Source organism: Nicotiana sylvestris, chromosome 6 (genome assembly GCF_000393655.2).
Source record: "Nicotiana sylvestris chromosome 6, ASM39365v2, whole genome shotgun sequence".
In the NCBI taxonomy this organism is placed as follows: Eukaryota; Viridiplantae; Streptophyta; class Magnoliopsida; order Solanales; family Solanaceae; genus Nicotiana; species Nicotiana sylvestris.
The window spans coordinates 14,112,403-14,184,491 of record NC_091062.1 but is presented as its reverse complement, the minus strand read 5'-3'; the positions used below and the strand labels follow the sequence as shown (position 1 = coordinate 14,184,491).

The window sequence follows — 72,089 nt, the reverse complement described above, 5'->3', positions numbered from 1 at the left end:
AAAATCTTGCCGAAAAACCCGCATCGGGACAAAATCAGTTCAAGGAAAAAAATGTACAACACGTGTTTTTAGACCTAATAGCCACATTCTCCCCTGGTCGAGTACCTGCATACGTTAGTCCGTAATGTAACTAAATTAAAAAAAGGAATTAAGTTTGTACTTTAGAAGTATTATCGCTTTAGTGTGCCACATTCAAGTTATTCGAAAGTTGTACACTGTTTCCCGATTCGAGTTTATACGAGCCTTTACCGGTTATTCCGATGACTCTATATGGTCCTTCCTAGTTCGGGCACAGTTTTCCTTCGTTTAGGTTCCTGGTGTGTGGTGTTACCTTTCTCAATACTAGGAGCCCGTTTGGAGATAAGAAATTTTCCCTTTATTTGCCAATTTTTTTTTTACTTTTTTCCGAAATCAGCGTTTGTTCATAAAATTTCCAATTTTCACTTGAAGATGCATTTTGGAAATTTTTGAATATTTGAAAAACTCCAAAAAACTATTTTTCAAAATTTTCACTCACAAAACTTCAAAAACAACCCAAAATTATATTCATGTCCAAACACAACTCTAAATTTCAAATACCATTTTCACTTTAAAAAAATTTCCCCCTATTTTGGAATTTTACAATTCTTATGTCTAAATGCCCACTAAGTCCTTGACTTGAAAATGTCGTAGGTTGGCTCTTCGATTGTAATACTTCCTTACTCGTTGTTTTTGGGCAGCCAATCAGACCAGGGAGACTTCCCGCCTTTCATCCAATAATTCTAAGCTCGTGATAATAGCCTCATCGCTCGACACTTCGGTAGCATACTGGAACCTAAGGCTTGGTTCCCCTACCTCGACTGGTATTAGGCCTTTTGCTCCGTAGACTATAGAGAACATGGTCACCCTGATACTCAACTTCGAAGTCGTACCATACGCCAATAGGACTTCGAGCAAGATTTTCTTCCACTTTCCTTTCGAATTGGTCAATCCCTTTTTCAGTAGCCTTATTCGTCGATTCCACTTGCCCGTTCCCACTAGGGTGGTAGGGCTTTGATAATATCTTTTTGATTTTGTTGTCTTCGAAAAACTTACTTACATTGTTGCGGATGAACTGTTTCCCCTTCTTGCAAATAATCTCGGTCGATATCCCAAATCGACATATTATGGTATCCCAGACGAAGTTGATTACTTCTTTCTCTCGGACCTTCTCGAACGCCTGAGCCTCGACCTATTTAGAAAAGTAGTCGGTTATGAATAGTATGTATTGGACCTTACTGGGTGCCTATGGTAGGGAACCAACAATATCCATTCCCCACTTCATAAACGGCCATAGTGACATGACCGGGTGGAGCATCTGTCCCGATTGATAAATCATCAGGGCGCATCTTTGACACTCATCGCATTTCCGCACTCGCATCCTTCTCTATGTTGTTCCAGGAGTATCCGGCTCTGATTAGATTTCGAACCAAATATTCTGCCCCCAAATGGTTCCCGCAAGTGCCCTCGTGAACATCTCTCATGGCGTATTCGGTCTCTCCCGGACCTAAGAATCTGTCCAGTGGGCCGAAGAAAGATCTTCTAAACAATGCTCCTTTGACTAAGCTAAATCTGGTAGCTTTATGCGTAGAGCTCTCGATTCCTTGGGATCCGATGGTAATTTTTCCTCTGTCGGGTAGCCTATGTATTTGTTTCTCCAATCCCAAGTCAAACTTGTCGAGTTTACTTCGGCATGGACTTCTTCTACCACTGAGTTCATCACCTGCACCACTGTCCCCCAGTTGAATTTGTCGGAGTCGACATACGACCCCAAGTTGGCCAGTGCATCAACCTCACTGTTTAGATCTCAAGGTACGTGCTTCAGAGTCCATTCCTTGATTTGGTGCAGGGTTACCTGCAATTTGTCCAAGTTCCTCCGCATTCGTTCCTCTTTCACTTCGAACGTTCTGTATACTTGGTTTACGAGGAGGAAGAAGTCACATTTGGCTTTGATTACTTCGGCCGCGAGGCTCTTAGCCAGTTCTAGACCTGCAATCATGACTTCATACTCGGCTTCATGTTAGTCAATTTTACAGTTCTAATAGACTATTTAATTATGCTACCCGCAGGTGATTTTAGTACGATATCTCGGACCCTTTTGCATTGGATGTACCGTCTGTGAATAGGGTCATGATCCCCGAGTTTGTTCTCGAGGTGAGCAGCAATTCCCTTACAACCTAGAGTATCAAGGCCAGCGTGAAGTCGACCACAAAGTCTGCCAAAATCTGAGATTTTATGGCAGCCCGGGGTTGGTACTCGATATCGTACCCGCTAATCTCCATGGCCCATTTGGCCAACCGGCCCGAGAACTCGGGCTTGTGCATGATATTCCTCAGCGGGTAAGAGGTTACGACACATATGGGGTGGCGTTGAAAGTACGATTTTAGTTTTCTGGAAGCACTTAGTAAGCCGAGTGCTAATTTTTCCAGGTGAGGATACCTCGTTTCGGCATCGCCCAAGGTTTTACTAATATAATAAATAGGGAATTGCGTACCTTTTTCTTTCCGTTCTAAGACTCCATTTATTTCCACCTCGGAAACCGCCAAGTAGAGGTATAATTGTTCATCTACCTTAAGGGTGTGCAGCAAATGGGGCTTCGACAGGTATCGTTTCAGTTCCTCCAAAGCTTACTGGCATTCCGGGATCCAAGAAAACTTACTCGTCTTTTTCAATAGAGAGAAGAACTGATGGCTCTTATCCGATGACCTCGAGATGAATCGACCTAATGCGACTATACGGTCGGTCAGTCTTTGTACCACCTTGATGTTTTTGACTACGACAATGTCCTCTACGGCCTTTATTTTGTCGGTGTTGATCTGTATCCCCCGATTATACACAATGAACCCGAGGAATTTGCCCAAACCGGCCCCAAATGCACACTTCTCCGGGTTTAGCATCATGTCGTACTTCCTTAGTATGTCGAAGGTTTCCTGTAAATGTTTCAAATGGTCTTCTGCTCATAGGGACTTGACCAACATATCGTCAATATAAACTTTCTTTGATTTCCCTATTTGTTCCTCGAAAATCCGGTTTACTAGGCATTGGTATGTGGCATCGGTGTTCTTTAATCCGAACGACATTATGTTATAGCAGTAGGTGCCGAATTTTGTTATGAAAGAAGTCTTTTCTTGATCGTCGGGTGATAACTATGGATTCTAGCCTATTTTATGCTCTTTTTTGCTTGTGTTTTGGATAAAACATGTGTAAAAGTATTCCCGAAAACTAGCTTATTGTGCTTGTTTGCAGGATTTGGTCAAAAATGAAGCAAGAAAGTCATAACCAGCTCATAAAGGAGTTAAACCTACACAAGTTCAAAGCTGAGATAAAAGCGCTGACAGCGATGAAATAGTGTGGCTGCGGAAGGTTCACCGCTGAGGCGTCCACAATTACACTGACATCGGATTTAAGATTCATAGAAGGAAATTTTGGGCACAACAGATACTGCTGACTACTGTGAAATAGCACAGCAGCGAAATATTTTACGCGGTCGTAGTTCTAATTCTGCTGAGGGCAAAATAAAGAATCAGAGTCCGGGAAATTTGAGATTAAATAAAGAACACGGTCCGCGAATTTTACGCAGTCGTGGTTGAAGACAACGCTGAGTTGGTCATTTTTATGCTCCCAGCGAAACCTAGCCTAGTCCCAGTCCAAAATGGAAGAAATGCGGTTCGCACTTGCTTTTGCGTGGCCGCGGAAGTCTAAGCACTGAGGTGCCCAGTTTTCCGCTAACAACATAACCTCCATAGGGGTATTTTTCTCCAGTAATTTCAGCTGTGTATAAATAGATCTTTTTAAGATTTTTAGGGCATCTTTTGTTTTGAAGAGCTCGTGAACAACCGTATTTTACTACTTAGATTAATTTTAGAGCAACATTAGTTATTAATCTTAGATTTTCTTCTTGTAATTAACTTTTATGGCTTATATTTCATCTCTATCTTTGATTTCTACCTTTATTATGAGTAGCTAAATCCATTAGCTAGGGTTGTTACCCAACTCTAGTGAAGGGTATTTAATGGGTCTTCTATTTTAGGGCTTAATTATTTATGGGTTAGTGATATTTAGCTTGATTCCTACTTTAATTGTAGAATTGATAATTGCAAACACTGATTCATGCCTTTATGACTTAGGCTCTTCTTGAGAAAGAGGGACTAAGTCTAGGAAAATCAGGCTAACAAGGAATTGAGGTGCACTCAAGAGATTGATAGCCCCAATTAAAAGGTTAAACCTAGAAATAGTAATACCCAACTTGAGACAATTTTACTTGCATTGTTTGAACATCCAATTGGGCTTGAGAAAGCCAATTAGGGCAAAGTCACTCAAATTACCGAGAGGTATAGAGTGAGTAGTTTTGTGTAAAGGTTATATCACAACCCCAAATATAACAAGCTTGTCCAAAATTTTAGATCCCATTAGATACTCGGCTTGGACTAAGTCACTTCCCTAGTGCTTTTTATCACTTGAGAAAACTTTACAAAAACATTGTACTTAGTTTATTTTCAGCAATCATTAGCATTAAAAGTAGTATAGAAACAAATCCAAACATGGTTAGAAGTGTAATTTAAAGCAACACGCGTAGCTAGATTAGATAGAAACCCAACTCCCAACCAATATTAACTACCTGTGGAAATCGATCCCGACCTTTCGGGTAAAAGCTGCATCGATCATTCCTCGCCATTATATAGTGGTGTAGGGTTGGAGCCGATCATCGGGGTCCATCTGAATTTGGTTGTACCCGGAGTAGGCATCGAGAAAACTGAGTATCTCGTGCCCCGCCATCGTGTCGATCATTATATCGATCTTAGGCAAAGGGAAAGAATCCGCCGAGCATGCCTTGTTTAGATCTTTATAGTACACACACATCCTTAGTTTATTTCCTTTTTAGGTACTACCATTATGTTGGCTAACCAATTCGGGTATTTAACCTCCCGGATGGATCCTATTTTTAGAAGTTTGGATACTTCATCCTTGATGAACACGTGTTTGATCTCGGAGTATGGCCTTCTCTTCTGCTTAACCGGATGGAACTTCGGGTCCAAACTCAACTTGTGAGTGGTTACCTCTGGTGGGATCCCTGTCATGTCTAAACGGGACCAAGCTAAACAGTCGATGTTAGATTTAAGTAAATTAATAAGTTTTTCCTAAGCTCGGGGGTTAACCCCGTGCCCAGGTATACCTTTCAATCTGGTAGGTGCTCGATATAACTTGCTCAACTCCCTAACCGTTGATTTGGTGGCGTCGGTGTCATTGGGAGGTATGAATGATATAGGGATACCATAGTTGTCCTCATCATCTACCATTCGCTCTTTAGGCCTCTCCGTTTCGGCTAAGGTCGGTATCAGTGATTGTTATTTAATCTCTTTTTTATGGATGGTTCCACACTCCTCGATGTTGAAACCGCGGGCACCGGGATAACTTCATCGATAGCAAACATTTCCTTCACGGTCGGCTATTTTTGTGGACCGGTATACCTCATATCCTTTTCGATCACATAGAACTACATTTCTTGGATCATCCCGACAGTGTTTACCGACAAAGTTATTTCTCCTTTAGTGGTCTCACATGCCATGTAGAATCCATTCAACACCCAACTGCCGGTACAATCTGATCTTGTAACCCTAATTGCTTTATGAACCTTGATATGATGATGCTGACCGAGCTACCTGGACTAATCAGCACATGTTTAACCCATAATTTATTAATAAGCACAGATATTACTAGTGCATCTTTGTGAGGCTGTACAACACCCTCAGCATCTTCGTCGTTGAATGAAATAGCTCCCTTTAGAACGTAGTTCGAGGTGGATTTTTCCCTCTTAATAGATACTTTAGTGCATTTTATCATTGGCCCTTGGGGAGCTTCGACTCGCCCGATGATCATGTTGATCACATGCTGAGGTTCCTCTTGTTCGACCTATTTGTTGGCGTCCCTATTTGTGAAGTGGGTTTTGGCTCGTTCACTAAGGAATTCTCGGAGGTGCCCACTATTGAACAGTCAGACAACTTCTTCTCTTAGCTATAGTATCTTCAGTCCTATGACCGTGAGAGCCATGATACTTACACATCAAGTTAGGACCTCTCTGCACTGGGTCGGACTGCAATGGTCGGCACCACTTGGTCTATTTGATGTGCCTTGATCGGGTCTAACCCTACACCACCACAGTGTGGCAAAAGCGGTCGATGTAGCTTTTACCCGAGAAGGTCGGGATCAAATCTACAAGGAGCTAATACAATGTTTGGATTTGGATTCTTATCTAATCTAGCAGTGTGTAGTGCTCTTGATTACACTTCCAATCATTCTTGTTTGTTTGTTACTTCTAATTTTATACTAATGATGCGCAAAATTAAGCTAAGTAGATATGTTTGTAGGGTTTTCTAAATGAGTAAAGAGGCACTAGGGAAGTGACTTACTCCTAGGTGAGTATCTAAAGAGATCTAGAACTTAGGGCAATAATATTATACTTGGGATCGTGATATAGCCAATGCACAAACCTACTCACTCTACACCTCTCGGTAGTAAGAGTGACTTTGCCCTAATTGGCTTTCTCAAGCCTAATTGGGTGTTCAATTTGTACAAGCAATGTTGGCTCAAGTCGGGTATTATTATCTCTAGGTTTAACCCTTTAATTGGGGCTATCAATCTCTTGAATACACCCCAATTCCTTGTTGGCCTGAAATTCCTAGACTTAGTCTCTCTTTCTCAAGAAGAGCCTAAGTTAAAAAGGCACAAATTAGTGTTTGCAACCATTAATTCAACATAGAAAGAATAAATCGGGCCAAATAACAATCACCCATAAATATCTAATCTCTAAAATAAAAGACCTATTAAATACCCACACTAGGGTTGAGCCACAACCCTAGCTAATGGTTTAGCTACTCATAATTGAAGAAGAAATCATAGATTGAGATGAAGAATAATCCATAAATTGTAATTACAAGATAAGAGACTAAGATTAATTTCTAAGTAAGCTACAAAATTACTCAAAATAGACAAAAACGGCGCTTCACGTGCTCAGCTAACATAAGATGACCTAAAATTTTGAAAAAGTAGTATTTATACACAGCCAAATTTTTAGGACAAAAATGCCCCTGATGGAGGTACCGCTAACATCGAAAAATGGACTGCTGCAGCGATGAGGCTACCGCGGACCGTAGTCTTCAGCTTTAGCTCGGACTCCAGGCTCTCTAAATCTCTTCTCTGCGGACCGCGATAAAAGGACTGTTGTTGCGGTAGGGGTACCGCGGTCGTATAAAATCACTCCGGACCGCAGTATCTTGAATTCCAAAAATGACAACTCTCTGAATCCTTACCACCGCGGACCGCAGTCGCAGTAGGTCATCTGCGTCCGCGGTGGATTTTTCGATGTAGCGCTGCTTTGACTTGGTTTTGAACTTGTGCAGGTTTCATTCCTTTTTTGAGTTGGTTATGACATCCTTGTCCCTTTTTGACCAAACACTGCAAACTAGCACAACAAGTTAGCTTTTGGGGAATACTTGTACATATTTTAGTCCAAAACTTAAGCAAAAAGGAGCATAAACTAGACTAGACTCCCTAGTTATCATGCCCTATGGCTAACACGATACTTGCAGTGTCTACGTTGAAGTTATATTCTGATAATCTTGGTGACTCCCTACTCCCGACCTGTTAAAATCGTTCTTGCTCTTCAAGCCCCGGTTACTAGGCCCTCGATCGCTTCTCCTCTTGTTCCTTACTGAGTGACGCCCGGATCTGTTTCCCCATCAATCTAAGTTGTATGGTTAATACCAATCTTGGGCAGGTCTTCACTCCGATTAACGGCTCTCATAGACCTATCATCGGTCCTGATAGGGTAAACAGAACCAAAGGGGGGCCCAAGCTGGTCGTCCTTGACCCTGATCTTCGACTGGTATCTGTTGTGGATGTCAGCCCATATTGCCGCTGGGTATTCTACCAAATTTTGTTTTAGCTGTTGAGAGGCCACGGAAATTCAGGGTTTGAGCCCCTGAATGAATGCCTAAATGTCCCAATCATCTACAACTAGTGACATGTCCATTCGCTCCATCTGGAATTTTGACACGAACTCCCTAAGTATCTCGTTATTCCTTTGTTCGACTTTGAAAAGATATGACTTTCTGGTCTCAACCTTGATGGCTCTGGCATGGGCCTTTCCGAAAGCATCCGCAAGTATGGCAAACGAGTCAATGGAATTTGGAGGATAGTTGTGATATCATATCATTGCTCCCTTGGACAAAGTTTCCCCAAACTTTTTCAGCAACATTGATTCGATTTCGTCATTTTCCAAATCATTCCCTTTGATCGCGCATATATAGGAGGTTACATGCTCATTTGTATCTGTGGTCCCATTATATTTGGGAATATAGCGCATACGAAACCTCCTTGGGATCGGCTTCGGTGTCGCGCTCAGAGGGAAGGGCTTCTGGATAAAAAATTTGGAGTCTAGTCCCTTCAATATCGGGGATGCTCCCGGGATCTAATCGAACCTGGAGTTGTATGTTTCCATCTTCTTGTCATTGGCCTGAATCTTTTTCTCACCTGACTCTACCCGTTTTGTCAATGCTTCGAGCATCTTCATTACCTCTGAAGTTACCTCGGGCTTGGCTTCACCCGGTCTCTCGGCAGTTTGTTCGTCTCTTCAAGTGCTTTCCTAGGATTGTTTAGGCTCGACCCTGTTGGGGGCGTGACTTTGATTCTACAACTGTTTTATTGCCACTTGCTGAGCCTGCAATATTTCAAAAATTAATCGTAGGCTCACCCCATCACCTTCACCTTCGGGCGCTTCTCGAGTTGTTGGTCGGGGTCCTCCGTGAACATTATTTTCGAGATCAGTTGGCAAATTGATATTAATGGCCGCCTGTGAGTTAGCATCGATTGGGTCGGCGGCTAGGACACCGTTGGGATCGACATGAAGCACATCATTACTGGGCACGACGTTATTGTTTTCGCCGTGATGGCCTGACTCAACGTTAACGTTCAAGAGAGAAAACTGAGAGTTTGACATTTTCAGGTTGACCTGGAATTAATATTTCAAAGAACAAGCGTAAAGTAAGATGTATTATGGAGATTCGTACCAAATCACCACTATTATCCTTATCCCCATGGTGGACACCCAAGTTGTTTACCCCCAAAATGGGTAACAATTAAATTTGTTCGCGATTTAAAGGATACGTGGTTTAATCCAATACGAATTATTAAGAACAACAAACAGATGAATTAAAAATAAAATAAATGATCAAACCAATTGCAATATGATGACTACGCCTATTCCTAGATTAGACAGTAGAATTCATCCTCGATCGGACCCTTAGTACAAGCTCGATCGTGAGTAAAGGATAGAATAAACAAGCAATGGCTTGAACAATAGCTAGAGGACAAAAGAAATCTTTTTATTGCCTTGAATTGCGTATTACAATGTATTAGACTAAAGAAAAAAAATTATTTATATAGTAGGATAATTTCAATCCTAATACAAGTCTAAAAAGAAAAAATCTAGTTTTCCCATTAATTGTTGATCCATGATTGTTATCGATGGGATTCACGCTGTAAAATCCGATTGAGGGCGAATATTACGGCCCCCTATCCATCATGCATAACCGTCTACCCCGTCTCCCAAGGTCCAGGAGTCGTGCTTGATCTAGGGAACATTTCTTTGTCGTGTCCGATCCCAAATACATCGTTCGTTCTTCCTGGGTCTCAACATGAGGATTTCCCGAGGTCAAGAAATTATATTCGGTCTGGGGTACGTCGCTTTACCATGTTCGATGTTGGATAATTACGTCGATTCGTGCTTCCTCTTCATTCTCTCATCGAAGAATGAAGGAAGACTTTGCTCCAGATTTTACCCGTACACATTAACGAATTCAATAAAGAAAATATTGCCATATAAAATGGAACGGCGGGAGTAATGGATGTATCCTCAGCAAGAAAAAAAAAATAAGTTTTCTTACTTCTTGATATGCTTCGGGGACACAACATAATCTTTAGTTTAAGTTGGGCATGGGAAATTTGTTGTTATTACATGTTTATTGCTTCGGTAGACTATATTTCAAGTATTGCTTCTTCCTTTTTATATAAGAGAAAAAATAATGTGAGTATGATTAGTATAAGGAAACTATTGACCTGTTCCTCCTCAATGACAGCCATATTATACTATACTCTGTGATCAATCTCCCAGCTCATGTTTGAGATTTGAGAGTTGGGGAATGAATTAGTAATTCACTATCCTTGCGCACAATATATATATAAATTATCCGAACCATTTTACGTGTCTTATAGCTGAACAGAAAATATATATTTTTAAAATATGGCCAATCATCTTACATGGAAAAAAAATTAAGACCCTATAACGTGGTTGAGTGATAAGTCCTTCCAAATGATTCTTGAAAAAAGTCAATGATCCTCCATAAGGAACGGTATAACTTTGAAAAATCTTAATCCGTATCTTTAAGAATGAGCTTTTGGTCAGAAAAAGTGTTAAATAGAAAGAAAAAAGACATTATTTAAAAGGGGGAATAGCCTAAACGATACCTATACTTGTGACACTTTGTTATGTCGGTCCTCCTATTTCACTTTTTTTCATCCAGACACATTAATTTGTTAAAAATCTATATTTTAAACCCCTCTGACCGTGTGTGTATCTCACTTGCTTGACGTGGATGACACATCATATTCCACGTCATTTTTTATATTTTATCTATGTAAAACACTTATTATATACTATTTCCTTCAAAAAAAATCAATGTCTCCATCTCATCTCTCTTCCCTAAAATTCACAGATTTCTTCTTCCTAGCAGGGGGTCTCCATCTCATAATTATCACTTGCACTCAATGATATCACAGTAATTAAGCAGTGCACGAGCTGAATTTAACATAGAACATTAATTTAGGAAGACAAACAGTTCAAGAAAGTGGAAGGGAAAGTGTCAGCATCTCAAAAAGTCAGCAAAGGAAACAGAGAAATGTTGGAAACGAATAACTAGTAATATTTGGTTATAAATGAAACAAAGGAGACAAAGCTTTTTAATTATGAATTAGTGTAGTTGTTTATTTCCTGAATTGTTATTGTAAACTGAGAAAAGGATATAATTATAGCTCAACAGAGCAACAAATAGATCTGGGGTGTGGGGTGGGGTGGGGGAATCGGGGCAGTAGAGAAAGAAGAAGCGTACGGGGAGGGGAACAAAAAAGGGAGGGAGTGTTGTTGGGGGGAGGGGGCAGTGGAGAAGAAGAAGAAGAAGAAGAAGCGTACAGGGGGGAACGAAAAGGGAGGGGGATGTTGTTGTGGGGTTGGGGAGGGGGGAGTGGAGAAGAAGAAGAAGTTTCTTTTTATTTTAATTATTTTTGGTTCAAAATGTTAATATTCACGCTTATTATCCGCGTGAATTACACCCATTTCGTCCAGCTCAACCATTATTTTGCCACATGTGCTTGGTCAACGGTCAGAGGTGTTTAAAATATAGATTTTGAATAAGTTAAAGTGTCTAGATGAAAAAAAGTAAAGTAGGAGGACCGGCATGACATGTGACACAAATATAGGTGCCATTTAGGCCATTCTGCCTATTTAAAACTAAAGCAGTCAACGAAAGAATATAGAAGACGAGCTAGGCGTTGTTAATTATTTTGAGACGCTTTACTTTCAACCAATAAATTGGAAGTTCGAGTTGATGGATATACGTGGGGAACAACTGTTAATCCTCGAAGAAGCATTTGAGTATATAACTCAGTAGGGGAGACAAGTTCGCCTTCTTGTGCCAACATCTCCATACTAAATAGAATTAGAAATTCTGACGCAAGTGATTGAAGAGCTGTTTGGGTGCAGGTTAGGCGCTAGGTAGCGCAGCGCATCTGTTTAAGGTAAAGAGGTGGCGAGGGGTGCTAACCCGGCCACCCAACCCAGCAGGTCAAGGGTATAAGCCGGTCATAGGTTCAAATCCTGCTAATTTCTTGTGGCATCCAAAGCAGTCTAACATAGGATCTGGCTTCCGCAGGTTATGGGCGAAGCGGTCAGTGGCGAAGCCACATAGTGATAAGGGTGGTCAACTAATCATCCTTCGTCGAGAAATTATACTGTGTACATAAGTAAAATATTACGTTTTAGAGGTATATAACACATATTGAATACCTTTTGTCGGAAATTTTTTTTACTTCTTTTAAATTTGAACACCCTTGAGGAAATTAATTTCTAGCTTCGCCACTGGAAGCGACAATATCGGAAAATAAGAAAGGATACCAATGAGCAGACTCTGAATGACTAGTTCGAACACTAGGAGCAATTGAGCGACCCCACCGCTTTATTGGGTCATCCGCTCATTCCGCTTCCCCGTTACTATTCGGAGTTGAACATCTAACGGTAACTACGCATGCGCGACTGATTCTTTCTTGGTCAATGAAGTTAAAAAGGTTATGAGAGTTTAGGATTTAAATCTTTTTACAAGTAAAAGTACTATTTATCGAGCAGAATTACCATATATCTATGTTGTATGAATTAATCAAGATGCATGCAAATTATTCAAATATCACAATTATTCGGAGAAAAAAAACTAGAAAAAGCAACATATATAGCATGTTCGAGATATCATGTGAGATACATTAAACTATTAAAGTGAATAAATCTGAATGCCAATATGGTAAGATACAAATCTTCAACAAATGGAGGTAGCAATATCTAATTGGGAAAGCCAAAGTGATAGACACGGATACGAACATTGATTAGTATTCGATATCTTGGTTTTAAATTTCAATATGAAATTATCCACATACAACTATATGCCAGTCGAGGCGTAATATATTAAGCCTTTAGGAACCAAAAGAATGTGTAGTCTATTTTATGTTGTATATCTCTGTCCATATCTCCATATGATTGGAAATCAAAGAGGATAAGGGCAAAAAGAGCCCGTCTATATATTCCCAACAAAATCAATAGATGACCCTCTTCAATTTTTATATTACTTCGAATTACCTATTTATTTATTTATTTTGTCTCAACTTATCATCACTTTTGGCTTCTTATGATCAAATGAAGTGAATTCTGTTTAATATTTGTAAATCTTTTTTAAAATTTAATTTTCATTTTAAACGTGTAAATCTAGTTCACTTTAGCTTGAAAATTGACTGATATGGTCAAATTATAAGCTGGGAATTATGAAGAAGTACAACGTCTATATCCACGTATATATATTTATTGTGTCTGAAATTGTTTACACCACTAATGTATTTAATCAATTACAGCAAGTTATTTACTTCATTCATTTTGATTTATGTGATTTTATTTTTTATTAGTTTGTTCTAAGAAGAATGATTCCTTTCATAATTTGAAATAATTCTATTTGAACTTCTCATTTATTCTTAATGATAATATGTTATGATTCAAATCTTATGCCATCCATGTTTATTACTATAAAGTTCAAAAGTATGTTATGATTCAAATCTTATGCCATCCATGTTTATTACTATAAAGTTCAAAAGTATTATACCCTGGCACATTTTAAAACCACAAGTTTTAAAATAATTTCTTTCTTATATTTTATGTCATATAAATTGAAATAAATAAAGTATTTTATATTACTATATTCATGTCTCACATTATTATAAATACACCATGCATACCTCAACCTCAACCATACTAAGGGTTTCTTCTACAATTAAAAAGGTTGGAGACATTCCTTCAAATTAAGAGTTCTCTCCACAGAGTTGAGAGGCCGATAAGCACAAATTTACAGTTTAAGGAAACGGGCATATATATATAATTAGCACTTACAGTCTTCACTACAAATTACAGTTAGGTTACCTGTAGTTTCCTAAAATGCAGCAGCTCAAGTCAATTTTGAGTTCTTCCTCTTTCGGAAGCAGCTCAAAGCGATCCAGTTACAGCCGGAACTTTGACTTGCCGGAGGACTCAACGCCGACGACGTCAAACTCTCGCAATTTCAACCGCGCCGCAATGTTGCCGATTTTCCTCAACGATTTGCAGAGAAACAACAATTACAACAACGACGACGACGATGACGAGGAATTAGTAGAAATCACGGTAGAGCTGGATGATAATTCGATCGTTCTGTGTAATTTAACGCCGGCTAATTCATCGCACAATAATACCAAAGCTGCTGGTGGTGGTGAAGAAGTTTCTAGAACATCCGGCGCCGGTACCAAAATTAGCCGGAGATTTTCAACGGGATCGCTGACGTCGAGATCCGACGTGGATGATGATCACGTTTTTTGTACTCGGATTAATGATAATAGCGAGCAGACGATTTTATCAATACGCGAAGAGATGAAATCGCAATTGAAGCTAGTGAGGAATAAATCGAGTGCTCAGCACGCGCTTGGAGGATTGAGATTTATAAGCAAGAAAAGTAGTGGAGAATTTGAAGATAATGTGCTATGGGAAAAAGTTGAGGCTCGGTTCAATGCTTTGGCTAAGGAGGGATGGCTTGCTAGAGAAGATTTTGGTGAATGCATTGGTACGTTTGAAATTTCAATAACTAAAATGAGCAATAGGTTAAGTAGCAACTTTAGAACCCATAAATTTCAAATTTTGGTTCTGATTACATAATCAAAATAACTACTATATTTTCTTTTTAGCCTTATTTTTTTGTTTTGCAAAATTTTTTAAAATCTTCGGTATGATACATGCATATGCCTTGCTCAATGGTATGAGTTTTCACGAATATATCTGATGATATATACGGGTAAGTATAAGTTCTATGATAGTATTTCATAAAATTATTACTGGTAAATTTTTATGATAGTAATTACTCCTAACTGATAACACGATAAAAATGATTATTGTTTTCGCAATAAATATTTTTTATTAATTTGCTCTAATATGTTAAATTAATTACACTATCGTGTAAAAATTCATTACGGTGGGAGTTTTTGATGCAGGAATGGAGGATTCGAAAGAGTTTGCGGTGGGAGTTTTTGATGCACTGGCGCGACGGCGGCGTCAAAAGACGGCAAAGATAACAAAAGCTGAGCTTCATGATTTTTGGTTGCAGATTTCTGATCAAAGTTTCGACGCTCGCCTTCAGATTTTCTTTGACATGTGCGTGCACTCGTTGATGCTTTCTCTTTTACTAGTATCTACTTTGTTTTTCTTTTCGAGTGTCTTTTTTTCGAATTTAAGTTATACACACCGGTAGTGAAATTTTTTTTCATAATTCATACGACTATTATAGTTTTATCTATTAACACACTTTAGCTACTTATTAATGCTTATTATAAGAATTTACACCTTGTTGAAAACATGCATTTCCCTTTTCTAAAACGCAATTGAACAAGTTTTTATGAAATGAATTTATCCGCTATTTTACGGAAATTAAAATCCTAGCCGCGATATAATTTTCAATTATTGATTGTTGTCCAATTATTATTTTTCAAGTGCTCACATGTTACATGTAATACTCATTATAGGGCGGATAGCAATGGAGACGGAAGGATTACCAGAGATGAAGTTCAAGAGGTAAGGTTATTAAACGGTAACTTCTAAATAAAAAACTGAAAGAGGTTAAAGTTCATAATATACTTTATACTATTCGTAGTATTTGTCAAATAGCAGAAGAACAGGGTACTGGAGAACCACGAGTTTTACTCACTGAATCAAAATCTTTATTTAATACTGCAAATGATATAGTTAGAAATTTCTAATAGTATCTTTTTCTGTTTGGTTCTTCCAACAGCTAATAATGCTGAGTGCTTCGGCAAATAAGCTATCCAGATTGAAGGAACGTGCAGAAGATTATGCTTCTTTGATAATGGAGGAATTAGACCCTGAAAATCTTGGTTACATTGAGGTACCAAATTCTTGATCTTCTTATCAATTATAATCTCTTCTTACTTCCTCACCTTAACATTTTTCAAAAGGAGTCAACGAATTTGTTGACCGGTCTATATTTGCTGCCCCAACAAAAACTTATGTCCAAATTATTCGGACCGTAGACCCACACTGTTGGAAGACCAACAACATTATATCAGTCAGAACACAAAAAGTATTCTGATTTTGGAATTTAGTTCATTGATTGGAACTATTTGAGAAGTCTTTGTATGTTTTGGGAAAGGACCTTTTTCCACTTCTGTCGTGTTTCCCCCATCGGGTGGGATTAAATATATTATGCTCCTTATTTGGGGAATAAACCCACAGAAATAATATTCACGGTAATAAAAACGGAATAATAATGTAGCACCAAGATACGGTAATTAACAAGAATAAAAGAGTAACAACGACACCAAGATTTTTACGTGGAAAACCCTTTTAATAAGGGAAAAAACCACGGCCCCGAGAGTAGCAACTGATATCACTATAGTAAGGAATTTTATACTTTGTAGATCTGAGTAAAATACTCCAAAGACCATTACAACACTCAAAAGAAATAACCCTCTTTTGATATTCCCACCACACTATAATATCGTTCACTCTCTATTTTCGTCACAGACTATTTTCTTATACCCTGTCTGTGAAACCTCACTCTTTCTTTCTCTCTTTGTTGGTGTGTAGAAATGAGAGTTGAAGCTCTCCTTTTATAGCCAAAGCTTCACCCTCTAAAGCCTACAATATTTGACAATTTACACACACTTTTCACAATTCAACAAAGTTGGCTACCAAACCAAAGAAATTCAACAAGGTTGGCTACCAAACCAAACTAATTCAACAAGGTTGGCTACCAACCAAACCAAGTCAACAAGGTTGGCTACCAAACCAAAGAAAACTCTTATTAGGCACATGCCTAATACTTCTTCAATGAGATGGACATCATCAATCTCCCCCTCCAGTCTCATTCATCTAGAGGAGGTAGCACTGTCTTCTAGTTTGAGTGCATGCCGACAAGTTCTTTGCATAGCTCGAACTTGTTCCTTGGTACCACCTTGGTCAGCATATCTGCGGGATTCTCACTTGTAGAAATCTTCAAGACTTTTAGAGATTCATCATCTACCATTTCTCGAATCCAATGATATCTCACATCAATGTGTTTGGTCCTTGCATGGTACATAGAGTTCTTGCTAAGGTCTATTGCACTTTGACTGTCACAATAGACGACATACTCCTTCTGATGCAATCCAAGCTCTTGAAGGAATCGCTTGAGCCATATCATCTCCTTGCCAGTTTCTGTAGCGGCAATGTACTCTGCTTCAGTTGTTGAAAGTGCAACGCACTTCTGCAACTTAGACTGCCATGATATAGCTCCCCCTGAAAATGTAAATAAATATCCAGTAGTAGATTTTCTGTTGTCAATGTCACCTGCCATATCAGCATCTGTATAGCCCTTCAAGATTGGATCAGATCCTCCAAAGCACAAACAATCTCCCGTGGTACCTCTCAGGTACCTGAGTATCCACTTGACTGCTTCCCAATGTTCCTTTCCAGGATTTTCAAGAAACCTGCTGACAACACCAACTGCGTGAGCAATATCAGGTCTAGTACATACCATTGCATACATCAAGCTTCCGACTGCTGAAGAATAAGGAACTTTAGCCATGTTCCCTTTCTCTTCCACTGTTGTAGGACACATCTTTTTACTCAACTTTAGATGACCAGCAAGAGGTGTGCTGACTGGCTTAGCATTCTTCATGTTGAAGCGTTCTAGTACACGTTCAATGTACTTCTCCTGAGATAGCCACAACTTTCTACTTGTTCTCTCTCGAACTATCTTCATCCCTAGAATTTGTTGTGCTGGGCCCAAGTCCTTCATATCAAATGACTTGGACAGATCTCCTTTCAACTTTGCTATCAACCCCTTGTCTTTTCCTACAATTAACATGTCATCCACATACAACAACAATATAATAAAGTTATTCTCAGAAAATCTTTTGAAGTATACACATGGATCAGAATAGGTCTTTAGGTATGTTTGACTTTTCATGAATGAGTCAAACTTCATGTACCACTGCCTTGGTGCCTGCTTCAATCCATAAAGACTCTTATTCAATTTGCACACCATGTGTTTCTTTCCAGCTACTTCAAATCCTTCTGGCTGCTCCATATAAATCTCCTCTTCCAAATCTCCATGAAGAAATGCAGTTTTCACATCCAACTGCTCCACTTCAAGATCTAGGCTAGCTGCTAAGCTCAAAATTGTTCGAATAGAAGTCATTTTGACAACAGGTGAGAAAATTTCGTCAAAATCAATACCTTTCTTTTGTTCGAAGCCTTTAACCACCAATCGAGCTTTGTATCTGACCAGCTTGCCATTTCCATCTTTCTTGAGTTTAAAGACCCATTTGCATTTGAGTGGTCTTTTACCCTTTGGAAGTTCAACCAGCTTGTATGTGCCATTTTTCTGTAGAGATTCCATCTCTTCTTGCATAGCTTTCATCCACTGGTTCTTTTCTGGATGGGACAACACCTCCTTAAGACTTTCTGGCTCCCCCTCATCACTGATGAGGACATACTCTGTGGAAGGGTACCTGCATGACTCTACCCTTGGCCTCTCTGATCTCCTCAGAGGTTGAGGTTGTTCTTCTCCCTGAGTGGGGTGCTCCACTTCCTCGACACCTTCATCAAGTTGCTCCCCCTGCTCAATAACCTCACCAGGTTGCTCCCCCTGCTCGGCAACCTCGTCGGTCGTACTTTCTGCACTTGTGGGATTGTTAGAAGTAGAAGGAATAGTAACAAAGTTAGGAATTATACCATTCTTCGCCTTTTCTGACATATCAGCAGCAGTTCCAACTTCACTTTCTCGGAAGACTACATCTCTACTTCTGATGACCTTCTTCTTTACAGGATCCCACAGTCTGTACCCGAACTCTTCATCTCCATATCCGATAAATATGCAGGGAATAGATTTATCATCCAGCTTTGTTCTCTGCTCTTTTGGTACATGTGCAAAAGCTCTGCAACCGAACACCTTCAGATGCGAGTAGGACACCTCCTTGTTGGTCCAGACTCTCTCTGGGATTTCAAACGCCAACGGAACTGATGGACTCCTATTGATCAGGTAACAGGCTGTCTGAACTGCTTCACCCCAGAATGACTTAGGCAGTTTAGCCATTCTGAGCATGCTTCTCACCTTCTCCACAATGGTGCGGTTCATCCTCTCGGCTACGCCATTGTGCTGTGGGGTTCCAGGAACTGTCTTTTCATGTCTGATCCCATGACTTGAACAATACTCTTCAAATTCCCTTGAAGTGTACTCACCTCCATTGTCACTTCGGAGACGCTTTAGCTTTCGACCCGTCTCCCTTTCTACTAGAGCATGAAACTTCTGGAAAACTTGAAACACCTGATCTTTGGTTTTCAAAATATAAACCCATAATTTTCGTGAAGCATCATCAATAAAAGTAACAAAATATTTGTTACCGCCCATTGATTCAATTTCCATTGGGCCGCAAACATCAGAATATACTAAATCAAGTATATTCAATTTTCTTTCAGACGATGTCTGAAATGAGACTCTATGCTGCTTACCAAATAAACAGTAGTCACAAGGTTTTACCGTTGTACCTTTGGCATAAGAAATGAGTGATTTCTTGGCAAGAATCTGCAATCCCTTCTCGCTCATATGACCCATTCTTTTGTGCCACAAATCTACAGAAATCTCATCTTGTGCCGCGTTCAATTCACCTTGGCATATTTCTGCATTTGTCCTGTACAACGTGCCACGAGCAACTCCCTTTGCAATCACCAATGATCCCTTAGTGAGTCTCCACTTTTGATTTGCAAAATAACTCTCGTATCCATCTCGGTCTAAAGCAATTCCCGAGATCAAGTTCATCCGCAAATCAGGTACATGCCGCACATCCTTTAGAACCAATGTGCATCCGACATTTGTCTTGATACAAATGTCACCAATCCCCGCAATCTTTGAGTAACTTGTGTTACCCATTTTCACTGTGCCGAAATCACCTGCTACATATCTGCAAAAAAGATCTCTTACCGGTGTGGCATGGTGAGATGCCGCTGTGTCAACCACCCATTCCGACTCTGGACCTGACAGGTGCATGCATTCCTCTTCCTCATTTATAAAGAGGACAACATTATCATTATTTTGCACCATGGCGGCTGTGTTGTCGTCATTCTTCTGGCCACTGGTTTCACCTTTGCCCTTCCTTGGATTTGGGCAATCTCTTTTGAAGTGACCTGGTTGATTACAGTTGTAGCAATTTCTGACTCTTGATTTGGATCGGTTCTTTGACTTCCCACGAGCTCCGGATCTACCATAGTTGTTCGAACTCCTTTGATAACTCCTGCCTCTACCTTCTGTGATGAGAGCCTGTCCTTGATTTTCAGGCTTCTTTCTCATCTTCTCATTGAGTAGAAGAGCCGATGTGACATCTTTCAACTCAATAGTAGTCTTACCGTGCAGGATGGTTGTTGCCAAATTATCGTACGAAGATGGCAACGAGTTCAATAGCAAGATGGCTTTATCTTCTTCCTCGATTTTCACTCCGAGGTTGGCAAGCTGTGTGATTAGTCCGTTAAACACATTTAAATGTGACAAAAAATTCGTACCTTCACTCATGTGTAGGGCGTATAACTGCTTCTTCAGGTACAATTTATTTGTCAGCGTTTTGGACATGTATAGGCTTTCCAACCTTGTCCAAATTCCACGTGCAGTGTCTTCATCAATGATGTTATTTACCACATCATCTGATAAGTGCAACCTAATTGCACTAGCAGCTCTTTCATCCATGTCAGCCCAATCCTCAGCTTTCATGGTATCAGGTTTTTTGGCATCAGCATCTAGTACCTTGTGTAATCCTTGTTGGATGAGCAAATCTCTCATCCTTCTTTGCCATGTTGAGAAACCGTTATCTCCGTTGAATTTTGATACCTCGTACTTTACTTCGGACATTTTTATTTTTCACCGAGTATAGTACTACCGATAGTGAATAGTATTTCAGTGAACGAGCAGAACCTGTGCTCTGATACCAGTTGTTGGAAATAAACCCCCACAGAAATAATATTCACGGTAATAAAAGCGGAATAATAATGTAGCACCAAGATACGGTAATTAACAAGAATAAAAGAGTAACAGCGACACCAAGATTTTTACATGGAAACCCTTTTAATAAGGGAAAAACCACGGCCCGAGAGGAGCAACTGATATCACTATAGTAAGGAATTTTATACTTTGTAGGTCCGAGTAAAATACTCCAAAGACCACTACAACACTCAAAAGAAATAACCCTCTTTTGATATTCTCACCTCACTACAATATCGCCCACTCTCTATTTTCCTCACAGACTATTTTCTTATACCCTGTCTGTGAAACCTCACTCTTTCTTTTTCTCTTTGTTGGTGTCTAGAAATGAGAGTTGAAGTTCTCCTTTTATAGCCAAAGCTTCACTCTCTAAGGCCTACAATATTTGACAATTTACACACACTTTTCACAATTCAACAAGGTTGGCTACCAAACCAAACTAATTCAACAAGGTTGACTACCTAACCAAACTAATTCAACAAGGTTGGCTACCTAACCAAACCAAGTCAACAAGGTTGGCTATCAAACCAAAGAAACTTTTATTAGGCACATGTCTAATACTTCTTCAATGAGATGGACATCATCACCTTATACAGTCTTGGGCAATCTTCATCTCTTAAACTAGTTTTTGGGATTAAGTTAGACCCGATATTAATTTCTTAATATGGTAGCACTTTGCTTAAACTGAGATTTGAAGAAGACTTGAAAAAAGATTAATGGAAGTAAAAACCAGCTGGTTCTCTGGTTCTGCTAAGCTTAATAAAATATCATAACACAATGAATTAATAGAAACATGAATTATTAGTCAAATCATAGATGTCTCCATCAAACTAAAAGAGATTAATCATAGGCATAAAAAATGAAATTAAGCATAACAGAAGCGCTAGAGCATCTAAAACGCATCTTCACGTACCAAAAACTACAAGATCATCACTTTCATTCTGGGGAGATTTGAGGGATGGTATCATTTGAGTCGTTTTAGATTATTCAGTAACACAGTAACATTATTCTACTTTGACGAATTTGGGATAAAAGCACCTCATAGTCTTTTTCTTTCAGTTATGGCAATTGGAAGCACTTCTTCTGCAAAGGGACAATTACATGAACTACAGCAGATCTTTAAGCACACCAAGTGTTGGATGTAGTCAAAACTCAGGATCCCTTAAGCCGAAAGACATAATAAAGAGAGCCCGCTGCACCCTCGAATGTCTTGTACTAAAGAACTGGCAAAGAGGTTGGATTCTATTGCTGTGGATGATAACAATGGCTGGACTTTTCACATGGAAATTCTTACAGTATAGGCAAAGGGCAGCATTCCATGTAATGGGATATTGCTTGCCAATAGCTAAAGGTGCTGCAGAGACTCTCAAGTTAAATATGGCACTCATCCTTTTACCAGTTTGTCGTAACACATTAACTAAGCTAAGGACTACAAGAGCCAGGTTACTTATCCCTTTCGACGATAACATCAATTTTCACCAGGTGAGCAGAACAAAATTCACCAATATTAGTACTCTTGAAGTTTATAATGAACATAATTTTCTTCTGAACTATGTCATTTCAATTGGCAGATCATTGCATTTGCCATAGCAGTTGGAGTAGTACTTCATGCGGGGAACCATTTAGTGTGTGATTTTCCCCGTCTGGTTAACTCATCTACAGAAAAATTTGCACTTGTATCGTCTCATTTTGACAATGTGAAGCCTAGTTATAAAAGCCTTTTGACTGGTGTTGAAGGCATCACAGGTATTGGTATGGTAATTTTGATGACAATTGCTTTCACATTAGCATCACGACGATTCAGGAGAAATTTGGTGAGACTGCCACCTCCTCTCAACCGATTAACAGGCTTTAACGCATTTTGGTATTCTCATCACCTTCTCGCAATGGTTTATGTATTGCTACTAATACATGGAATATTCCTGTTCTTGGACCACCAATGGTATCACAAAACTGTAAGGACAATTATGAATATATATATGAAGCACCAAATTACTTATCAATTAACTATGATTAAATGCTCAATATTTGCCGCACATGATTGTTGCAGACATGGATGTACATCTCCATTCCATTGCTCCTATATGCTGCAGAGAGGAGTTTCAGAAAATGCAGATCAGAATACTATGGAGTTAAGATTTTTAAGGTAACTTGAAATATCAGCCCATTATCTTTCCATCTAGTAGAGAATTTATACTATAAAAATGATAGAAGGAAACAAATGAATTGATTTTTCTACCTATACAGGTTTCTGTACTTCCAGGAGATGTTCTCAGCTTGATTATGTCAAAACCAAATGGTTTCAAATACAAGAGTGGGCAGTACATATTCTTGCAATGCCCAACAATCTCCTCATTTGAATGGTGTGTGAGTTCGTTCCTCATTTAAGCTGATTATATATACACAAGCAGTAATTAAGTATCAATCTTAATATTTTTCCAGGCATCCATTTTCGATAACATCAGCACCAGGAGATGACTACCTCAGCGTTCACATACGCACTATAGGTGACTGGACATCAGAACTTAAGAATGTATTCACTGAGGATAACAGTTCAGCGTGTGTAATTGGTCGAGCTAAGTTCAAAGAATTTGAAGATGTTGATCAAAGAAGGTACTTCATTAATGTTATTTGACATGTAAAGTTTAATCGCGATTCCTGTCAATATGTCTAAAGGACTTATCTATGGTGCAGTTTACCTCGATTGCTTGTTGATGGACCGTATGGTGCGCCAGCACAAGACTATCAAAATTACGACGTCTTACTTCTTGTAGGACTTGGAATTGGAGCTACACCTTTTATAAGTATCTTGAAGGATCTGTTAAACACTTCAAGAACAGAAGACAATGTGGTACTCATCCTTTTTCTCGTTTATTGTGTATTCTTGGTTAAATAAGTAAACATGTGGTATTAATCTTAGTTAATACATTAACTTCAGGATTCTAGTACTGAGATCACTTCATCATATGATAGCTGGAGAAGTGTTGCAACTTCAAGTGTGGCGTCGAGTGGAAGAAAGAAATTACAGAGGACAAAAAATGCATATTTTTATTGGGTTACTAGAGAACCTGGATCGTTCGAGTGGTTTAAAGGGGTCATGAATGAAGTTGCAGAGATAGATCACAAGGTAGTATATAATAATCATCAATGAATGTCCTGAATAGTAGCTACACCAATTTTTCGCTTTTGATTAATAATTCTACTATGGTCTATTAGTATTGTAGTTTGACAATCTTATTACCAATTGGCTGCAATGAAACAGGGTCAGATAGAGATGCACAATTATTTGACAAGCGTTTACGATAAGGATGACGCGAGGTCCACTCTAATCACTATGCTCCAGGCACTTAACCATGCCAAACATGGTGTTGATATCCTTTCTGGCACTCGGGTATGATCCATATTCCATCACTACTACCCTCATTCGAAGTTTCTTAAAGGGAAATGTAAAGAACTATTCGGCGAGGCTGGAATTTTTTTATAGGAATTTAGTTCAATCATACAACAGCAAAGCGTAGAGTGCAATTGGACTGGTACATTTTCCACCAAGTACTGACTTTAGACTATGCAGGTGAAGACACATTTTGCTAGGCCCAAGTGGAAAGAAGTATTCAACAGAATAGCTTCCAAGCATCCTTTTTCAACAGTAGGTAAGAAATTGTTACAACCTCAAACTAAGGGGTCGTTTGGTACGATGGATAAGCAAAAATAATCTTGAGATAAATATTTAGTACTGCCTTATCCCTTGTTTGGTTACTAATCCTGAGATAAGTTATATCATAGGATTAAGAATAGTATCAGGATAACTTATACCTGTGAGAGGGTAGAATAGTAATCTCAAGATAAGTTATCCCATGATAAAGCAGTAGAATTGACAATCCTAGGATTAATCAAAACAGTACTTAAAAAATAATATCAGGATAACTAATCTCAGCATAACTTGTCATCAAAGCGAACGACCCCTCAAGTTTTTTTATTTCAAAGTGATGTTTCATATCTGATTCTGCTTGTCGCTTTAGAGCTTTGGATCGACATTTCAGCAATATAATCCAAACTTCTGACAAAATATGACCAAAAATAGAGGCTAATAAAGAAACTATGAAGATAAATAATCAAAGGCATCGCAAGCTCGTACGTAGCAAAATCTTATGATGTAAGCAATATCTACTGACACTATTAAAGATGTTCTATAATATTAGCTTTCTTTAACTTATTATAGCCTGTTATTTACTATTTTTATCAAGTTATCACTTAATGCATATCAAAGTAATTTACCTTCAGTTATTTTATAGTGAAGTGACTGTATAAATTTTTATTATACCGTGAATGCATACTGCATAGAACTTAAACTCAAAAAGGAAAAGGAAAGGAAAACGAACAAGCAGTACTTAAAGAATTATGTTGTGCAGACTCTCCAAAATATTGCTGCACCCATGTCGGTTCCTCCAAAAATACACTACTTTTGAATGATCCGACACGCATCCGGCGACATTTTCGGAGAGTCCAAACAATATAGTTTAAGAAAAAAAAAACAAGGGAAAATTAGATATTAAAAAGATATCAAGTTAGATCTTCCTAACAAGATAAATGATGCAGGAGTCTTCTACTGTGGGACGCCTGTTTTAGCAAAGGAGTTGAAGAAGCTATCAAAAGTATTGACTTATAAAACATCCACAAGATTTGTTTTTCACAAGGAGCACTTTTGAAGCTAGATAATTTGGGTAACAAGCAAAACATTTTCTCTTTTCTTTTTCCTTTGTTTTCATTTCTGTAGTTATTTGTAGAAAAAAGGAATACATGTGAGTATACATATTGATTTAGCAAAATGTAAATGCATACATACAGCATACAAATGATTATAGTGAGAAAGATATCTATATGTGATTAAAGTAATTTCAATATAGGATTATAGTCCCAAAGATATCTATATTTAATAGTGTATAACTTTTTAAAAAGAATGTAAATTGTTATGATAAGGTATGCTCAGGAAAAACATACAGGAGAAGAATATATGTTCCTAGTGGTTTCTAGTTCGAGTCGATTATTTAAATGGTCATTCAATTATTTAAAATTACTTAGTAAATTCATATTTCTTTTGTTTGTAATAGAAAAGTCACTTAACTATTTACATTATTATATAGCATTCACAATGACGCTGCATTAATCCCAAAAGATATTCTCCTACAGTTTGTAGTTTAAGACTGTAACTATATTGATATTTTTTTAAAATATTTTTCAGTTGCGACTACTCAACAATTTAAAAAGAACATAAATGTAGCTTGCAGTCTTGGATTGCAAACTGTAGGAAAATATTTTTGGGATTAATTCGATGTCGTTTGAACTTTAGACTGGGTAAATTATCATCGACCGTTAATTTTATGTCGAATTTGGCCTAATCTATCAGATGCTAGTATTACTAATTCAATCCCTCCATCCCTCTATTTAAACTAATACTTCTAACTAGTCTTAACGTACGTATTTTGCGCGTGTACCTTATCTAGATAAGTAATACTTTTAATCACATAAATACTATATTAAAATTTGTGTTTGAGTTATAGAATAAGAGTTTGAGCATCTGAAATTGAAGAAAAAGTTGAAAATAGTAAAAAATTTAATTAGAATAATTTGTTTGTATGAATAATTTTAATAATAACAACAAAAGCTTAAAATTTTATTTTCACAATTGCGAATGAAAGAGAATAAATTTTTTTAAAGGATATATTTCATGCATGTGATACAAAGAGTAATTAATTAAAATAGAGGTATATTTATAATATACATTATATATGACTGAAAATTTTGTTCAATTATTTTGTTCTAATATTATTCATGCCTGAAAATTATTATTTTTACTTTATAATTAATATTTACTTATTTATTTTATTGGTAAGTCCATAATATAGAATAAAAAATTAATAATATTTGAAAAGTATTAGAAAAAGATAAAGGTTGATAATATAGAGGATAAAATAGGTATTTGGTTATCGAAAATTTGAGAAATATAATTGACTAACCTTTTGAGTGATATAAAAATACTTAAGTGATTTTTATGTTACAGATAAAATAAACATGATTTTAATAAATAATTTCAGACAGTTAAGTAATCGACTTCTTCCGGTTCTAAATTTTCTCTCTTGCAAATAGCATTGCACATTAAAAGAATCTAATGAGTTTGTATGGTGCATAAAGCAGTATATCATTTATTCTCATGTCTTACCCGTTTATCAAATAGATAATCCTGTGACTGTTACCTTAAAATTTAAATTTAAAAAATTAGTTAGGTACCTGTTACCAACTAGTAATAAAATATCAATTCATTTGACACTCAAAGCACACACAGTAATGACTATTTTAGAACAGGGTACTACTTAGTACATTCATAAAACCGGTCCGGGCGGAGCTATAGTTTTACTTGCTGGTTCGGTAGAATTAATAATTTTGGTTCCAAAAGTAAATTAGGTAGCTTGTTAAAATTGTTGGAAATAAACCCCGTAAAAATAATATTTACGGTATTAGTGATAAATTCGGACCATTAAATTATGGCTAAATCAGCAAGAATAAAAATGCAGCAAAAATGACACCAAGATTTTACGTGGAAACCCTTTTGAATAAGGGAAAAAAACACGGCCAAGAAGAGCAACTGATATCACTATAGCGAGGAATTTTACAATGTGTAGTAACGAGTACAAATACTCCTAAGACCACTACACCCTCAAAAGAAAAAATACTCTTTGCTTTTTTCACCTCACTACAATATCTCTCACACTCTATTTTTCTTCACAGGCTATTTTCTTAAAATCTATGGAATATCTTGCTCTCTATCTTTCACTCAGATGTGTTGTCTGAGATTTTTCGTGCGTCAGAAATGAGAGCCGAAGCTCTCCTTTTATAGGCAGAACCTCACTCTCTCACGCCTACTACATTTTACATTTTTCTCTCATGCAGATTTGTTATGCCTACCAATCTTGACATTTTTTCTTCTGCAGCCTACCATATTTGACAGTGCAAAAGAAAAGATGGTGGTTGCCAATCAAAGGAAGAAAATTATCTTTCTTGATTTATGGGATGGACCCTACAAATCTCCCTCTCCAGTCACATTCACCTGAAGGAGGTAACACCGGAGATTCTAGTTTGAGCGCATGCCAACAAGTTCTTTGCAAAGCTCAAACTTGTCTCTTGGTACTACCTTGGTCAACATATCTGTAGGATTTTCAGTCGTGTGAATCTTTTTGACTTGAAGTGATTCGTTTTCCACTTGCTCACGAATCCAATGATATCTGGCGTCGATATGTTTTGTTCTCGCATGGTACATGGAGTATTTGTTTAGGTCTATTGCACTCTAATTGTCGCAATATACAACATACTCCATCTGTCGCAATCCATGTTCTTGAAGAAATCTCTTGAGCCATATCATCTCCTTACCAGCTTCATTAGCCGCAATATACTCCGCTTCAGTTGTAGATAGTGCGACACACTTCTGCAACTTCGACTGCCATGATATAGCTCCCCCTGAAAAAGTAAACAAAAATCCAGTAGTGGATTTTCTGTTATCAAGGTCGCTTGCCATATCAAAATCTGTATAGCCCTTCAGAATTGGATTTGATCCTCCAAAACATAAGTATTCATGTGAGCTTCCTCTTAGATACCTGAATATCCACTTTATAGCTTCCCAATGCTCTTTTCCTGGATTTTCGAGAAATCTGCTAACAACACTGACTGCATGAGCAATATCTGGTCGAGTACATACCATTGCATACATCAAACTTCCGACAGTAGAGGAATAAGGAATCTTGGCCATTCTCTCTTTTTCCTCCGTTGTTGTAGGACACATCTTTTTGCTCAACTTCAGATGACCAGGAAGGGGTGTGCGAACCAACTAAGCACTTTTCATATTGAAGCGCTCCAGTACACGTTCTATGTACTTCTCATATGACAAGTAAAGCTTTCTTTAGTTTCTCGAACGAGTAATTCTCATGCCCAAAATCTGCTTAGCATGACCCAAGTCTTTCATTGCAAAAGACTTATTCAACTATTTCTTCAACTCGTCAATCTTGGAAGCATTCCTGCCCACAATCAACATATCATCCACATATAGCAAGAGGATGATAAAGTCATCATCAGAAAATCTTTGTACAAATACATAGTGATCTGAAGAAGTCTTCTTGTAGCCTTGCTCCCCCATAACAGACTCAAACTTCATATACTACTGTCTAGGAGCTTGTTTCAATCCATATAGACTCTTCTTAAGTTTGCATACAAGATTTTCTTTCTCTTCTTAAGTTTGCATACAAGATTTTCTTTACCTTTTGCCTTGAAGAACTCAGGTTGTTCCATATAAATCTCATCTTTTAAGTCATCGTGAAGAAAAGCAGTCTTCACATCCATCTGTTCAATCTCCAAATCAAGACTGAGGTCAAACCAAGAACTGTCCGAATTGAGGACATTTTTACGACAAGAGAAAATATTTCGTCAAAGTCAATACCTTTCCTTTGACCAAATCCCTTGACAACCAATCTAGCTTTGTATCTGTGCTTCAAACTATGTTCTTCAGCTTTAACTTTGAACACCCACTTATTCTTCAAAGCTCTCATGCCCTTGGGCAATTTCACCAACTCATATGTATGGTTCTCAAGCAGAGATCTCATCTTATATTGCATGGCTTCAATCCATTGATCCTTGTGCTCATCTTCTATGGACTCTGCATAACATTTAGGTTCTCCCCCATCAGTGAGTAATACATACTCATTGGGAGAATAATGGTAGGAAGGAGTACGAGTTCTAGAGGACCTCCCGAGTGGAATATCTAACTCGTCCACAGCTTCATGAGTAGGAGCATTTACCTCATCAGCATTAATATTGTTATCACCATCACCATCAATATGCTGATATGGAATATGGTTTTGGGCATCACCATCATCATTGAGCTCACCAATGTTATCCGTATTTGTATGAGGAATTTGATCAAGATTAACTAAACCTTCAGAACTTGGAGATTTTAGCTTCTCCGCTTTGTTAATATCTTCAATGGTTTGATCCTCCACGAAGATAACATCACGGTTTCTCACGGCCTTCTTCTCAATTGGATCATATAGCCTGTAACCAAACTCATCAAGGCCATAACCAATGAAGATGCACTGCCTTGTCTTGGCAGTTAATTTTGACCTCTCATCTTTAGGTACATGTACAAAAGCTTTGCAACCAAATACTTTCAAGTGGTCATAGAAAATATCCTTGCCATACCAAGCTCTGTTTGGAACATCACTTTGCAAAGCAACCGTAGGATATAGATTAATAACATGTGCGGCGGTCAACAAAGCCTCACCCCAAAAGGAATTCGGCAACTTTGCTTCAGAAAGCAAACATCTGACTCTTTCCATCACGGTCCTATTCATCCTTTCTGCTAAACCATTCAGCTGAAGAGTCTTAGGAGGAGTCTTCTGGTGTCTGATACCCTATTACTTGCAGTATTCGTCAAACAGTCCACAATATTCACCACCGTTATCAGTACGAATACACTTCAGCTTCTTTCTAGTTTCTCTTTCAACTGAAGCCTGAAACTTCTTAAAGACACTCAACACTTGGTCTTTAGTCTTCAAGATGGAGACCCAAAGTTTCCTTGAGCAATCATCAATAAAGGTAGCAAAATAAAGTGCACCACCCAAAGTCCTTGTCTTCATTAGACCACATAGATCTGAATGCACCAACTCAAGCAACTCTGTCTTTATTGAAGGAGGATGAGACTGGAAAGAAACTCTTTTTTGTTTTCTAGCCAAGTAGTGCTCACATTTTTCTAATTTTGCACTTTCAAAATTTGACAACAATTTCTTCTTGGCCATAACATTTAGTCATTTCTCGCTAATGTGGTTAAATCTCTTATGCCATAACGTTGAAGAGTTATTGCTCTCAACGACATTCACCATATCAACACAGGTGGAGGTAGTAGTCCAGTATAGACCACGACGCTTTTCCCCACGAGCCACAATTATGGCCATTGGTACTGACATATCCCTCATCATCCAAAACACCAACAGAGATCAAGTGCAAACAAACATCAGGTGTGTGCTTTACATTGTTTAAAACTAGTTTAGTTCTAATACTAGTTTCCAAACAAATCGTTCCAACACCAGTCACCCTAGATACAGTCTCATTACCCATACTTAAAGTTCCAAAGTCACCCTGAGTATAGGATGAGAAAAATTCCTTCCTTGATATCACATGAGATGTGGCACCACTGTCCACAACCCAACTTGACTCATCACAAGCAATATTTATCAGATCCGCATCAAGGACAATAACAAGATCTTCTGTAGCGACGGTGGCCACACGATTGCCATCTTCTTTCTGTTCTTCCTTATCTCTATTCTCCTTTTTTCAAAATCTGGCAGAAATTCTTTGTGTGCCCTTTCTTCCCGTAATGATAGCACTCAATATCTTTAAGTCTGCTTCTGGATTTGCTTCTATTTTGTTCTCTATTTTGAGAACCCCGATTCTTGCTTCTCCCGCTAGAGTCAGTCACCAAGACATCTAATGAGGAGGAACTTTGAGATTTTCTTCTCATCACTTAATTTAAAAGGCCGCTCTTGGCAAGATCCATAGAGATCACACCATCCGTAGCAGAATTTAATAATGAAGTTCTAAGAATTTTCCAAGAATCTGGTAGGGAACCAAGTAGAAACAGTCCTTGAATTTCTTCATCAAATTTAATGCCCATAGCAGATAACTGGTTCATGATCTCCTGAAAATTATTCAGATGATCTGTCATTGCGGAACCATTATGGTATTTTAAATCCAACATCTGCTTTATTAGAAACATCTTGTTGTTTCCAGTTTTCCGAGCATACATACTTTCAAGGTGCTCCCATAGGGTCTGGGCATGTGTCTCCCCAGAAATATGGTTCAAAGCATTATCGTCAACCCACTGTCTAATAAAGCCGCAAACCTGCCTGTGTAACAAATTTCACTTTTCATCTGATTTATTATCAGGCTTTCTAGTAGCGAAGATAGGTTGATGAAAATTCTTGACATAGAGCAAATCTTCCATTTTTCCCTTCCAAATGGCATAATTTGTGCAACTCAAAGTAACCATTCTACTAGTGTTGGCTTCCATCATTTATCACAAATACAAATACTATTTATTAAGAGACCAAAGTAATTCTTTTCTGATGTGGAAGTTCAGACTGTGTTGCAACCACAAAGCATACTCAGACAGAACTTTGGCTCTGGTACCACTTGTTGGAAATAAACCCCGTAAAAATAATATTCACGGTATTAGTGATAAATGCGGACCACTAAGTTATGGTTAAATCAGCAAGAATAAAAATGCAGCAAAAATAACACCAAGATTTTACGTGGAAACCCTTCTGAATAAGGGAAAAAACTACGGTCAAGAAGAACAATTGATATCACTATAGCGAAGAATATTACATTGTATAGTAACGAGTACAAATACTCCTAAGACCACTACACCCTCAAGAAAAAAAATACTCTTTTGCTTTTTCCACCTCACTACAATATCTCTCATACTCTATTTTTCTTCACATGCTATTTTCTTATAGTCTATGAAATATCTTGCTCTCTATCTTTCACTCAGATGTGTTGTCTGAGATTTTTGGTGTGTCAGAAATGAGAGCCGAAGCTCTTCTTTTATAGGCAGAACCTAACTCCCTCACGCCTACTACATTTTACATTTTTCTCTCATGCAGATTTGTTATGCCTACCAATCTTGATATTTTTTCTTCTGCAGCCTATCATATTTGACAGTGAAAAAGAAAAGATGGTGGCTGCCCATCAAAGGAAGAAAATTATCTTCCTTGATTTATGGGATGGACCCCACAAAAATTTCAAAAGTATTTACAGCACCTCAACTTTAATGAATTCGCAGCACTAAAGGTATGAAGACTTTACAAGTATTAGTGATAGAAGTTGAAGTTCCCTTGGAGACTTTATATTGTTGAATTCAACTTTGCTTTAATCAAATGCCTACACATTGTGCACTCTTAAGTTAGTTGATCTTACTCTATACTAACCAGACAATAATAAAATATATTTGAATATACATGATGAGCAGCTACATATTATACACAATATATAGACCCATTAAATTTTATGGTATGTATATGGTTGAAATAAATAAAATTTTAAACCAATTCCAAACTCATTATCACAATTAACAAGAAGATAAGTGGGTGTAATGATAATTAAAAATATTCATGAATAATTTGTTTAGCCTAATAACTTTAGCATTCATATCAATACTAATTCGTAAAAATAATGGAGCAAGAAGACAACAAGTGATTTATATAAAAGAAATTGAGAGATTTTGGATTACCTAACAGATCAAGGGGTAATTTTTAAAGTTTGCTAATGATAAGGGTAAATTTAAATGGATAGTATAACGGTACAAATAAATTAGACCGAATAATATAATGGAGGTTAAATATAGATAATATAGACAGCTACATTTGACCCTTTAACCTATCGATCGGCTGAACCAAAAAAAAAATATCATTTGGTAGGTCATTCTCATTTATTCCTTTTGTCTTGTCTAGTTGTGATCGAAAAGGACATACTTTTATTTGAATTTAATTTCAAAGAAGACAAAGAAAAATAAGATACTGAACAGTACTTCACAATTATTGTGATTGATCAGCACAATGATTTCCAATAAGAATAAAAAAAATTAATTCATTTCATCTATTCCATAACCGAAACAGAGAAAGATACACGTCACATTACTATTCTAAATCAGAAGAGAAATTTTAAGAAATAACAAATCGATTCACTCTATCAATAACCGAGCCCAATATTCCGATTTCCTATTTATGAAAAATATCTTTGATCCTTATTCATCATTTCGGAGTTTTCTGAAAAATAGAATTTCCATATAAATGAACTTTGTGACAGGTTATGTGCAAACAAAAAATATTTATAGAAAGAGGGACCATTCTAACCACGATTGCACTTTCAACTACTACAGGGAAATGACCTTCATCACTGAAATAATTTTTGTTTTTCTCCAATAAAAAGAACTTATAATTCACAAAATGGACCCCTTTAAAAAATTAATAAATATTTTGAACAATAAGGACTTATAGTTCTCTCACTTTCTGAATGAGACGTATGTAGAATTCCTTTTCTTGGTTTTCGTCCGGTACCGACATTGCATCCGACCAAATCTGGATTCGTGTCGGAAAATTACATATTACGGGTAAAGCGTATCCTAACAAAAGCAATTTTATTCTCCTAACTCGAACATAAGATTTCTAGCTAAGGATGAAGGAGTACTTACCACTTCACCACAACTTTAGTCGGTGACATTCATAGAATCCATGACTCAAAAGTCAGGGCAGAATTAGAAATTCTTCACATGAATTTGCAAAAAGACATAATATCCGTTGTTTGGGGTTATTATAGCGATTTTGTGCATGTTAGTTTTGGAATAAATATTGTAGAAAGAATTGACATGAACGATGATATTTTTGCAAATAATTCAAGAGTAAGATTGTGATTGTTCTCCACAATAAAGAATAGTCTAATGCACAAAGTATCTCAAGATTTAGGAAAGGAGCGTATCCTATAAGGGATGTATTGTAAGTAATTTATCCTGGCGCAAGCATCGGTAACTAATTTCACGAGTTGAATTTATGACCTATATATAGGTCAGGGGCGTATGTAGCCCTATAACAGCAGATTCAATTGACTAAGAACTTTCGATACGGAGTATAAATTTATATGCAAAAAAATCACTAAAATATCAATAAATTATAGATATGAACTCATAATTTTAAGGATATAATGAGCCCAATAGTAAGATTCTTAAATATTGAACTCATAAAGTTTAAATCTTGAATTCGCCTCTGCTATAGGCCAGAGTAAGGAGTACTGTTTCTTAGTCTTACTCTTCACGGTTCATTTAATTTCCTTTTAACATTTACCATCTTCCAATTTCTGCCCCCACCTCCACCCGGTAAATACTTACTCACATCGGGTGTTTACACCAAACTATATTAACTCACTATGGTTAATTAATTTAATTAGATGAGAATGCATGTAATTTACCATGGTTAAATGATTGAAATCCATATGCAAGACACATATTTGTTATATATCTATTGGTTTGGTGTAAATACCCGGTGCGGGTAAATTTTTTACCCCACCCCTCAAATTCAATTCCTATTTCCAGAGGTGAGTTATTTCCAACTTCTAAAGAAAACTACCCTTATAGTTTAGCATTGAAACTGCCAAATGAAACTTGTGAGATTTTTGTACAATTTATGAATGCTTTCAATTAATGCTTACTTATCAAACTCACTTAAAGAATTCAGCAGCTAACCCCAGCTTACAGTACACTTTATAGTCCACAGTTACTTCACATTTAAGAAGAGAAAAGAAAAAGAACTAACCAAAACAGCGACACATTCAATCGCTTAAATTAAAAATCGTCAGCAAATATATATAGTATATAAATATATAATCAGTGTATAATCTATGTATATATAAAGAGAAAAAGAAGAATTAACAAAATAATATTGGCTCACCTTTGCTACTACACTTAGGGGCGAAGCCACCTTTTGCTAAGGGTGGTTCCTTCGTCGAAATATTACGAAAAATTACACTGTGTATATAAGTAAAATATTCGATTTTAGATGTATATAACATGTATTGAACACCCTTTATCGTAACCTTTTATTTTCACTTCTTTCAAGTCAAAACACCCTTGGGATAATTTTTGGTTTCGCCACCGCGTACACTAGCTATTTTTTTATGTCAAGAAGATTCAATAATGTATACATATGTAAAAAAAAAAAAAATGTTTTTATTATTTTGAACAGTACAATATATAGACATAGGAGATTCGATTGAACCCCATTTACTAAAAGTAGCTCCATCCTTGTCTTTCACTTGATTCGTTTGTATATATATATATACACAACGACAACAACCCAGTATAATCCCACAAGTGGGGTCTGGGGAGGGTAATATGTATGCAAACCTTACCCCTACCCCGAAGGGTAGAGAGGCTATTTCCAGGAGACCCTCGGCTCAAAAAAGCAACAGGAGACGATATATTAGTACCATAAAAATGCATAATAAAATAACAGCAATATAGGAGATATGAAATACAGAATACGAAATACGAAATAGATGGCTGGTATAGTAAAAACTAGCAGGTAAAGCCCTGCATCAATAGACGAGCAATGACATTCTTAGTCTAACTCCTAACTGGCTAGTCTCACTCTATTGTGCTGTAGAAATATTCACAATTTTCCCCTAACCTACAACCTTAATTCTAGATTCGTCTCTCAAAACTAACAAACGAAAATGCTTCGCTTTCTTCTCCTTATTCTTCTCTTCATTCTCCATTTCTCTCACTTTACCAAAGGGAGACAACCATTCACTTCATCATCTTCATCCTCCACAAATCTTGTAAGTACATCTTGTGTCCATGCAAGTTACCCTAATATTTGCGTTAGAACCCTCTCATCTTATAACTATATCATTAACACCCCCAAAGATTTAGCAAAAGCAGCTGTTAATGTCACTCTTTCAAGAGCCAAAAAAGCTTCCAATTTCCTCATCAAATTGAAAGTACAAAGCAAGAGAGAAAAAGGGGCACTTATTGATTGTATAGAACAAATAGGTGACTCAATGTATGAGCTAAGAAAGGCTATTTCTGAGCTCAAACATTTGCATAAAGGGAATGGTTTTAAGTTACAAATGAGTAATTTGGAGACTTGGGTTAGTGCTGCTTTGACAAATGAACATACTTGTTTAGATGGTTTCAAAGAAATTAATGGAAAAATTAGGTATGATGTGAAGAGAAAAATTACTAATGTTGCTAAGGTTACTAGTAATGCTCTCTATCTCATCAATCAACTTGATGGCGGACGCGGATCTAAAATTTAAAATTGAGAGACTCAATTTTAAGGTTTTTGCGTTGAATCTGTTTTAATTTTGTTAAAATTTTAATAATTTTCACATATGTATATTTTTATGTATAGAGTGGAAAATATTAGTTTCGGTTAGACCTGCCGAATCTTTGATCCATCAAATGAATCTTGCTTGTATTACTTAATTATTATTTTTATATTCTTATGATACACATTTATAAGCTGCTGCAAATTATACCCTATTTTTGCATGTTGATTGCTAGATTTCTGTTACTGCTACGTCATACGTTGTTTCTAACTCTGACTGTGTTGCTTTATTCGACAAATTTCTAGCTTAATGTTTGATCTAAAATTATGTTTTACCCATTGTCATTATTGGTCCTTAAATTTCCCGTGGGATAAAGAAAAAGGAAAAGACTGCATATGTCGGTGTAAATAAATATGTTTTTTTTTTTGTTTTTTAAAGAAAAAGTAATAATACTGTAAGGCTATGTTACTATTAAATTTTAATTTTTTTCTCAAAATTTTAGTGATTTCTCACGTCCATACTGTAAGTGTAAGGCTACGTATGAGCTTGTTAAAATTTGTAGAGAAATTTTAGGTGTAGTCACGAATAGGGAGGGAATAGCCTATTAATCATTGGTTGACTTTCCCATTCAGTAACAGAACTCTCGACTGAGTTGTTTAGGTTCTGGAATTCGGATTCACTTGAATAGGAAGTTGAATCGTGAGCAGGCTATTGGATTTCTTCCTCGCTACCCACCTTCTGTCTTCCCTACTTTCTTTCTGGATTTGCCACATTTGTTGTATTGAACCAAATCCTCAGTAGCCATACCAAACACAAAGTAATGCTAACAGAGGAGTTACGGGGCGTACAACGTCTGTAGGTGGCTTTTTAAGTCCGCAGTCAAAATCTAGGGCTCAAGGCAGCTTGAGGGCTCTGCCTTTTTACACTAAGATTACCCTTTTTGGTTTTTTTTTTCCCTTAATGCATTCAGTATTGAAATCTCTTAGCTAGAGTAATCAGTGACAAATTTGCGCGATGTAGGATCCATTAAATAGAAGTGCACTTCACACCAGGAGTTTCTCAATTGAACCGAAACTTATGATCAAAATGTGAAGAAATATCATTCACCCCACCCACATTCTTGAGTGGAACGTCTAAGACAAGAGTATTTAATATAATCCAGGAGCAATTAGTTGAGCCTTGAAGCAACGGAAAAGTTGTCTCCGCATGACATATAGGTCATAAGTTCGAACCGTGAAAGCAGTCATTAGCGTGCATTAGGATAAGGTGTCCACATCACAACCCTTGAGGTGCGGCCCTTCCCTGACCATGCGTGAAAGCGAGATGCTTTGTGCACCGGAATGCCCTTTTCCAAGAACAATTAGTTCAATTTTCTACTGCTAGTTTATGCATCCATATTGAGCTAAACATATATGATGATACAGAAAGTTTTGGTTGTAAGAGAGCCTAGTGAAACCAACTAGTGTAATTTAAGGTTCTACATTTACCCCTTGACAAATGGAGAAAAGGACTAAGAAGTGCAGGAAAACACTAAACAAGCCAAAGTTTAAAGTTTAAGAGAATAATATTGTATTCCCCAACAATTTCAAGATAACCAAGTAACCAATATGCAATTATTCAAAGGTCCTATTGTAATGCCTTTTACATACAACCATTTTCTGATATCTAAGAAAATATGAAATCAGTTTAATGATCGAAAACAAGAATGTCACAGTAGCCATGGTAAAACTAAAAGGAAATACTTTGTGATTTCCCCTTCATGTGCTTGCTCCAATGCTTATCTACAAGGAAACAATATTTCCAGTAACATGAGGCCTTCTTGGAATTTCAGCACCATTGTCACTGGGAATTAAGGACTAATTGATTTTCCTGACAAAAAAAAAAGGATATCGTTATTGACAACATAGACATCAAGATATCTGTTTTCACATAGAAAAGAAAGAAAACAAAGGAAAGATATTTGGAAGGAAAAAGAAAAGAAAAAAGGGGGTGTTGGAGGGATATTTTTCCCTTGGAAGTTAAAATCGTGAAGAAGTAAATTTTTAACTTTTTTCCATAAGCAAGAAACAAGTTTTTAACTTCGATGCTATAACCCTATACCAGATTTCAAAATCATCTGTGATATGGTTCATTCTCTAAGAGTAACAATCTCCTTGCCGTAGGTTTTAAAATCTAAGGATTCACCAAAATAAAAATCATCTCAACTATTCCTAGACTAAATCCTTATTCTTACACTTTCAAGAAAAGGAAACCGTGTAATCAAACAATACAAGAAATGGCCTGCTTTTTAATGGTTAATTCTTGTTTGCCAAATAAGAAGTTACGGATCAGATACTTCCTGAAGATACTGTTCTTAGTTTCTCACTGAACATGAGCCTTTGCTACGTTGCTAGGGAATCAACAGTTCTTTTAATCCCTCGGTAGATTCTTAATTTCTTCAGCAACAAAATTGAATCTGAAGGGAGTAAAATTCCATTTTTGTTTTCAGAGGAAACAAAACTGAGCTGTTTTTTTATTATACTAGTCTCTTTTTGATTCTTTAGCTACATCTTTAGGGTGAGTTCAACCTTCAAATGCCCTCTTTCTTCTTTATTTTTCCCATCTTCCTCAATACACAACATTTCTAATCTATGTTGCGCGGACTCTCTAATACTGCCGCACCCGTGTTGGATCCTCCAAAAATGCACTACATTTGGAGGATCCGACACGCACCTGGCGACATTTCCCCAGAGTCCGAACAACATAGCTTATAATTATGCTCCACTAAGAACTACTAACTGTCCTTGTTTATAAAATCAGGTCAATATCAACAAGCATACACGCCTGCATACCTTTGGATGTACCAATATTGTCACTGATATCTACTTGTAAGGAGCAAATAAGATCGACGAATTATGGCCGCCAAATCCAAATGAATTAGATAGTGCCACCTTAATATCCAATCTTTCTTTTTTGGCACCCACGAGTAAATTTGTATCCTGTTTCAGGCATATAGATATCATTAAAGGCCAAATTGTCGATCTAAAACTAATTATTGAAAGAATTGAACCAAGAGAGATGACATATGAGATGCTTCCATTCATGTTTAATAAAAAATGTTTTTGTAATATGACAGAAAATTTAAGATAAAAGATTAATGCAAGTGATGTGAACTTAGTAGTTTGATTGAATATTTCATAAAAGACTACATGTTTAGCCAAATTTTGTTTTCAAGAAATAGAATTAGGATAGCTCCAAATCTGCCTTAATCTAGCAACTGAGATTACGGTAACCACCTAACTGATAAAAGTATAGAACTAAGATGATAAATCAAGCTCAAATGAACAAAAACAATTGACAGTGCAATGAAAAAAGAGCCATACCACACCCTCTTCTGGGTTTTCAAGATTTATATTTGGATGAACCCATCCACTTCGTATTGCCTACAAAATCATTTTAACTCTCGGTCAGAGTCAAGCGATGAAATTTTAAAGAGGTCAGCACCGGAGAGACATGTTTAAAGGGGTGTTGAGAAAGACACAGTGACCAACAATCATATGGATAAGCTGTCCAACATCTAGGTTCAATCTGACAACATTATCGTTTTCTTCAAAAGTCAATCTGATAACATTTATCACAGGCAACTGCTAATAAAAACATAAATTCACGTATAGTTGCAGTAAATTTCCACAGAACAGACTAATGAGATCCCACCACGAAAGTTGGATCAAGCAATCAAGAGTGTCAACTTCAATAGGGATCGTTACACAAAAAACCGGGTCACTGTTTTAACTTCTCTAGCTGGTATACACAGATTATCCACTGATTATACATGTTTATACACATATTATACATGGATTATACATATATTATTCATCCGCTGTCTATTTTTAGTTTAAACAGTTGAATGGACGGCTATTTAGGTTAATTCTTTAATTCAATAACACTCCTCAGCACCTGTAAACTGCAAAGAATTATGAAAGTAGCAGAGAAATAATCGTTGAGTTATCTCAAAAATGGCTATTCAATCCATATTTTTGACAACATGTAAGTTATTTAGATGATGTCTTAAACAAGAAACTAGAAGCAACAGCAATCAAGAAGCAGCGCTACTTCAAGGAATGTGAAATAAAATTACCTGAACAGTTGCTACTGCCTCGACAGCACCAGCAGCGCCTAGCAGGTGACCGATCATAGACTTCGTAGAGTTCACTCGTAACTGCAAAACATAGTAAAGCAACTGATTAAAAAGCTGAAAGAAAAAACTGAAGAAACAGGCATAAACGACAGTAGCTGAGGAAAAAATCTGACCTCTGGGTTCTGACCAAAACAATGTACAAGAGCTTGGTACTCTCTGAGATCCCCTGCCGGTGTAGAAGTGGCATGTGCATTAATATAGTTCACATCTTCCTTGGATACACCAGACTGATCTAAGGCCTTCTCTATGCATAAGATAACGCCGGTTCCTGCTTGTTTGTGGAAAATGAAGAGTTTGAGTTAATTTATTTCCTATTATAGTTCAATCTACATTACACAACATAAGAGAGCATGCATTTCTTATCAAGTTAACCTCTCTTTGCTTCAAACTGAGCAACAAATTTTTGAAATTGAGATTGGCATAACTCTTAGACCTTGGAGAAACACGACTGGGAATAGCACTACTTTTAGTGCAACTCGAACCAAAAAGAGATAAGAGAAACAGAAATTTGGAAACGATATTAAGCTCAAGAAGAATCAGGGATAGCAATTTACTGTTCTAGCGTATCCATTATTAATTATAAGTTGTGAGAAAAGCAATTCAAGCATGATAAACAAGAATGGCTAAACAGAGAAGGGTTTCGGGACTTTATGCCATTGATGCACCCCGTGATGTTGAAAGGCAAATCTTATAAATGCGAAAGTAACGCTTACATAATTATCTAGATAGGGGAATTTGAGATTTTAAGAGAGAAAATTACCTTCAGGATGAGGCTCTGTCATGTGATAAGCATCACAAGTAAAGCTTCCACCAAGAAATTCAGCATAGATAGTTGCACCTCTTCTCTGCTCATTCAGACAATGAAATTAAAAGGGCATATCTTACATAATTATCTGGCTAGGGATCTTCTTGCTTATTTTTCTCTTTTATTTAAGAATCGTGAGGAGGGTGAGGAAGAAAAGTGATCTAATATACTTAATTAATCACCTTGGCATGCTCAAGTTCTTCCAAAAGCAGGACTCCAGCTCCTTCACCCATGACAAATCCATCACGATTCTGCCCAAGATCAAAATGAAAATATGCAGTCATTTTATTTAACCCACAATTGGACTAAATCAAGTACTCCAGAATTAGCATTTCTATTCCAGACAAAATTTGCGCATTTCCAACTAGACAGCAGCACGAGAACAAGACGAAAAGAATTACAGGACATTACACTATCCCAAGGCCGAGAAGCTCGAGTAGGGTCACTATTTCTCTGGGAAAGCGCTCTGCATGCAACAAATCCTCCCAATCCTGCAAAAAAGTTAAAATCACTTGGAAACTAATAACTCAACTTGCTAAACTAATACAGAAAAGACACAGGATACACACCAATCGGTATAATTACTGCATCTGATCCACCACAGAGCATCACATCCTGCAAGTTTTCAGTACGCAAAAGTTGAACATAAGCTATTACAGCATGTTATTGGTTGGTGGTCCTCACTTATACATAAGAAAGCTTTCTAAACAACACAAGATGATAATGACAGCTATGCTGTTGAGAACTCTTCGATGACTTAAGGAAAGAAACTTACAGCTTCACCTCTAATGATATGGTTAGCAGCATTCAATATGCAGAAGTTGCTCGTCGCACATGCTGTTGAAATTGAATAATTTGGACCCATCCATCCCTGCAGTTTAATTTACAAATAAACACATAATAAGGACTTCTTTTGACAATAAAACATATGTAGCGCGAAAAATTATAATATATTGGCTAACCAAGTCCATGGCAAGCATCGCAGAGCCCATGTTTGTAGTGGCAAATGGTACACAAAAAGGATTCATCTTCTTATAAGAAATCCTTAAGGATTCTATTGCATCATTGAAGACCTGCAATTCAAGCAACAGTCAAGAAAATAGACTTAAAAAAATTAACTTAGTCAACCAATCAGAATCATTATTATTTAAGAAAATGAAGAGGATCACCTTCATCCCACCCATAGCAGAACCAATCAAAACTCCACATTTTGTTTTATCCAATTCTTCCATTACGTCTTCAGTAATTCCGCCATCTGATAACGCCTTCTTACCAGCTGTTAACATGTAAAGCATGAACTTGTCCATTCTTTTCGAAAGTTTAGGCGCAACCCAGCCAGCAGTCGAGAAAGACTTGATTTCTCCAGCAATTCTCTGCAATTGCACCTTTTTATTAACATCCAAAATACTAGAGTCAGAGAAAAAACAACCCAAGAAGAAGACATACTGTTGGAAAAGGCGAACAATCAAAAGCTTCTATCTCGCTTATGCCACTGACACCTTGGAGCAGGTTTTCATAGAACAAATCGGGGTCATGACCAATCGGCGTGACCACCCCCATCCCGGTCACAACCACTCGCCTTTCCTTGGTTGGCGGTTTCTTCTTTGATGTGACTTCCATAACTGGTTGTACAGCAACAGCCCTTATGCCACCTAGTACAAGAATGGGCACAAAACATCAAAATTTATGTAGGGTAGTAGATAAATCTAACGGAATTTTCATTAGAAATATGACATTGAAATTACATCTTGAGATAGATTATAAACAGCTATGTATTTCAAAAGAAAAAGAAATCAAACATGCAAAGGTTGATTCCTTCTTAGGTATGAGAATACACACTAGTGGTAGGCTGAAGAAACAGCCAACAAAACAGAGAGATGTTCACTTACTGAGAAAAAAAGAGAAGTTCGCACATGCTAAACTACAATCAAATTGCACAATAACTTGCAATTGTGTCCACGAAATAACAAAGTACTCCCTCCATTCCAATTTATACATACCAATCTCTCCATATCGGGACACTCCAAAATATTAAACAACATCTCATTTCTGTAAAAAGAAATTGCCAATATCAAGATTCAAGTTCATTAAACTATTCAAATTTTGAACTTTGATGTGATTTTCTCTCTATCAAACTAACTTTCAAACCATTACACATCAACATTTTTCTTTTACTATCAGTGATATAATATGTAAATCAAATCAACTTCCTAAACTTCGTATCCAATCAAATATCGCCATATCAAATGAGACAAAATTAGTAGATGACAACTGACAAGGGCGAGGTAAAAATTTCTCATACCCAACCTCACCAAAATTGGAACTAAATGCCATAAGCCACTGCAAAAATTTGCTTTTTCAAGTGGCGAAAGAGGAAAATAAGATTTGCTTTTTCAAGTTGCAAAAAGGGGAACAAGTAAACACCATGAGGTCTCAGTTTCAAATCGCACGGAGGAAAAAAAAACTTAGGTTAATTCTTTCATCTGCCTGAGCTTTGGTGGCAGGTACTCGATAACTGTGCTCACGGGATTGGAAGGTATGCTAGGGGAGATAGCAATTCCCGGTGAAATAGTGGAGGTGCAGGCAAGCTGGCTCAGACACCACCGTCATTTAAAAAGAAAAAGAGAGAAAATACACACAGACAGCAGTAGCACCTGTATAACCTATGAATTTATTAACTCTACACAGAATCTTCAGTATAAGAATATGCCATGCACCACTAGAATAGATACTCAAACATGTATATGAGCTCCAATTTTGTTAAAACCCAATTCAATCAAACTGAATGAAAAATGAATCAGGAATCTGACAAAATATACATCCATGAACCTTAAACAAAAAAAATTAAAGACTACAAACCAGGATTACCTGAAGTGGGATTGCGCCTGTGTTTACTCCTCCAACATCCAAAGAGTGAAGAATACTCATTTTTCACTAAACAAGAATTGGAAAATGAAAAGCCATTGCAAGTCTTATTCCTATTAAAAAAATTCTTCTCTTGCTCATTTTCACAAGCAGCTGACATGCATGCAGCTATTGACCATGACGATACAGTCGATGCAGACATTCTTGGGTCCAATTTCCAATCAAAAATCAAATCTTTTTCTTATAATACCATCAAAGAATCAAATCTTTTTCAAATGGGTATCTCTAGAATGAAGTAAAAAGTGGTGCAGAGAGTGAGATTAAAGAAATAAGTGGCATTTTATTTGTGGGGTTTGCTTAAATCTGAGAGAAACTTTAAAAGAAAACAAAGTGTGTTGTTTTCTTGGATCTCTGTGCCACAACAAAACTCAACAGACGCCAAGTTTCAATTTTTATTTATTGTTTTTTTATTTTAATTTTTTTCTCCCACATAAAAAGACAAAAGAGGGAGACTCAGAAAAGCTAAATAATTTAACAAAAATAAAAAATTGTTTGATTAATGGACACTAGGCTAATGCCCTGTCATAAATTGTAAAACAAGAATTTTTTACTAATAGCAAAAGTATACTAGCCTAGAAAAAGTTTAGGATGGTGGTGAACAATGTGAAAAAGGTGAAATATAGAATCTTTAAAAAAAAATTGCTGACTGACTTTTGGATTGTCAGTAGTAACTAATATTTACTCTAACCTAGTAATTTGGGCAGGTGCTAAAAATCTAGCACTAGTTATTGATAGAGGTATTAAGGGTCGTTTGGTAGGATATATAAGAATAGTAATGAATAGGGTGAAAATGACACTATTGTTTAAAATATATTCACAGCTTGTAATGTATTTAAAGAATAGTCAAAGATCAAACTTCAGGATATCGTGTCCTAAAGTTCGAAAATTGTGTCCAAAAGTTCGAATCTTATGTCCTGAAATTTAGATGAGCAATTCAAAAATTCAAGACAATTAATCCTGAATTTCAAATTAGCAGCTCAAAATTAGGACACCAAGTCCTGAATTTCAAATTAGTGGCCCAAAAATTCAAGATACTTAATCTTGAAGTTTGGGTAAATTGGTTAATCTTTAAATACATTTGTAAATTCTGGACGTGTTTTAAATAGCAGCTTAAAAGTGGCTATTGGTGCACTTCACCCCTAAATAGGGTATATTAGTAATGTTGGAATTAGTAGTGCTGAGATTAGTTATGCTGGGATTTTGGTTTGGTGTATTAAAGATTTTGAAAGGATAATTTTGCTTTTATACATGCTTATTCATGTATTAAAAACCATGTTATTGCTAATGTCATAGTTTGTTATGTATAAGAATAGTACTAAATAAGGTGTATAATTAATACAAGTATTTACATTTAAGCGATTAATAATACTAAAATTAATATATAATTATTTTCTCTAATACATCCTACGAAACAATCCATAAATACATTAGATTCTTGTCTAGATTATGTTGACTTTTTTTAACACTCTAAAGGTTCGTTTGGTTGGAAAGAAGTTATCATAGGATTAATTATCCCGGGATTAGTTATTTCGAGATTAGTTATCCCACCTTTCCATGGGGATAAAAAAAACAGTATAATCCCGGAATAAATAATCTCGGAATTAATTATACCATACTTTTCTACTAACCAAACATAAGATTTACTTTTCTTAAATTTAATTTCAAAATTAATTATTCTTTATCTCTCGTACCAAACGAGCCCTAAAGAGCTATATGGGCAACACTAGTTTTACTTTGGCCCCGGGAAATGCATGAATTTGTGCATTGAATGAAAGCTGCCTGCAATTGCCGCAATATAATGAAACATGACTTGTTTCTGCAACTACCCTATTATCTATTCCTCTTAAAAGCTTAGCCTTCAACTAACCAGTTTTCAAGTTGGAAAAATAAAAAAGAAGAAGGAAAAACTCAAAAGTTACTTGCCCATCTATTTGTCAAAAAATATAATCCCTTACTAGCAAAAACATTATTCAACACTCCATAAATTAACTACACTCCTTTTGGCCTACTTTAATTGATTTTTTATCTTTGTTTATGGTCCACAATATTTAATTTTTTCAGATATCAAGAAAGAATTAACTTCCTTTTTCCAAAGTTACTCCTGGAGTAAAGTGCTTAGGAATATTTATTGTATTTTCAATGAACAAATTAAGTTTAATACGGTCAATTTCATTGCTAATTAATGTTAAAAGATGAATTTCTTAATATATGTGAAAACAACCAAAAAATTAATTAAAGTGGACCGGAAAAAATAGTTAAAGGATTTCACTTTTATATATATATAGTGTAAAGAATTTATACAATACATGTGTTGCTTAACCGATTGTAGGTGATTAATACTCTATTTTCGTGTTACTATATCAACTTGCTAGGAAAAGTTAGTATTTGCTATTATAAGTAGACCTGTTAAATGGGTCGACCCGATCCGGACCCGAACTTGTTGGCTCTTGGCCCGTGAGTCCTAAATGGGCCGGTCCAGTTCACTTTCTTATAAGCGCCGGTCCGAATTTGACCCATTAATCAAAATATGTTTGACCCGACTCGTAACCCGTAACCCCTTAACCTGGGCCATAATGGGCCGAATCCAATTCAATTAAAAAAGTTTAATGTATGTGTGTGAGAGTTGGCCCGGGCCGATTGACCCGTGAGTCAGCTACTGGTCCAGGTTCGGTCCGGCCCGGTTCAGCGGGTCAAAATATTATACCTCGGCCCAAGCTCTTTAAATTAATGGGTTGGTCCGTTTACGATTTCGTGAGTTATGGACCGGTTAAAGGGTCAATTTTAATGGATTTTATGGACCGATTTGTGAGTCGACCCGACCCATTTGATAGGTCTAATTATAAGCCAATAGCAACCTAATGGTGCAAAAAACTTATTTATCGTCAAAGAACAAAGCTTAAGAACTCATAATAAAATTATAAACCTTATGTTAAAGACATACACTTATTCGTTTGTTTACATGCAATATGAATATGCATTTATATTCCTTCCTCTACTTTCTACGTTAGCCAAGATTTCCAACATAGTGATTTTGGACATTTTGTGAGTAATACAAATGTCTCTTAATTTTCAAATCTCATTCTACTAGACTCATTGCTCTTAGCTCGAACTTCATATATATACGCATACGTTCAATTTCAACCCTTTTGATCGTCTAGAGTTCCACATAGTTTATAATAAAATTACACATATTCTGAATCATTAACCATAAATAAATTTTAGATTCGTCACATTTTGAAAGAACAACAAAGGACAATTTATTTATTTTTTGAAATTAAAGACATAACCATATATAAAATCTGCATAGTCTTTCTTTGTGAATTACAAGTACATGAACAAGTTGCTAAATTATTCAAATTAAAGTTGGTAAGACTAAGACCAACTCTATTATATTCAACCTCATCACACTATTGATTCCTGCCAATAAATCAGCCCCCAAGCTTGCTCTCATTGTTTACATTTTCTCAACTGTCTAACCTCCTAGGAACAAATTCAATATATTTAGCTATTAAAAAAGGAGGGTTATAACCAAAGAATTGAGAGGAGTGAACTTTAATAATGAAATTCTAGGTATACGATTAAGTCACTAAAAATTATTTATTGCATAATAAAGCAAAATCATATGTAACATGACTTTCTTCTTTTCTATTTTTAACAAAATTCTTATGTGGGCTGGTTTGGGCTACTACCATGACCCAAGTTGAAATATTTTAGATGTTACCAAAATTTACAAGGAAATTTTACTTCCTATTACAAAGGTATACACCCTATTTATTATAAACCAAAATTATTTTAAAATATTTTTTTCTATGGCTACCTTTTATATTTTATAGCAAAATAGGTATTTATGGTTTAAACTACCATTGAGGCGTGAAATACGCTATTTATGTTTTTCATCTCTCTTTCTTTCAATTAACACACTATTCTTTCTCAAAAAAAAATTCTTTCTCTCACTCTCTCCGAGCAAAATGCATGCTTCTAATAGTGAATTTTTTGGCTCTAGGGTTACCGCAATTGAAAATACTTCTAAATTGTTGGGAGAAAGAGGAGAGAGACGGACCTTTTCTTCAAAATCATATTCCTCCATAGGAAGGAGGGGCTCGTCGCTCTGAGGCTAGGGCCACTGCGCGAGGAGCAAAAACGATGTCGGAATAATCCGAGTGGGGTACTGTAACATGAACGACAAATAATTGCAATATTTTCTACTCTGAAGAATATTTGAGGGGTTTGTTCGTCTCTATTTTTAGTTTTAATATAATGTATACAGTATTTTGCTTGATCGGAAAACACTATCTCCGACGAACTTTCTTCTCTTCTTTGCTATTTAGTCACATACAATGATACAAATACATTATATTTTGTACAAATTCACTCAATCACATTGTATTTTATATAAATATATTTTTTTGCATGTATTTATGTGTTTCAAAGGTCTGTATTTTTTTAATACAGATGAATACACATGTATTCATGCATATTGTACATAAAGTATGCATGAATACATGATATAAACATTGAAATATACAAAATACAAACCTTGAAATAAAACAGAATATAAACAGTGAATACATGAATTTAAAATACACTAATAAAAATAGAAATACAATGAATACAACCAATGAAATATACTGAATAAAGCAATAATAACATGTATTAGGAATAACAAAAATACTGTTAATACAAATACATTTGAATATATTGAATATAAAATAGTGAAAACAGTAAATACAAACATTGAATCTAATGAATGCAACAGTTAAAAAAAATATTGAAACACACTAAATACAACAATTATATACAACTAAAAAATTATTCTAATTAATTGGATTGATAATGAGGCGTGTTAGAATTGATTTTGTTATGTTATATTAGGAGTGTATCATGCTAATTGATCATATTTCCGTTATTAGACAACTGGACAGACCTATTTTTAAGGTGACTGTCGTTACTGTATTCATGAATACATGACATGAGTACATGTGAATACAGTCGCGTACAATTGTAACCCCTGTTTTTAGGCTACTTTTGTTACTATATTCATGAATACAATAGCGCGAATACACTACAGTAACAACTGAATAGTAGCTATAGAAAGTATATGTTAGCCACTAAACAATACTTCCTCTGTTCTAGTTTATGTGAACCTATTTTTTTTTTGGTCCGTTCCAAAAATAATGACCCCTTTCTAAATTTGGTAATAATTTAGCTTAAATTTACAATTCTACCCTTAATGAGAAGTTTTTATAACCACACAAATACGCTGAGCCTCTTTTTGACTAGTTTAGAACCACAAATTCCAAAAATCTCATTTTTTCTTTAACTCTATGCCCAATCAAATAGGTTCACATAAATTGAGACGGAGAGAGTAGTGATTTCGGAAAATTTCTCGATTTACAACCCACACTCATAAGACCCCATTCGGACACAAATTTTAGCTACTTCTCTTCAAAAAAAAATTGGAAAAAATCATTCTCATAAAATTTGATCCATTTTTGGAAAAAAAAAATTCAAATTCCAAAAGATTGACTTTTAAGAAATTTTTTCAAACGCTCAACAAATTTTATTTTTTTTAAACAAAAAACACGTTCAAACACTACTTCAAACTTCAAAAAATTATATTTTAATAACTTTTAAAACAAAAAATTCAAATTTCAATTAAATTTATATCCAAACACTAACTTAATTATTATTTGTAAATTCATTTCACCAATTATGACCCGTAAGAGTCGTTTGGTTGCAAAAAGACCCCAACAACACCGAAATTATAATTCTGAAATTATTATTTTTTTAATTTCCACCCAATATCTGATACTCACATTAAAATCAATATGAATCCAATTATATTTAAATTTGCGCAATGTAAGACTCCATCTAACCAAAAAAAATTCTACATCCCACCAACATAAAATACATGTAATCCGTAACGATGTACAGGATAAATATAGAGGGAAAACAAACAGTAAAAACACAAGATTATCAAATATTTATTTATACAAAATCAACACTCTTAACATGATCCTCTTGATTACTAGTACTAGTACAACTCAAAATTAGAAATCCACAACCCTTTTGAAGATAAAATTATATAGACCTTAATTCGCATTACAAACTTAACACTAAAAATACCCAAAATAACTTTCAACAGACATTTTAAGATTATTCACTAAACACACATAATTACACACAAGTACAACAACCTTAAACTCTAATTATTTTTAACCAGAGATGTCAATAGCTTTCACTTCAGGTTTCTTCTCTTCTTCTTTTGGTACAGTTACAGTAAGCACTCCATTTTCCATAGCAGCCTTAATTTCCTCCATTTTTGCATTTTCTGGCAGCCTAAACCTTCTCATAAACTTGCCGCTGCTCCTTTCCATACGATGCCACGTGTCATTCTTCTCCTCTTGCTCTCTGCTTCTCTCCCCACTGATCTGTAACACTCTTCCTTCTTCTACTTCAACTTTCACTTCCTCTTTCTTAATCCCTGCAACGTTGCAAAAGTAACCAACTCTTCGTTAAAACGTTGCAAAAGTAACCATTTTTTCGTCAATCCGTCCAAGTATAACCGGATCAAGATATCAGTTCATTTATAGACTTAAGTCAACAAATAAAACTCGAAATGACCAACGGTTCTATTTGATCAAAACGGGGAAAGTAGTCGCGGAGGCGGATCCAAAATTTAAAACTTATAGGTTCTCACTTTTAAAATTTTTAGTATTAAACTTATTATATTTTTTAAGTTATAGATGCATATCTACTATTTTATAATTTTAATAAATTTTTAAATATAATTTTTTACTTCGCATCGAAAGTTATACGTTCGATTAAAACATTGGTAGAACATTGAATTTGCCCCTGGTCGTAAATAGCTATTTTTAGGATGCTATTTAGAATTTAGCCGGTCTTGAAAATTTAAACTAAAATTCTTACCTTCAAATTATACCGAAAAACCAAAAATAGAATATATTGGCTAATTTCTAAATAACAGCTCTCCTGGTATCGTTTCTACCATCAAAACAGGTTAAAACCGACCCGATATAAACAACCCGATTTACATACCTGGAACATCCATTTTGAAGATATGGGAATCTGGGGTTTCTTTCCAATCAATTCTTGCATTTGCAAAAGCTGAGGTTTCACGAGCAGAGGATGGAACATTAGCAACAGTGCCTGAAAATGGAAAGCCCTCAAATGGATCAAATATATCAAGTGAAAACGGGTCGAAAATATTGCTCCTTCTACCGCCAAATAAACTTGGAATCAAAGCCATCTCTTTTCTCTAAATGGGATTTTGGAAAATTACGTAACTTGAAATTGTGAGTTTTGATTATAGTGTTTGATTTGCTTAGATGATTTTCTGATAGTGCACGATAGAAGGGGTCTGCTATTTATAGTAAGGGGGCCGAGAACAAAAAGGTGGAATCAAGAAACTAATCCAGTTCGAGAGTAATCTAGGATGTTCATACAGTTAATTTTTGATAGGAACGGTTGAGGTTTCTACAACATTCGACAGGCTTCTCGTGGTTTATTTCGGACACGCAGAAATATCCACGTAATATAAAGTGCATGTTTTTATTTTCCAAAATATAATTTATAATTTTTTATAATGTGGAGATCCGGGTGAAATTATAGATAGTCTATATGTTATTCAGAAATCCCCCATAAATTAACCATTAAGTATGTTTGTTTTTTTAAATTTTATAACCACTTAATGGGTCTGAATTAGGGGTGTGCATTCGATTTTGACCCTTATCGATAATTACTTATCGATTATCGATTTATACATATGCTTATCGTTATCGTTTCAATAAGGTTTCGATTTTTTCGATTTCGATTTATCGATATTTGGGGCTTATCGATTCGGTTATCGATTACACCAATAAGAAAATTTGATGTCCCTTTAAGTATAGAATAACTTAAGATAATCATAGTAAGTAATAACAATTGTTCCTTCTACTGTTCTACATACAGTAACATAGACTTTTTTGCTCTCTTTTACGTTTTTTTCCTTGTTTGACTGTTCATTTGACCAGAAAAGTGTCAGCACACTAAAAAAAACTGAACAAGTTACAAATGCTTTTACAACAATCAGAAGTCACCAACATGCTACCAACTGATAACAAACAATCTCAAATAAAATGGGCATGCTGTCAAACCCTTTATGGACAGGCTAAAGCCACAGAATCAAACAATCTCAAATAATTTTAATACACCTGAAATCAGAATGTTAAGCGCGGAACTGTTCTTATGAAATTATGTTGGATGAACATTGAACACAATAGAGATTAGAGCGTGCAATTGGACCTGCAGCTCTTCTTCTTGCACAGAGCAATTTTAAGACACCAAGCTTTAAACCTGAAAGAAATTAAAAAAAATATTAATAACTTTGTAATACATCACATTCTTTTACAAGTATATTATTTAAAATGGAGAACTTACATAGTAGCTAACAAACTTTAGCAAACATCGTCGGTGGAAGCTTCTTTGTCAAAATTAGTAAAATCTAATAAGAATATACATTAACAAGTCAAGCAATTAATATATTATTTAACTATCTTAGGCAATACAATAAAATTAATTAAAATATACATGCCTTCCTCGAGTGTCTCGAGAAAATCTAAATCTTCCTCAACATTTACAGGAAGCGATTCACTTCGAAGCCAATCTTGAAGGCACACTAGAGTTTCAACCAATTTAGGAGTTAATGAACTCCTAAATTGGTCAAGAATACGCCTTCCGGTACTAAATGCACTTTCAGATGCCACACTTGAAATTGGAATAGCAAGCACATCTCGAGTCATCATACCAAGAATAGGAAATCTAGGTGAGTTCACCTTCCACCAAGCCAAGATATCAAACTCCGGTCTTTCATTTTCAGGATCTTCTCCAAGATACTTTTCCAATTCTGTTTTAGAATCTACACCTCCACTTGCAGCTTTATGTTTCCTTATTTCATCTAAGAGTGCACCTAAACCAGTTGAAGTTTCCATTGTGCTGAATGAAGAGCTTGGCAAAGAGGTAGAAACTTTACCACCAATATCTTTTGAAACCGACTTAGAGACATACTCATTAAACAATGAACTCATATAAGTATGAACCTCTTTTTCAATAATTGTTCCTTCATCATCTCCAAACATCTTCTCAAGTACAAAACTAACAGTAGTAAACTTGTAGCGAGGATCCAAAACACAAGCAATGAAAATCATTTTGTTCATTTTTTTTGGTTCACCCCAATACTTCTCAAATTTTTTCCACATACTTAATGCCATCTCACTCAACAATTTATCTTCAGTTGTTATTAATCGATTTAAGTAAACAGCAACTTGACCAATTTCAATAAAATGGGCATTCGATGTTACATAAAGTGACCCGGACACCTTCAAAGTGAGATTATAAAATATTTCAAGAAATTGTGCAATTCTCTTTACCTCATCCCAATCAGTTCTTGTAAGAATACCTACAGGCTTTCCATCTGAAATGGCATCAAACATAAGATAACATGACAAGCTGGTATCACGATCAGAATATTCTTTAATTGCACGCTCATATTCAATAGCTCTGCTCAACATCAAGTAGGTGGAATTCCACCTTGTAGGAACATCTAAGCATAAAGACTTCTTGACAATATTTTCACTTTCACAACATTCCTGAAACTTCCTCAACCTAGCAGGAGACTGTCTAATGTATTTGACTACACATCTAACACGAGCAATAGAAATACTTGACTCTTTTAAACCATCTTTCACAATAAGATTTACAATATGTGTCATGCATCGCATGTGAAGGTGATGACCATTCATGGAATTGGTTCCCCAATCATCTAATTTGTCAGACAGCTTCTCCACGGTCACATCATTTGAACTAGCATTGTCAACTGTGACAGTGAAAATCTTTTGCAAACGCCACTCACGCAAATAATCAATAATACACCTTGCCATATCTTCACCTTTATGACTAGTAATTGGAGAAAAGTTAATAATTCTTTTATGCATAATCCATTCACTATCAATCCAATAGGTTGTGATGCACATATTGTTAATTTTTTGAATAGAAGCCCATGTATCAGTGGTAAGACTTACTCTTTGACTTGTTCCTTTAAGAAACTTTAGTAATTTATTTTTTTCCACATTAAAAAGAGCAAAACAATCCCGTGTAACAGTAGTACGGGAAGGAATATGAAAACAAGGTTGTGCCATTTTCATAAAGTTTCTAAAGCCTTCCTTCTCAACAAAACTAAATGGAAGTTCATCAACAATCACCATACGACACAAAGCCATCCTACACTCTTCTTTATCAAATTTCTATGGAATAAGACCACCTTTATTACCCCCCGATAATGTTTGAAATTGTAATAGTTTTTGACCTTTTTCAACTTTATAAGTATTCTTTGGACATTTATCGATATGATTATTCATTTGTGTCGTACTTTTACCTTTTGTCTCAAAATATTCTTGTCCACAAAATCTACATGCATATTTATTATTTCCTGTAGCATCAACCTTTTCTTCAAAAACATCCCATGCCCGAGATCGTTTTTTCCTTTGTTTTGTAACTGTCGAGTGAGTAGTTGCAGTCGTAGACTCGGAACCTCTACTTTCATCATTCACTTTATCAGTATTACCATTTTCAGCCATGTGAAGTGAATGAAGAATGTAACTTACAGTCTTAAACGAGTTGAATGAACCAAAGCAAGACGAAGTCAGCACTCCTCGCTCTTGAATCTACATATCAAAATAAAATACAAACCTTGTTTTACATGGTTGCCACAAGTAGGTTTTCACCATTTGCATACAAGAAGCAATTGAAACTTAGCTGTACATCATCACACTAATAAGGTGGAAAATGATACCAATAAAAAAGAGTTGCTCAAAAGAGAAATATGGCGTAAAGTGTAAGGTCCAGAAAGTGTTAAAACTCATATCCATTTATTTTGTCACTTTGTTAATTATTTAGTTTGATTCATGTAGTGCTTTATGTGTTAATTTGATCACGAACTTTTCCATTTTAAAGCAATGGAAAATGTTTTTCCATTTTCCATCATCAAGAACTTTTCCATCATCAACCTGTTTTATATCAAAGCAGCTTCAAGATTTCAACTTCTCGTGACTTCATCTTGGTTTCAAAAAAGTAAAATGTTTTTTTTCTTTTCCAATTACCTGCTGTTTAAAAATGAAAATCCTTTTCGGAAATCCTTAAAAGCAATTCTGTTGAGAATCACTGTTAGTGCGTACACTTATATAAAATTAAGCATTTGTTCAAGCATCACGTTCATAGCTTCTATAAAATTTAGTAATTTAGTAAAAACAGAAAAAATATTACTGCGAGAAACCCATTTGGAGATAGAGAATTACCAGATCTGTGGGAGAAACCGAGAAAGGAGGAATTTTGATTGAAGAAAATTTGAGGCTTCGGCTCTAAAGGGGCATAAGCAGAACAGTTCTTGAGCAGAGCTTGACTCTTGAGGAACTTCATATTCTGAACTGAAGCAGAAGTGGCTCGCCGGCGCCTGAACTGAACGGATGAACCGATGAAGTCGTGACTCGTGAAGAGGAAATAATAGGGTAGGAGAAAATCTTGAGGAACTTCAGATTAAGAAGGCAGAAGCGGCACATGAAAATGGAAACATAAGTTAGGGTAAAGGAAGGGTTATTACTTATTTATATAGAATAAGGGTATAGTTGTCTTTTTAGTTTATCTTATCAGTTTATCGATAAACCGATAACCGAAGTGGACAAAATCAAAATCGAAATCGATAACTCGATAAGAAAATTTTCGAAATCGAAATCGATAAACCGATATCGATAAACCGATAACAAATAATCGATTCGATTTGTCGATAAACTGATTCGAATGCACACCCCTAGTCTGAATAGATCTTGATGATCAAGATCTATAACATAGTATTATTAAGATGTTATACATTGAAAAATTTATGTAAAAAATGACATTTCACCATAACTCTTACACTTTCACCACTAACCACCACCACTGTTATCGCAGTTCTCCACCATTATAGATTCCTCCACCACAAGCTACCACCCATTATTACCAATCCTCAACAACAACTACTATTACTGTCAAGCACGAATGTCAGTTGTCACCACCATTAGCCGTCATTTACAACCATCATCACCAATCACTATTACCATAACAACCATTGATAACCACTATCAGCCACCACTATATGTTACCCATCGCAGTTATCAATCACTACCACCATCAATCATCACCATTAACTACTATTATCATCCACCATTTTGTCACGACCCTAAACCCGGACCCGGTCGTAATGGAGCCTCTCGTGAAGACAAGGCCAGTCGATACTTCCCATTTCAATTTTAAGCAGTTAAATAATAAGATTCAAGTCTAAAGCATGATAAAATAACCCAAGGTTTAAGCAGTCAACAGTACAAATATGCGGAAGAACAACCCAAGACAGCCCGATACCGGAGTGTCACTAGTCATGAGCATCTAAACAATCCGGGATACTCAGAGAAAACTACAAAGTTTAATACAGTAACTAAAAATATGGAGAAATAAGATAGTGAGAAGCTCCGGGCTGCAAACGCCGACAGCTACCTAGAGACTCCTCGGATCCGCCTGAGCTGGGAAGATCAGCACTCGGGAGTGGGACCAGATGCGCCTGAATCTGTACACGGGGTGCAGGGAGTAAAGTGAGTACTCCAACTCAGTGAGTAATAACCATAAATAAAGACTGGAAGCAGGAAATCACGTGAAACACATTTGCAGACTATAATGAAACAGTAAAAGATATGTGGAAGTCATTTAGCGCAATTAAACTTCATGAAAACCTTTTTGAACATTTAAATAGGTAAAGGACAAACAATTAAGAAAATAAACACAAAGGTTCGCCCCTCGGGCACAGTATCAACAAATCCGTCCCTCGGGCAATATCTTAAAACAATACCAGCTCCTCGGGCTATATCTCACATCACAATGGGTACCCTCACTCATTGGGGGTGTGCAGACTCCTGGAGGGGCCCCTTACGGCCCAAGCATAATATCAAGCCATCTCGTGGCATCATCACTAGGCTCTCGGCCTCATATCAATCAAGTCATCTCGTGGCGTAGATACCTCAGGCCCTCGGCTTCATAATCAATGTCAAATGTTTCCTCACAACATAGACCCTCGGTCTTACTCAGTCAAAATCCTCACAAGCCACTCGGGCAATAGTAAAACATGATTCTAAGCCCAAAATATCATTTAAAAGATCATTTAAGTGTTAAAACAGAGTAAACATGACTGAGTACGAAAATAGTGAAATATAACATGACTGAATTCAAGTATAAAGTCAAAAAAGTGAGGAAATATCAATAAAAGTCCCATAAGGGTTCAAATAGTTGGCATGAAGCCCAAATATGGCATTCAACCCAAATAATGATGATAGCAAGTAGATTTCAGTCAAATACGCGGTAAAATAGTCATTCGGGACGGATTAAATCACAATCCCCAACAGTGCACGACCCCACACTCGTCATCTAGCGTGTGCGTCACTTCAATATAGCACAACGATGTGCAATCCGGGGTTTCATACCCTCAGAACATCATTTACAATCATTACTCACCTCAATTCGGTCAAATCTCTAGCTCGCAACGCCTTTGTCCCTCGAATAGGCATCCACTCGCGTCGAATCTATCCAAAATCAGAACGAGAATGTCAAAATATGTTAAAAGAACGAAGCCCAAACAAAAATAATCAATTTACAACATAAATTCCGAAATTACCAAAACCTGACCCTCGGTCCCACGTCTCGGAATTCGATAATTTTTATATCAATAGATTTCTTATCTCCCCACGAGTCCATACATACCAAGAACACTGAAATCGGAGTCCAAATAACCCCTTAAATTCTCATTTTAAAGTCTCTTAATCTCAAACCCTAATTCCCTAATTTTTGGCTTAGATACCATGATTTATTAGGTAGATTTCACAATATAATTGAGTTTTAAGTCCAAAATTCTTACCTCCAAGTGATTCCCCTTGAATCCCTCTTCAATCCCCTTCAAAATCCTCCAAAAACGACCAACAATGGAAGAAATAAACCTCAAATTTGCGGACAAGACGACTATTTAAACCTTCTACCCAGGCCTGAAATTCTTCTTCGCGAACGCGGTCAAAGTGTCGCATTCGCGAACCAGAAAAATACCTTGACCAAAATTCCTCTTTCGCGATCGCGACCTCCCCATCGCGAACGCAATGTTTTACTCAGACAGACCTTCGCGATCGCGTTCCCCCTATCGCGAACGCGATGAATTAAATTCCCCTGAAGCTCAGCTGCACATTCCTTCTACGCGAACGCGACAACACCCCTGTGAACACGATGCACAGATGCCCAGCCCTTCGCGAACGTGGAGCCTTCCTCGCGAACGCGAAGGCTAAATTTCTAGCTTCTCAACTGACCCTTCGCGAATGCTATGATCCTCTCTCGAACGCGAAGGTCATTTTTCTGCAACACTGATCTGCAATTTTCTGCAGGTCCAAACTTCATGGAATGGCCCGATTGACCACCCGAAACTCACCCGAGGCCCCCGGGACCTCAACCAAAGGCACTAACATATCCCAAAACTTTATTCAAACTTGTATCAATCTTCAAAACACCTCAAACAACATCAAATCAACCAAAACACATCAGATTCAAGCCTAAGTTTCCAAAATCTTCCGAATTCCGCTTTTGATAAAAAAAACAACCAAACCACGTTCGATTGACCTGAAATTTTGCACACACATCCCAAATGACACAACGGAACTACTGCAACTCTCAGAATTCCATTCCGACTCCTATATCAAAATCTCACCTACCAACCGAAAATCCCAAAAATCCACTTCCGTCAGTTCAAGCCTAAATCTACTCCGGACCTCCAAAACTCATTCCGATCACGCTCCTAAGTCCCAAATCACCTCCCGAAGCTAACCGAACCATCGGAACTCACATCCGAGCCTCTAACACATAAGTCAACATCCGATTGACTTTTCCAACTTAACCTTCCTCAAAAGAGACGAAGTGTCTCAAACCTTACCAATTCCTTTCCGAACCCTAACCAATCAACCCGATCACATATAGAACCATTCTACAAAGCAATAAGAAGCAGAAATGAGGAAAACAGAGCGGTAACTCATGAGACGACTGGCCGGGTCGTCACACATTTACTCTCCATAATTACTACCATCAACCAACACTACCACCAAGTCAGCACTCACAATCACCACCTTTAGCCATCACCACCACCAACAACAACAACAATATAATTTTTAAAAATATTTTACTAATATACTATTAGATTACTTATTTTTATTTGATTGAATTTATATTTATTAATATTTAAATAAAGAAAAAATATATACATTCAGATGTAAAGAAAACAAGCAGTCTTAATTATTCAGTATTCAGATCTTAATATAATATCTTAATATTCAGATGTGAATTCAGATCCAAACATTTTAATCTTAATACACATATTAATATTCATATGCGTATTCAGATTCAGACGTCTTAATCTTAATAAAAACAAATGAGACCTAAGTAATCTCTGGTTGATGGCTTTATAGTTATTACTAGGATCATTAATGATCGCCTAAGTTATCTCTAGTTGCTTATTTATTAATTATAATTAGGATCATTTTTAATAAAGTTGGGTATCTTGGTGAAATCATAGATCGCTTATGTTTCATCTCAAAATTGTCCATGTATTATTTTTGATCGCCTAAGTGATCTCCGATTAATCGCTTATTAGTTAGTACCATGATTGTTTTTCTATAAAATGGGAGATACTGGTGAAATCATATATCGCCTATGTGTTATCTAAAAATCACCCATGTATTATCTATGATTGCGTACGTGATCTCCGGTTGATCGCTTATTTGTTATTAACAGAATAGTTTTTTATAAAAATTATAGATCGCCTATGTGTTATCTAAAAATCGCTTATGTATTATTTTTGATCGTCTAAGTGATCTTAGGTTAATCGACTATTAATTATTACCAAGATTATTTTTTTACAAAGTGGAAGATCCTGATGAAATCATAGATCGCTTATGTGTTATCTAGAAACCGCCCATGTATTTAATTATGATCATCTAATTGATATCCCATTAATCGCTTATTAGTTATTATGAAGATCATTTTTATAGAATGAGAACTCCTCGTGAAATCATAGATCACCTATATGTTATCTACAAATTGCTCTTATATTATTTATGATCGCATACGTGATCTCTTATTGAAAAGATATGCAGATCTTACCCAAAAGACTGAGCAAATCAATTGCAGAATACTCCTGATGAGTGAAGAAGAAAAATGAAGGACATGATATTAGTCTGGGAGGCATTTTGTTTGGGTGAATTTTTTCTTTTAAAATGTTTTATTTTTCTATATTTGTAATATAGTCCTTAACCCAACTAAGATAAATTATTATTCTCACTCATGCCAACTAAGAAAATATGAAGAAAAAAAACTAATTCAAAAAGGAAAATACCAGGTCATGAACTTCTATTTGTTTTGTATAAGTACTCTTTAATATTATTTCAATTTTCATCTCTTTTCCTGCCTATAACTATCCCATTATTAAAACTATAGCCACATTCTTCTCAAGTCTTACATATTTTCACATATTCATCTTTCCTTCACTTTTAACATAACATCAAAAACTGAGATTTCTGCAAACTTAAGATATATAATAAAATAACAGTATCTAATATTGCATTCTACACTTTGATATTAATCATTAATTTGCAAAAGGTTTATTCAAAAGTGTTGCATCATTCTCTTCTCTAGACTACACCGCGCGAAAATAGGTATGAATGAATGGCTTGTGATATAATTCATCTATGAAAGCACAGCAATTACATCAGATGCCCTTAGTGTTACGTAGTCGGCACCATCTGCACCTTTGAAGTCATTGCCTGCATATTTGGAATACAGAACTGTATTTCCCGGAGATACTGAAAGTGATTTCCTGTTCCCTTCCTCGTCGAGAGGACCTGGTCCAGCAGCGATTACCTGTTTCAACCACGGAAAAGGTAACAAATCTTAACAAGAGTTTAACTTCTTTACACTGACGTTTACCTAAAATAATAACTATGTGTAACCTTCAACAAGAAGTAAGATTAGTAAACAACTACATGTTAAAATAGTGTAAATTCTTTACAACGTTAAGAGTTTTGTTGGACTCACGTCATAGTTATACAGAGGAGATAATGCAGGGGTTATTTATACGGGAATTGATAATGAAGGGATTGTTATGCAGTGATAAATAGCGAGTAGATAATTATACTTGTATTACTAACTTTAAAATGGCATTTTTGTCTTTAAGCAGTTTAATCCCGCATTGATTATATATGTCTTCTTATTCCACATTCTATCCCACATAAAATAATTAATAGATCCCTGCATAAGTAAACTTGATACCGCCAACCAAATACTGCAGTAGTTATGCGGCTATTTTTCCTTATGCAGCCAACCAAATACAATATTATCTTATGCAAGACTTTGTGTTGGAATAAATTATTCCAATCCATCAACCAAACGACTTCTCAGTGTATAAAAGTAATATCCTTTCAACAAATGTTGGAGCATTGACCTTAAGAAAATATAATATCAGACCCAGAGAAATCAACGGTGGAAATAATATTATGAGTAATAATACTAGCTGAACTGCAGGGTGCATGTTTTTACCGAGCCAATTGAAGGTTTCTCCTTTGCAGCCTCGCTCAAAAACAATCCTCCGGCAGTTTTTTCCTCAACCTCAGCCACCTGATAAAATAAGTGATGAACACATTAGCACTACTCATCAAAAGACACTTCAGAATATGAAAATCTTGAAGCAAGTGCAATATCAAGAAGAGTAAGAGACAGGGAACCGACGCCAAACTTCCAAAAATGCAACTCTCATTTAGCATAAACTACTTCCGAAAAAAATTTATAAAATTTGAAATAGGAAAAAAGGTCATCATCTACAAAATATTAATCAAATTCCAGATGCTACACAAACAAGGAAATAAAGGCAACAATGACAAACCTTGATTAAAATTCTGTCATTCAAGGGCTGCAGATCCTTGATATCATCGGTCTCAAGAATACCAACAATGTCATCCTCTTTCAGGATCAGGTGCGTTGATCCATCAAACAGAACTTCAGTTCCCGCATATTTTGAGTACAGCACTTGGGTACCATTCTACACGTATATAAGATCCTTTTAGAGAAATAATTAACCACGCTAAAAATCCAAGTTGAGTATATCAATTACCTTCACACTAATTTCCACTTTAGTCTTCCCAATTGAACGACCCTCCCCAACAGCGACAATCTCACCTCCTTGTGGCTTTGATTGTGCTGATGTCGGAAGCAAGATACCACCTACACTCTTCTCCTCTGCAGTCTTTATCTTCACTAGAACTCTATCACCGAGAGGTTTAACTGAAGTGTACTGCACGAACAACAACAAGAGAATAAAGAAGCAGACAACTAAGAAAATTTTCCTGCTAGAACAGCACGGCAACCCTTAAATGCATTGTAATGACAAAGCTTGGCTTTAAAAATCCACTAAACACCAGAAACCTAATGCTTAATTAATTCATCTTTTGTTTCAAATACTTATTTGATATAAATCGCAAGCTTTTTTATTCGGGCAATGAAATATCATAATCACATATCTTTGATGACAAAAACAAAAACACCCAACGCAACAAAGCCCAATTACAAACTCGTTGCACAGTTTAACCAAGCACAAGAGAGAGCTACTTAATCACAAAATTGGAATAGCTAGCTTAAAATCAGTTCGTAGTTTACATTGCCCAATCCGATTTTGGCTGAAAATCAATAGGTCAGCAAGCTCTCCCCATAAGTTTTAACTGACTTTAAAGTTGCGCCAACTAAAAGAATGAAGAAGATAGCCAAACATTCATGTTGAGAGCAATAACGTGAATTAACATCATCGACTCACTAAAGTTTGACACCAGTGCCAGAACAACCTAAGGCTAAGAAGTGTCAATAACACTCCTTCGCCGGAAAATTACTGTGTTTTATTGTATATATAGACTACATATTGGATCCCCTTGGATTGTCCATATCTTTGCTTCTTTATATTTTGACACCCCTTAGAAAAAAATTTGGCTCCTCCATTGTTTGACAATGTAGCATGTCAACCAATTCGGAGCAGGAAAAAGAACACATCAAAGCAATTCTTCCTAACTATTCAGCTATTATAGCAACATAGTTCGACGAAAAATAAAAGGCAGCCCGGTCCACTAAGCTCCCGCTATGCGTGGGATCCGAGGAAGGGACTGACCACAAGGGTCTATTTCTGCAAGAGGTTGTTTACACGGCTCGAACGAGGTCACATGGCAGCAACTTTACCAGTTACGCAACGAAAAATAAAGGAATAAAACAACAGCATCTGAGAAAAGAAAGCAAAATTATATACCTTAGGGGCTACAGTAGTTGCAGCCTTAACAACAAGACCACGAGACAACCTGATATTCTGCTTTAAAGGAGCAAAAGATGCAACCTTTACATTACTAGTTGACCTAAGCCCTTCAAAGGAAGCAAAACCTGTAGCAGAAATGGATGATGCAGTCAACTGAGTTGTCGCCATTGCTTTCTGAGCTAAATCAAGAAACCCCACAATAAAAAAATAGTCAATATCCTCAGCACCCAGAAGAAAAAAAAAGTACAAGTATAGATAAAAACTCAAGAATTCATAACTAAATCAAGAACCCCTTAATAGAATAAATCCCAGAAGCAAACAGAGAGTAAATCAAAAAATAAGCTCAAGAATTTCAGTTAATCGTAAAAAAGGAAGTACCTTTACTGGGAAAGAAGTATTATCTACTACAGACTGAGTGACTGAGGTGTGTGTTTTTAGACTGTTGAAGATAGAATTCGTAGAGCCTTTTGAGGATAACAAAACCCTAGGAGGTTCTAACAGAGGGATTTTTAGCCAGATATTTATTTTTTTTGTTGGGTTGGGGGGTGGGGGTGGTGATATTTTATTTTTTTAAATTGCAGATTTCACTTTTTATAAAGATTATACATTTAAGTATCTTTTTAGTAATTTGATAGCTTAAAAATTCTTAATATTGTCTATGTATATAAATTAAATTCATTTTGTATTTATATATTACTAGATGTCGTTTGATATTCAAATTACACATTAAAAATAAATTGATATCCTAAATTTTATTGATACGAGGAATTTTAGTAGCTCAGTTGATCGGCTAACTTAACTTTTATTGAAAGTTTGATTTCCCATCTTATAATTCTCTCCTCTCCTACCTTCAATTTAATTTTTTCTTTTTTAAAAACAATCTATCAACATGGTCCAAGGAGAATTGGGCTATATTGAATCTATTTTAATAGAGTATTCAAAGGAGCATATATATTGGTCAAGTTATACTTAGTTTGTATAAGTAATAAATAGTTTAAAATAATTGCTATAAAAGAATCAAAACCAAAAAGGTAAGCGAATAATGCAAACCACAATAAAATTAGTATTACGAAGTCAAATCGGAATAAAGGTCTCTATAATTATCCTTATTTTTGAAATGTATCAACTGCGTAACTGCATTTGTAATTGTAAATCCTTTTAACCATGGAAGGTTATCTAGTCCCTCCACTTATATTATTACATGTAAAGTGCATTAGACAAGTTCGGTGAGAGAAATCGATCACAGATCTTTCATGTGAGAAACCATTCACCTAACCAACTCAGTCTGGTTCACTAACTATTACTAAGTACTAATGTCGAGAAAATTTTTTACTTTGTGTCTTAAGGTTATGTGAGACTTCTTTTTGTTTTACGGATTGAAGGATTCAAAGTTTGTGGACTCAAAAATATAAGATTTTAGACTCGTTAATTTATGAAATTAAAAAAAAAAGTCTCACATAACTCCTATTAGTTGTGTAGGCGCAAAATAATTTTTTTCTTTCGCGACTACTTTACTGTGGTGAAGTACAATGTTGTATTCTTTTTTTATAACTCAAATAAAGATCTTTATTAGGCTGAACCATCAATCAACTAGTTTATAATTAAATTAGCCCCGTACTCCCAATAGAAAGGAATAGCATAATTTATACTCTCTTGTCAAGCAATGAGCAACTAAATTTACTTGCCTCTTAACACAATCCAATGAAATATTAAGATTTCTCGACAACAATCCTCTAATAGAACTTCAAACTCTATAAAATCTTCACTTGAATAGTTACAGAAAAGCACAATTTTCTAGGCGCCACATTCGACTATATCTGAGCTATTAAAATATTGAATTAACTAGATGAGAACAAAATGTTAATCCATAATTTCAATATATTTAGAATTGATATAACCTCGAAAAAATAAAGAAGTTGCAACTACAAATTGGCCCGTTGAATCACACGCAAACAACCTTTGCTCCTCTACAGCCAAAAGTAAGGAAGACAACTGCATCTATATTGTATTTTCAAATCTCACGTGGAGGCTTAGATCAAGTCGAGATCATAACCTGAGTGGAAGCACTTACCAGACCTCCCAATCGCTTTCCAAACATGGCAATCTCCTATTCTCTTATAAATTTTAGAGCTTCGGCTAGCACATAAGTAAGAGGAAGAACTTCATCGTTCCATAAAAATTCGTTCCTCATGGCCTAAAGATTCCAAAGGACAACACATGTCTGCCTAGTCTCCAAAGAATTTGAATCATTAGGAACTCTGTTATACTAACGCCTTCCACATCCAGTACTGTCATACCACCCAAATTTCTTTCACCTTTTTGCTATCAAAGAATATATATACTTCGTTGGAAAGTTGATTAACTTTTTGTTTTGAAGAAGACTTACATGGAAGGAAATTAACAAGCAAAACATGAGGTGTATGTATACGGTCAAGATCGTATGCCTTCGATTTATAGGCTCGAGGGTCCCTCTTAGGCCCGAGTCCGGGCGAGGTCGAGTTCGAGACCGGTGGACCAGACACGAACTTGAAGACAGAGTGCAATGTCCGGAGACAGGAGTTCAAGGAATACTGAGGCCAAGTATGCTCGCCCCCGAAATAGTACCGTTATGGATTCGTACCAGAATGAGCTAGATTCCTGCCACGTCCCCAAGGTTACAGTGCAAATCCCGGAATAGGATTGTACTATTACGTACTAGGCGGTTAGACAGCTGTACCAAGAATATTCCTCACTGTAAATAGAAATATACCTTATTTAGGGTTCCCCTATTATATAAAGGGGACCCCAATCATTTGTAACATCATCTAATCGTTGAGAAAAGAATATACTCTTTACTTTTTCGCCTACTGTTCACCAGGATTGTCCTTAGCTTTACTGTTTTTACTCTATTTTTCTTGCTTAATTGTTCCTGTTGTTCTAATCCCACCTCGAGGTCACTAAGCTCGAGGTCACCGCTGTTGGGTAACACTGGTTTGATTCACTTGTCTTTTTCATTTCTACTTCATATTTCTTGATTATCAATTGGTATTGAACTAAATCACATGTCTTTAAAACGACAAATCAAATTTAATTGTTACTCGTATTTTCGAGGTAAACTGTTTGGCGCCCACCATGGGGATAAAGATAATAGTGATTATTTCTTTACTGATTCTTGTTACACAAGTTGTTTTTACACTTTTTCTTGTCAAGATTTTTTGATTCTCAAGCTGAAACATGTCTAGCTCACAAAACTCACCCATTCATGACAATGAAGGTCTTGGAGAAAACAACAACACAGGGGTCGGTGTACCACCGATAAACCCATGGAAAGTGCCAAATATGGAACCAGTTGATGTTAGTTCGCACATCGCTTTGAATGCAGATCTAGGCGCGGACCCCGAAGGAAATATACACAGGGAAGCCCGATCCGGTGGCCAAAGAACACAAGGAATGAGAGATGGAGGAGTCAGCCTCCAAGTGATATTCGAGATGCTGCAAGCTCGGCAAATCGACATCACTCAACTTCAGAGTTAGAATAAAACTCCAAACACAGCCGAACCAGTAAACACTCGGCGTACTAAACTAGCGCTAGAAAGGTCCGATGAAAGTGGTTCGGGGACTGACCCCACGATTATGAGGATGCTTGAAGAGCTGATCGAGTCCGGAGAAAAGAAAATTAAAGACAATGAGAAAAGGGTGAAAACTTATAACTCTCGTGTTGACAAAATACCGGGGGCACCTCCAGTTCTGAAAGGTTTAGATGCTAATAAGTTCATATAAAAAACCATTCCCACGTAGTGCGACTCCGATGCCCATTCCCAAGAAATTTTGCATGCCCGATATACCCAAGTATAATGGAACAACCGACCCTAACAAGCATATTACTTCATACACTTGGGGGATCAAAGGAAATGATTTGAATGACGATGAGATCGAATCGGTCTTGTTAAAAAAGTTTGGAGAAATGTTGTCGAAAGGAGCTATGATTTGGTATCACAACTTAGCTCCTAACTCCATTGACTCGTTTGCTATGTTAGTAGATGCTTTCGTGAAAGCAGCTCCTAACTCTATTGACTCGTGTTAGCAGATGCCTTCATGAAAGCACACACCGGAGCCATAAAGGTAACCACGAGAAAATCGAATGTTTTCAAAATAAAACAAAGGAATGATGAGATGTTAAGGGAGTTCGTGTCCAGGTTTCAGATGGAAAGAATAAAATTACCGCCGGTCTCCGATGACTGTGCATAGTTTGAATGAAAAGAGCTCGATTGCGTCTCGACAGTTGAAACAGAACTTGATCGAATATCCAGCTGTGACATGGTCAGATGTGCACAATTGGTACCAGTCAAAAAATCAGGGTCGAGGACGATTGGTTGGGAGCCCCCTCGGGTTCAGTTCATCCTAACAGATTCACAGCTAAGCCCCTGAGGGACACAGACCGGGAATTGAGATTCAACAAAGAACGGTATCAACCATACGTTGATCGAAGAAACAACGGTACAGGTCGTAACACTCCTCGAAATGATCGGGGAATGATCGAGGCCAAAGTTCTCGGGGACTCATGAGTAAGAGCGGGTTCGATAAGAATACCAACCCCATCGAGGCTCCTCGATTATCAGAGTACAATTTAATCATAGATGCGTCGGGGATTGTCTCAGATATTGGGAGAATCAAAGACACCAAGTGGCCTATGCCTATACAGACCGATCCTTCTCAAAGAAACCCGAACTTGATGTTCAAGTATCATGGCACACATGGCCATAGAACAGAAGATTGCATACAGCTAAGGGAAGAAGTGGCTCGGTTGTTCAACAAGGGTCACCTTATAGAATTCCTAAGTGATCGGGCTAAGAATCACTTCAGGGAGAGAGATGCAAGAAAAAATGAGCAAGAAGAACCCTAACATGTGATCCACATGATCATCGGCAGAGTCGATGTCCCTCAACGACCTGTTTTCAAGTGCACCAAAGTATCAATCACCAGAGAAAAACGGACTTGGAGCTCTGTGCCCGAGGACGTCTTATCATTCCGTGATGAGGAAGTAGAAGGCATATCTCAACCTCACAACGATGCCCTGGTAATCTCTATCCTTTTGAATAAAATTCAAGTTAAACGTTTTTAGTGGATCCAGGTAGCTCAACAAACATAATCAGATCGAGGGTCGTGGAACAACTCGGCCTACAACATCATATTGTACCTGTATCCCGGGTCCTAAATGGCTTCAACATGGCAAGCGAAACAACAAAGGGAGAAATTATCTTGCCAGTAAACGTAGCTGGCACCATACAAGATACAAAGTTCCATGTCATCGAAAGTGACATGAGGTACAACACGCTCCTCGGGAGACCATGGATACACAACATGAGAGTAGTGCTTTCAACTCTTCACCAGATAATGTTCCCAAAGAGGAAGGAGTGAGAGCAACATGCAGCAAAGGAGATGTTTGCGATCGAGGAAGTGATGCCGATACCAGAGCCTTTGACCTCGAAGAAATCGAGCATCGGAGGTAAATAGGTGGACAAATAGCAATCACCGCCTCCAGCCTCGATGGAATCGGAGCAACAGGTAATCGAAGACGAAGATGAGGATTTCCTTACTCGTCGAACCTTCGTCATTCTCGAAGAATCCGATGCAACCAAATCAACTATCGAGGAGCTGGAGCAGGTCATTTTGATCGAATACATGCCCGAGAGAAAGGTATAACTGGGAATGAGATTGACCCCCGAACTTAGGAAAAAACTTATTTAATTTCTTATAATTAATATGAATTGCTTTGCTTGGTCCCATTTAGATATGACAGGGATTCCACCGGAAATCACCACACATCGGCTAAGCACCGATCCCAAGTTCAAATCGGTGAAGCAAAAAATGAGGCCTCAGTCCAAGATAAAGCATGCTTTCATAAAGGACGAGGTAACCAAACTTCTTAAAATAGGATCCATACGAGAGGTAAAGTACCCCGAGTGGTTAGCCATTGTAGTTGTAGTTCCTAAAAAAATGAAACAAACTTAGAATGTATGTAGACTATAAGGACTTGAACAAAACATATCCAAAAGATTATTTCCCACTGCCTAACATCGATCGTATGATCGATGCCACGACCGGCCACAAGATCCTAACTTTTCTTGATGCCTACTCTAGGTACAATCATATTCAGATGAACCCGGAGGACCAGGAAAAGACTTCGTTTATTACTTAATTTGGAACTTATTGTTACAATGTAATGCCCTTAAGGGTAAAAAATGTAGGAACTATATACCAACACATAGTTAACAAAATATTCGAAGAACAAATGGGAAAAACAATGGAAGTTTATATTGACGATATGTTGGTTAAGTCCCTGCGCGCAGAGGACCATTTAGTTCATTTGCAGGAAACGTTCAAAATTTTGAGGCAATACAACATGAAGCTTAACCCCAAAAAATATGCCTTCATAGTTGGCTCGGGTAAGTTCCTCGGCTTCATGGTGTCAAATTGGGGTATCGAAATCAACCCCGATAAGATCAAGGCCATCAAGGATATCACGATCATGGATAGTGTGAAGGTTATGCAAAGGTTAACAGGTCAAATAACTGCTTTAGGTCGATTCATTTCGAGGTCATCATATCGGAGTCACCAGTTCTTCTCCTTGATCAAAAAGAAAAAAGACTTCGCATGGACCCCGGAATGTCAGCAAGCCTTAGAAGAATTAAAACGATATTTATCGAGCCCGCCTTTGCTTCGCACCCCGAAGGTAGATGAAAGACTTTACCTATACTTGGCAGTGTCCGAGATAGCGGTAAGTGGAGTGCTAGTCCGAGAAGAGCAAGCTACACAATTCCCTGTTTATTATGTAAGCCGAACTCTAGGAGATGCTGAAACGAGGTACCCTCACTTAGAAAAATTAGCACTTGCATTGATAAGCGCATATCGAAAGTTAAAACCGTATTTTCAATGTCATCCTATATGTGTATTAACCACCTACCCCCTTCAAAATATTTTGCATAAGCCCGAGCTATCGGGCCGATTGGACAAATGGACCGTCAAACTCAATAGGTATGATATCGAATATCAACCCTGAACGACCATCAAGTCTCAAATCCTAGCTTACTTCGTGGTCAATTTTACGCTGACCCTCGTACCCGAAGTGGAGAAAGAACTCATGCTAAGTTCGGGTACATCATCGAGGGTATAGAACCTTTTCACAAACGGTGCCTCAAATGTGAGAGGGTCCGGGCTTGGCATTGTCTTGAAGTCACCCTCGGGTGATACCATTAGGCAATCTATCAAAACTCCAAGATTAACTAACAATGAGGCCGAGTATGAGGCCATGATTATAGGTCTCGAGCTAGCTAAAAGCTTGGGGGCAGAAGTCATCGAGGCCAAGTGCAATTCTCTATTGGTGGTAAACCAAGTAAACAAAAGTTTCGAGGTTCAAGAGGATAGAATGCAATGGTACTTGGACAAGCTACATGTAACTTTGCACCACTTCAAGGAGTGGACTATGGACCATGTTCCGTGAGAACAAAATAGCGAGGCCGATGCACTTGCTAATCTGGAATCCTAGGTCGAAGAAGATGACATCGTCCCGGGGATTGTCGTCTAATTATTGAGGTCTGTGGTTGAAGAGGGTCATGCCGAGATAAATTCAACAATTTTAACGTGGGACTGGAGAAATAAGTATATCGACTATTTGAAGAGTGGAAAACTCCCATCGGACCACAAAGAATCGAGGGCCCTACGAGCCAAGGCTGCTAGGTTTGCACTAGATGAAGATGAAACATTATATCGAAAAACATTCGACGGACCATTGGCGGTATGCTTGGGGCCAGGGGACACCGATTAGGTTCTACCAAAAATCCACGAAGGAACTTGTGGGAACCATTCTGGTGCCAAATCTTTGGTCCGCAAAATTATCAGAGCAGGTTACTACTA

At 36.7% G+C, this 72,089-nt stretch overlaps 5 protein-coding genes across 6 annotated transcripts; 2 read left to right on the top strand and 3 right to left on the bottom strand.

Annotated features, from left to right (window-relative positions):
* Positions 1-13,716: 13,716 nt before the first annotated feature.
* Positions 13,717-25,774, top strand: LOC104222200 (respiratory burst oxidase homolog protein E-like). Its single transcript, XM_009773395.2, has 14 exons — positions 13,717-14,471; positions 14,896-15,055; positions 15,424-15,472; positions 15,690-15,803; positions 21,987-22,409; positions 22,499-22,882; positions 22,978-23,073; positions 23,175-23,290; positions 23,370-23,540; positions 23,622-23,778; positions 23,866-24,054; positions 24,190-24,318; positions 24,499-24,577; positions 25,524-25,774. Exons 1-14 carry the CDS (start codon positions 13,814-13,816, stop codon positions 25,631-25,633), a joined length of 2,835 nt encoding a protein of 944 aa, XP_009771697.1. The 5' UTR covers positions 13,717-13,813; the 3' UTR covers positions 25,634-25,774.
* Positions 25,775-36,218: 10,444 nt separating this feature from the next.
* LOC138872059 (pectinesterase inhibitor 3-like) lies at positions 36,219-37,038 on the top strand. Its single transcript, XM_070150021.1, has one exon. The coding sequence runs from the start codon at positions 36,249-36,251 to the stop codon at positions 36,831-36,833; it is 585 nt and encodes a 194-aa protein (XP_070006122.1). The 5' UTR covers positions 36,219-36,248; the 3' UTR covers positions 36,834-37,038.
* Positions 37,039-38,390: 1,352 nt separating this feature from the next.
* LOC104222201 (3-oxoacyl-[acyl-carrier-protein] synthase II, chloroplastic-like) lies at positions 38,391-45,139 on the bottom strand. The gene is made up of 14 exons (XM_009773396.2): positions 44,696-45,139; positions 43,274-43,479; positions 42,997-43,200; positions 42,790-42,900; positions 42,603-42,698; positions 42,397-42,442; positions 42,239-42,318; positions 42,010-42,078; positions 41,783-41,867; positions 41,136-41,290; positions 40,963-41,043; positions 40,208-40,267; positions 39,677-39,823; positions 38,391-38,714 (listed from the first exon to the last, which is right to left on the bottom strand). The coding sequence occupies exons 1-13, from the start codon at positions 44,892-44,894 to the stop codon at positions 39,707-39,709; spliced, it is 1,509 nt and encodes a 502-aa protein (XP_009771698.1). The 5' UTR covers positions 44,895-45,139; the 3' UTR covers positions 38,391-38,714; positions 39,677-39,706.
* A 5,573-nt stretch (positions 45,140-50,712) lies between these two features.
* On the bottom strand, positions 50,713-52,284 carry LOC104222203 (17.6 kDa class I heat shock protein 3-like). Its single transcript, XM_009773397.2, has 2 exons — positions 51,812-52,284; positions 50,713-51,236 (listed from the first exon to the last, which is right to left on the bottom strand). The coding sequence occupies exons 1-2, from the start codon at positions 52,020-52,022 to the stop codon at positions 50,968-50,970; spliced, it is 480 nt and encodes a 159-aa protein (XP_009771699.1). The 5' UTR covers positions 52,023-52,284; the 3' UTR covers positions 50,713-50,967.
* A 9,141-nt stretch (positions 52,285-61,425) lies between these two features.
* LOC104221237 (20 kDa chaperonin, chloroplastic-like) lies at positions 61,426-64,702 on the bottom strand. Of its 2 annotated transcripts, none has more exons than XM_009772254.2 (6): positions 64,575-64,702; positions 64,194-64,375; positions 63,018-63,197; positions 62,790-62,945; positions 62,447-62,524; positions 61,426-61,771 (listed from the first exon to the last, which is right to left on the bottom strand). In XM_009772254.2, the coding sequence occupies exons 2-6, from the start codon at positions 64,362-64,364 to the stop codon at positions 61,598-61,600; spliced, it is 759 nt and encodes a 252-aa protein (XP_009770556.1). In that variant the 5' UTR covers positions 64,365-64,375; positions 64,575-64,702; the 3' UTR covers positions 61,426-61,597. The 2 variants fall into 2 exon arrangements, with proteins under 2 accessions (XP_009770556.1, XP_009770557.1); XM_009772255.2 differs by having other exon boundaries at positions 64,194-64,370; positions 64,575-64,700.
* Between the last annotated feature and the right edge of the window lie 7,387 nt (positions 64,703-72,089).

What these genes read in the sequence shown, in the direction of transcription:
- LOC104222200 (XM_009773395.2), top strand. Translation starts at nt 13,814, where the DNA reads ATGCAGCAGCTCAAGTCAATTTTGAGTTCTTCCTCTTTCGGAAGCAGC. An exon ending in AGATTTTGGTGAATGCATTG is followed by an intron (nt 14,472 to 14,895) that starts GTACGTTTGAAA and finishes TTTTTGATGCAG; the next exon opens with GAATGGAGGATTCGAAAGAG. An exon ending in CAAGAACAGAAGACAATGTG is followed by an intron (nt 23,779 to 23,865) that starts GTACTCATCCTT and finishes CATTAACTTCAG; the next exon opens with GATTCTAGTACTGAGATCAC.
- LOC138872059 (XM_070150021.1), top strand. Translation starts at nt 36,249, where the DNA reads ATGCTTCGCTTTCTTCTCCTTATTCTTCTCTTCATTCTCCATTTCTCT.
- LOC104222201 (XM_009773396.2), bottom strand. Translation starts at nt 44,894, where the DNA reads ATGTCTGCATCGACTGTATCGTCATGGTCAATAGCTGCATGCATGTCA. An exon ending in CAGGCGCAATCCCACTTCAG is followed by an intron (nt 43,480 to 44,695) that starts GTAATCCTGGTT and finishes TTCTTGTACTAG; the next exon opens with GTGGCATAAGGGCTGTTGCT. An exon ending in ATATCATTAGAGGTGAAGCT is followed by an intron (nt 42,443 to 42,602) that starts GTAAGTTTCTTT and finishes GAAAACTTGCAG; the next exon opens with GATGTGATGCTCTGTGGTGG.
- LOC104222203 (XM_009773397.2), bottom strand. Translation starts at nt 52,022, where the DNA reads ATGGCTTTGATTCCAAGTTTATTTGGCGGTAGAAGGAGCAATATTTTC. An exon ending in CTTCAAAATGGATGTTCCAG is followed by an intron (nt 51,237 to 51,811) that starts GTATGTAAATCG and finishes GCAACGTTGCAG; the next exon opens with GGATTAAGAAAGAGGAAGTG.
- LOC104221237 (XM_009772254.2), bottom strand. Translation starts at nt 64,364, where the DNA reads ATGGCGACAACTCAGTTGACTGCATCATCCATTTCTGCTACAGGTTTT. An exon ending in AAGTGGAAATTAGTGTGAAG is followed by an intron (nt 62,946 to 63,017) that starts GTAATTGATATA and finishes ATATACGTGTAG; the next exon opens with AATGGTACCCAAGTGCTGTA. An exon ending in ATGACAGAATTTTAATCAAG is followed by an intron (nt 62,525 to 62,789) that starts GTTTGTCATTGT and finishes TTATTTTATCAG; the next exon opens with GTGGCTGAGGTTGAGGAAAA.